Raw genomic sequence first — 72,089 nt, 5'->3', positions numbered from 1 at the left:
GTCTCATTTGTCATGATTTCTTTCTCTCTCTCTTTTTTTTTTTTGAGACATGATCTTGCTCTGTCACCCAGGCTGGAGTGCAGTGGCATGATCATGGCTCACTGCAGCCTCCAACTCTTGAGCTCAAGCGATCCTCCCACCTCAGCCTCCTGAAGAGCTGGAACTACAGGCACATGCCACCACACCTGGCTAATTAAAATTTTTTTTTGCAGAGACAGAGTCTTCCTATGTTGCTTAGGTTGGTCTCAAACTCTTGGGCTCAAAGCGATCCTTGCACCTTGGCCTCCCAGAATGCTGGGATTACAAGCGTGAGCCACCATATCTGGCCTCACTGGTCATGATTTCTAGATCCTGCATACTCTTCTTGCCCTTTTGGGGGCCCCTCCAAGAGACACCTCGGTGTGGTGGATAGAACCCAAGCTTTGCCAGGGGTTTGAATCCTAGGCCTTTAGCTGTATGCCTTTGGAGAAATTACTGAAACGTGCTGAGCCTCTGTTTCCCCAGATTCAAAAGGAGGATAATAATTACTTTACAGCATAATTGTCATGACTAGATGAGATGAATGTACAGTATGTCTGGCACAAAGTCATCCCTCAATAATATTATTTATATGCCACTTCTGCCACATTTGTTTCCTTTAATGTAGCTGCTAGAATCTAACACACTATTCCAGACAAGGCTTGAACCATGATGAGTACAGTGGGCCCATTTGATCTCCTAATGCAGCCTAATGTGATCTTGGCTTTGGTTGTTGTTGGGGACAGTTACACTACTGGGAGGCCAAGTTGGGTTGGTGTCAAGATACCTGGGTTCCTTTCCAGTTCATTCATTCTTTTCCCATTAAATTTTCCTCCAGCTGTGTTCCGTGCAGCAGGGATGCACTGGTGGAAAAAAGACAGCAGGACTCCCATGAGACAGCCAGGCAGTGCACAGAGTGAAGTGTAGCATACAGTGCCATGGAGGGCCAAAAACTAAAGAAAAATAAAATGCAACACAAAATAAAGCCGGCTGAGGGATTAGAGGGTTCGGGGGAATTCTGACACTCACCAGCTGGGCAGCTGTGTAGAGCAAGGGGATTGACTCAGGTCTGTGTTTTCAAACAGTGTTCACTCAGAAGAGCCCCAGGAGTTTGGGAGGGTGCCTCAGGGGTCTTCATAAGATAGCAGGGAGGGGCGAATTGGTTGGAGGCTGACTTGTTAGACCCCTTTCCCTTACTCCTAACCAGAGCAGCACCTTTAAAAAATTTCTTTTACCGGCTGGCCATGGTGGCTCACGCCTGTAATCCCAGCACTTTGGGAGGCCGAAGCAGGTGGATCACAAGGTCAAGAGCTCGAGACCAGCCAGCTGGAGACCAGCCTGGCCAACATGGTGAAACCCCGTCTCTACTAAAAATACAAAAATTGGCCAGGCATGGTGGCATGTACCTGTAATCCCAGCTACTCGGGAGACTGAGACAGGAGAATTGCTTGAACCTGGGAGGCAGAAGTTGCAGTGAGCTGAGATCATGCCACTGCACTCCAGCCTGGGCGACAGAACAAGACTTCATCTCGAAAAAAAAAATTCTTTTACCTACAGGGCCTCTGCATGAAATTCCACTTGATGAATGTTATTGTTTGAAAAGAGCTTGAGACTCTCTGTATTGGATAGTCCTCTACGTTCTCTTCTAGCTCAAAGACTAGGAATTGCTAGGAGTTTTTCAACCGAGCTGCTGCTGAACCACATCTTCCTCATTGTGCTAGTGATGGTGCTACTACGAGTGTAGCCTTTACACTAATTGGGTGTGTATTTTTACCTTCTTAGTTTTGGTCTATCCATCTCATAAGCCAAGACAATTTTGGAACATGAATTCTAGCATTCTACATATTAGTGATACTTCCCAGCTTTGGTTTTATCTGTAAATCTGTTTTGGGTACCTTTTTAATCCTCATCCAGGAAGTTTGTAAAAACATTAGGATAGGGCCCAGGGCTGAGACCTTTGGTTCTCTAATAGGGATCATCTTCCAGGTTGATCCAACCATAATCAATAGCCTTTGAAATGTATATGTTCAAATGGCTACAGACCCATTGAAGTATAATAGCATCCACCCAATATTTCCCCCTTTCATCTCTAGACCATCTTCTTTTCTACATGTATTTAATGGCCACTATCTGTCGAGGTCTGGGATTGACCTGGGAAAACAGGGTAAATAAGACCCTGGGGTTCGCAGCTGGTAGACAAGATGGAAACAGAAAGTAGTCGTCATAGCAATGTAATGAGGGCTAACTGGCAATGTGCACCAGGAAGCAAGGGAGGCCATGCCCAGCTTTGCTGGCAGTGTCCAGGAGGTTTTCTCAGTCAGTAAGATGTTACAGATGGTGTCATTCAAAAAGGCATCCATGAGAAATGTCCAATGCCATATGAAATCCGGGTGCGACCTCTCTGGCATCCTTCTGATCTAGGTATTCAATAAACACTTCTCGAATATAATTTGAAAAAGTAGGGAGCATCTAACATGCCAGGGAGTAGATGAAATTGAGGTTGGAGAGGATGGAGGCCAGTCTTTGAGGGCAGAGACAGCGGAAGGATAGTCATAGAAGTGGAAGTGGAGAGGAGAGATCCTAGGTGGCAGGAAATCAGGTCTAGGTATAATAATAAAATGAAGTGGGAGCGAGGCAGAGTAAAGAGCAATGCATCTCTCGAATCTTTGTGTCCTGGGCACCAGGGGGGCTGATGGTGTTGGTACTCAAGGGTGCGAGGAAGGAAAAAGAAGTTTCAGTTTCAGAGGCCTACAAGAGATTTAGTGGAATGTACGTTTTCCCATGCTCTTTTCCCTTCTGATTCTGACTTTGATTTCAGATCTCCTCTAGTAACTATTGAATTGAGAGAGGATGACTTCTAGGTATGCGCCAGGTGCAGTGGGAGATCTGTGATGCGCTCCGTCCTATCTCCCCAGGGAACTCTTACACCATGCAATGCCGTCTGCAGTTCTCAGTACCCTGGCTAGATCTGTTCTCAAGTTTGGCCAGTTTCTTTTTTTTTTAAATTTTATTTAAAAAATTATCTTATGTTTATTAAATTTTTTAGAAATTATTTTCTTGTTTTTAAATCATATTTATTATTTTTTATTTCTTGGCCACCATTCTGACATAGAACGTGCAAATGCCTATGCAAACCATTGTATCTGTTGCGGGGGTGACCAATTCATTTCGGTTTGCCTGGGACTTTCCCAGTTTTAGAAACAAAAGTCCTCCCTCCCCCGCGCCGGCCGCCCCATGAATCCCTTCGGTCCCAGGTAAAGCAGGACTGTCAGTGACCCCAGAGGTAGGTGAGGAGCTAGGAGCACTTGGTGTGCACAGCACATCCCAACTGGCACTGGGAAGGAAATGGAATTGCTAGAACAAAGTGCAGCTCCTAAGTCTTATATGTCCAGACTGAGGGGAGTGCCTGGGAGGCCGCAGGGAGGAGCCCAGGGCAGCTGTATGTGGGGAGGTGACCTCAGGGCAGAAGCGCATGGCTGGGCTTGGAGTGGCTGGGCTTGGAGCACAGCTGTGGGCAGGCTGCAGTCGGTCCAGTCACCTCTCCTTGGGGGCTGAGCCAGGCCTTCCCTTTTCTGAGCTCTTGATTAATTTAATGGAGCAACTGAAAGAAGAAGAGGACACAACAAAGGATTGAGCTGGGCTCTCCACCCCTCAGGAGTTTCCTGGGAGCATGTTTTCCCCCAGGAAGCCTTCTTGTCACTGGAGGACATTCATTGTTGCAGGAAGCTGAGGGAATCAAATAGTCAGGGCAACTGTCCTCTGCAAAAACACTGGGTCAGTAAAATCAAAATGACTGCAAGATATCCTGAGAGAGGTGGGCAAAGAAGGCACGTGGATGATTTTTCCTCCTGCTTTTCCCAGCGTTTCTACATACACACACACACACACACACACACACACACGCACTTGGGGACAGGTATAGGATGGTTACATTTTGTCTCTCTTCACTTCCTATATGAAGCATAAGAAAGCATTTGGTAAATCTAGTCCTAAGTGTGTCGCCCAAGTCAAATCCAGCGACCCCCTCGCAGCCCCCTCCCCAGAGGTTACATAGTTCCCACAGGGTGCAAGAAAGGGTTATTGAAAACAGCAGGTTTATTTATTTTTTTTCCTTAACTTCAGCACTTCTGGTAAATCTCTGATCCAGCATCTAGTGGTTAACCACTGATACAGGAAATGACATTTAACGTTTTTATCACTCAGCCAGAAATGGAAGAACAAGGCGAGTCTGTGTTTAGGGAAGATGGATGGCTGCCCACCACCTTCGTCTTAAAGGCACCCGGCTCTTTTTCTGATTGCAGGGGCTGATAGGCAGCTCACTTCCCCTCTGCCTGCTCGCTCCACTGACGACAATGAGTGGGAATGTCAGGAGAGCAGGAACCCAGGCGTTGTCAGCTATTGATGAGGGTGAAATGGGCAGCATTTGGTTCCCCTTTTTCAGGAGCCGTTGCATGTGGGGACAGGCAGGCCGGAAATGAGTTCGGATGCTCGTGTTCCAGGCACATGGAACCACAGCATCAGCCTAGGGTGTCTGAACCCGGGAGGCCACGTGGCCGGGATGAGACTGTGAACAGAGCCCCACTGCCCATTGCTAAGCTGAGGACACTCAGCAGAGACCTCATTAACCCTCCAAGACAACCAGCCAAGCAAGAGTGTTGAGCACCGCAAACCACAGCGAGAGAAATTACAGCTGCTTTCACTTGCAGTTTTCCTTAGTCACCCGGTTGTTCCCCATTTCTTGCCTTTTGGGGATGAGGGGCTTTCAGTGCAGTTACTAAGTGGATTTCTTGTAACAACGGCAATAGTTATAGATAGTCACTCACTTTGTTAAGCGGTAAGTAGTTTAGATTCATGATGTTAACCTGCTCTAAGTCTAGAGCTGGTAAGTGGTATGGCCAGCAAGGATTTGAACCGAGGTCCATCTATGGCCAAAGCCAACCCTGCCCTCCAGACATCTGATAGCAAGTGCCACCCTAGGCCCCACTGCCCTGCCCAGCCTTTTGCTGATTAAACAATCTCTTGGCTGGGTGCGGTAGCTCACACCTGTAATCCCAGCACTCTGAAAGGCCAAGGCGGGCAGATCACTTGAGGTCAGGAGTTCAAGACTAGCCTGGCCAACATGGTGAAATCCTGTCTCTACTAAGAATACAAAAAATTAGCCAGGCATGGTGGTGTGTGCCTGTAATCCTAGCTATTTGGGAGGCTGAGGTGGGAGGAGTCCTTGAACCTGGGAGGCAGAGGTTGTAGTGAGCTGCGATCATGCCACTGCACTCCAGCCTGGGTGACAGAGCAAGACTCTGTCTCAAAAAACAAACAAAACAAAACAAAACCCTTGAGGTGGGTCTGGGCATCAGAGTTTTATGTTTCTCCAAATAGTTCTAGTGGGCAGCCAGCAATGAGCACCGCTGAGCCATGCTGTGATTTCTTGAGCTCAGAGAGCCAGCCGGGTTGGCCTTTGTTGCCAGTGCCCAGGGAACAACCCTTAATGTTTGTTACCCAAATGAGTCTCTGATCACTCTACTTTGGTCTGCAGGGCAAAACCTCTACAGAGAGGGAATAGAGGAAGAGATGAGTCACACCCATTGAGAGCCTGAGGGTTCTCAGCAGATTCTAGCTGTGAGTGCCCCTGGTGAAGTGGGGTAGGTAAGATCAGGCCAGGCATTGTTGGCAGAGACATTCTCATATCCGAGAATGAGAGCCCCACATTCTCGGATAACATTTCCCTTCTCTTAGTAGGAAGTAACGTGATCCCATTTTTATGAAAAGGGTCACTCAGGTGCGAAATTGTCCTCCTCCTCCCACTCTGTGCATCCTGCCTGCAGATTCTTCGCCCTGCAGATGTGCCTCTGTCAGCACTACGAGGCAGGGTGGTTCGGGGCGAGCCCTGCCTGCTCTAGGAGGCAGGAGAGTTAGGGTGGGCGCAGAGGCCACCCAGGACGAGGCCAATTGCTCCTGGGGAGTCACGTATTGATTTCTGCTCTGCCTTGCTCTAGAGATTTGAGGCGAGGGCCATTCACAGTCTCTTGGAGCCTCAGTTTATTCATTCATGTACTTGTTCTGAAGAGGTGATAAAATTTAAAGTGTTTTGAAAAGAAAATTTATCCTTGCCTCCGTGAAGAGGAGTCGATTGCTGTTTGACTTCCAAGCCTTTCCAACAGCGCAGAGTTGCATGTGGGTGGGGCTGGGCCCACAGCTCAGCTTTGGGATTTTGTACCAGAGGGAGCTGGAGTCAGGGGGGAGGTGTGGGTCCGCCCCGGGGCAAGTTTCTTCTTCAAGACCCATCTCTTCCTCTCCATGCACTCTCTGTAGAGTTTTTGCCCTGCAGACCAAAGTGGAATGATCAGAGACTCATTTGTGTAACAGACACTGAGGATTGTTCCCTGTGCACTGGCAACAAAGACCGTCTGGCTCAGTGGCGCCCACCGCTGGCTGCCCACTAGAATTATCTGGGGGAAACTTACAAAACTCTGATGCCCATATCCACCTCAAGAGATTTTTGTTTAATAGGCATTAGCATTTTTTTTTAAAAAACAATGACTCTAATTTATTTTACAGGGAGTAGAGAACCACAGATCTAGATGGAGAGACAGATAAGTGGAAAAAAAAAACCCACTATGATGCAGAGGATGATATGCTCTGGTTTTGGCAAATGCAAGTGGCTACGGCAGCACAAAGTTAGGGCCGCTCACCCAGCCCTGAAAGAGCTGTGAAGTAGGAAACATCACAGCCGAAGTCTCAAGAGCAGGAATTAACCCAGGGAATCTGGCCTGATGGGGCCAAGGGTAAGGGGCGTGAGGTTAAGATGATTTCCCGAGAAAGCAAGATGAATTTTCTGAGTCCAGGAGTGAAAGGGAGACAGGCACTTGTATGGGACTGGAAGTAGTTTGGTATGGCGGGACAAAGCTGGCAGGGAAGCCTGGTGAGAGCTGGAGAGGAGACCAGAGGCCAGCTCATGCGGATATCGAAGCAACGTTAGGAAGTTCGGGCCTTATTCTAATGGTGGAAGGGAGCTGATGAAGAGGTATAAGCAGAGGAAGGACTGCCATCAGTTTTTCAGTGACAGGAAGGGAGCCAGACGGGAGGAAGTTAGAACACGCTTCAGTGGTGGGTTCCAGAACTACGTTAGTGGTTATGGGGATAGCAAGAGGTGAGTGGATTTGGGAGATATTAGGACCTAGAGCCAATTAGACTTGGGGAGTAAAGTGGGAGAAAAGTCAAGGAGAATTTCCAGGTTTTTATCCTGGGCAGCAGGATGGAGGATGATGTCCCTTCTCTGAGGCTCTGCATGTGTGTGAGGAGGATTGGCTCATGCTGCTCACAGAGCCCCAGAAGCTGGACAGGACTTGGTAGGGGGCTCTGCCAGCGGCTTGGGGTCCCCGGAACCTGTGCAAGTCTCCTGTGGGTGGCCCAGCCCTCCCAGAGCAACATGAGGGGACATGGGCTTTGGTGAGGTGATGAGGGCATTTCTGTATTCTTGGCTACTTTGCTAGTCTATTTGGATTTCCTGGACATCCTTCCCACTCAAGATGCTCCTTTCCCCAGTGAGACCAACCAGCCCCAGACACTGATGGAATCTCAAACAAACAGTAATGACCGATTTCCATTTTCTGTGACCTGTTACCTACTCCCCATTTTACTGCTCTTAGTCAAACCTTACGGCCCACACCCACCCATAGAAGTCCTTTAATGACACAGACACCTAAAAATATCTTTTATTTTCCTGTTGACAAGTTCAGGTCTCTATAGACTCCTATGTCATCCCTGCCTCAGGGACTTACTGCCTCTAAACATTCTCACGAATTTCCTACCCCACACATTATGTGTCTCCCTCCCCACAATCTGTGATACCAACCTCAAAGACCACCACTGAGGGCTGGGCATGGTGACTCACGCCTGTAATCCCAGCATTTTGGGAGGCTGAGGAGGGTGAATCACTTGAGGTCAGGAGTTTGAGAACAGCCTGGCCAACATAGTGAAACCCCGTCTCTACTAAAAATACAAAAATTAGCCGGGCCTGGGCCGGGCGCGGTGGCTCACGCCTGTAATCCCAGCACTTTGGGAGGCCGAGGTGGGCGGATCATGAGATCAGGAGATCGAGACCATCCTGGCTAACACGGTGAAATCCTGTCTCTACTAAAAGTACAAAAAATTAGCCGGGCGTGTTGGCGGGTGCCTGTAGTCCCAGCTACTCGGGAGGCTGAGGCAGGAGAATGGCGTGAACCCCGGGCGGCGGAGCCTGCAGTGAGCCGAGATTGCGCCACTGCACTCCAACCTGGGTGACAGAGGGAGACTCTGTCTCAAAAAAAAAAAAAAAAAAAAAAAAAAAAAAGACCACCATCGAGGCCAACTTCAAAGACCGCCGCCCTCTTCCCTGCTTCGGAGCCCATCCCCACATTACTTTTGGACAATACTCTTCCTCTTGTGACCCCTCCTTTTGGTTCCATGTCTTTCCAGCTCCTTCTCTGTGCCTCTGCCATCTACTCTTCTTGCCTGTTTGGGAGGCTTCTTTTCCGCCTTACCTGCCATCTCGTTATTTCACAAATATATCAAAAATTATTCTGTGAAGATGTCAGAGTTAGAGCCTATGACCTACTTTTAATCTTGATTATAAGGGTTGTTTAGTGTTTAATACGACAGCATAAGGAAAATGCTTTGTAAATAGTAAATCAAATACATTTTAGATAATGATAATGGCAACTGGCTTAGAAGAATCTCCGCTTGTTTAAAAATTAGGTGTGGCCGGGCGTGGTGGCTCATGCCTGTAATCCCAGCACTTTGGGAGGCCGAGGCGGGTGGATCACGAGGTCAGGAGATCGAGACCACGGTGAAAACCCGTCTCTACTAAAAATACAAAAAAAATTAGCCGGGCACGGTGGCGGGCGCCTGTAGTCGCAGCTACTCAGGAGGCTGAGGCAGGAGAATGGCGTGAACGCAGGAGGCGGAGCTTGCAGTGAGCCGAGATCGCGCCACTGCACTCCAGCCTGGGCAACAGAGCAAGACTCCATCTCAAAAAAAAAAAAATTAGGTGTAAATTACACCTAGAAACAAAGGTTGAAAAATAATGAGATTATATCTCTAAACTCTCCTGGAATCTGGTATCTACTGAGTCGATCTTTCATAATTCAGATTCTACACTGAGATGAAGTACTGGAAGATTTATGTAAAATTTCATTTGCCTCCTGTGCTTCTCTTGTCATTCATAACAAAAATTTGCCCTGCAGACCAGACAAACTTTTGTACCTTTTTTTTTTTTTTAACTGTTGTCTTCTCTACTTGAAATTCTTCAATCCAAGACACATACATTGGGTATCTTATTATATTCATTCATTCACTCATTTACTCGTCCATATCTACCGAGTCCTACTATGTGACAGACAATATACTAAGAACTAGGGATCCAATAGTGGGCAAAAATGGATAGGATTCATGCCCTTGTGAACTTGTAGTTTAAGGTTGAGTGTGGGGAGAACACAGTAAAATAGTCATACAAAACCCACAGAATACTTGCTGTGCTGAGGGCTACACAGAAGTCCACAATGCTATGAGAACAGACAAGCGGAGATTTGAGCGGGGGGGCGGGGGTGGGTGACAGGAACACTTCCCTGGAAGTGATGCTTCCCTGCTCAGATCTGAAGGATGAGGAGAGATTAATGAGGTGAGGGAGAGGGGAGGATGGGGGGTTTCAGGCAGATGCAAAGACGTGGAGAGAGAAGGTATACAGGTTTGAGAGACTGAAGGGAGACCAGTGGGACTTGAAAGCAGAAGGATCATGGCACCAACTGAGGCTGGAGATGGTCAGTCTGTGTGCGCTTTGAAGGTTGTGGCAATGATTTGTTGTTGTTTTTTAATCTTGAGTAGAAAACCTCTGAAATATTTTAATCAAAATGGTGCTAAGTTTGCCTAAAGGAGGTTAAAAAATCATGGGCCCACTCCTTATCATCCATTCTCAAGGGATCTTGATTTATGGCAGGCATCAAATTCATGACCCAGTATGAAGCAATGGGTTAGTACTTTGATATAGAGAGTGTTACGGAATCTTAGGGAAGTGAGGTGTTTTTCTGGGTGAGGGATGGTCAGAGAAAGTTTTCAAAAAGGAGGTAATATTTGAGTTGGATGTTGAAAAATAGTAGGGGTTATCCATGTAATAAGAGGTGTGGGAAGGGCTAAACCTTCAGGGAGAAGAAGCGTGTTTTGGGAAGAAGGAATTGCACAGGCATGAACGAGCATAGCAGGTTTGTATAAAGACCAAGCATGTGGTGTGGATGGAGACCAGGTTGTTCTGGGAGTCATTAGGGATGTTTGGCAATATTCCAACTCTCCTTCTTTCTGTGCATGTGGTAGCTTTGCACTTTTCAATAGACCTGAATTTAGATGTGGCCAATCAAAGTAAGCAGGAGGATGTCTCTCATTTCCAGGTGGGAGATTTAAAAGTGGGCACATTCTTTGCCACATTCTCTTTTCCTTTGACCCCTAACAATGTTCCAGAGAGTGGATGCTTTGTCAGATTGTGCCCTAGAGTGAGGACAATGGTGATGGAAGCAGGGCCACCAGATGACCTGCAAAGGACATGAAGAATGAGCAAGAAACTTTCCTGTGTTGTAAACCACTGAGATTTGGGGGTTGTTACTGCAGCACACTTAGTTTATCCTGACCAATACAGGGACCTGTCAAGAACTGTAAAGGAGACCAAGTGTGGTGGCTCATGCCTATAATCCTAGCCCTTTGGGAGGCCGAGGCAAGTGGATCACTTGAAGCCCAGAAGTTGGAGACCAGCCTGGGCAAAAGGACAAAACCCTGTCTCTACCAAAAAATACAAAAAATTAGCTGGGCATGGTGGCACGTGCCTGTAGTCACAGCTACTTGGGAGGCTGAGGCGGGAAGATCATTTGAGTGCAGGAGGTAGGGGTTGCAGTGAGCTGAGATCGCGCCACTGCCCTCCAGCCTAGGCAACAGTGAAACCCTGTCTCAAAAAAAAAAAAAAAAAAAAAAGAACTGTGTGAAGATGAAGGGTCTGGGATTTCTCATTGTATGTAAGCTAACAAGCTAGCCTGCGGCAGTTACTTGCATGCAGGAGATTCCTGAGTTAGAGACAAAGGATTTTTATTACTCACACAAAAAAGCAGGATGAGATTCCTTTTTGCATTGGGTTTCTAGCCTTCTAAGTCCACTGTGGCAATGCAGCGGCCCAGATGGATGCTGTACCCAGTGGGTTTGTGTTACAGCTAAGAAACCCCACACGTAGGAAACCCCAGTGTTGTATAATGGGCGGCAAGCAAATCCACCGAACCTTTTCCTGGAGGGAGATACTATCTTTACTAGAAAGCGAATAAACCTTCCCTCTGCTCTGGAGAGAATCACTATCTCTATTTTCCAAAGCTGTTCACTACACAAACATTCTTGAAAAGATAGTCTGGAATAAAATTTTTCAGTGCTTCTTTTTGCAAGAAGTACAGAAATGAGAGACCCATTGAGAATTGTCTCTCAGCAGCATCTTTGGGTAAGTGAAGGACAATAAATGGTAAAAGACATTTGGAGCCAGATTAGGAGGGATTTTATAGACTATGACAGGGAGCTTGGATTTTTATCCACTACGCAATGGGAGCCATCAATCTTCTAAAACATGTCCTGTGGAGAGAAAAGGATGGATTGAGGATGGGGGATACTGGTGCTAGGAGAACAGTTGGGCCTAAAGATGTAGGTTTGGGAATTTTAACATAGAGAAGGGAGTGGAAGGCACTGGATTTCATCTCTCTTTGGATAAGTTCTATAACCTTAAAGCTCACACCAAAGGACATCTCATTTAGTAGTTTCAAAATATTGTAGCCAGGCATGGTGGCTCACATCTGTAATCCCAGCTACTTGGGAGGCTGAGGTGGGAGGATCACTTGAGTCCAGGAGGTTGAGGCTGCAGTGAGATTACTGCACCACTGCACTCCAGCTGCCTGGGCAAGAGTGAGGCCTCATCTCTAAAAAATTATTTTTCAAAAGCAGTGGCTTTTTGTCAGAGAAGTCTAATGCCACTTTCCAACAAATAAAACAGATGGAAGCAGCTGTGCTTTGGGTGAACAATAATTGGAGATCTGAAGCCCTGCCTCTCAGCTCCCCACTTCCCCAGCAGACACCTGGAGACTCCTCTCTGGAGCCCTTGGGATCCACAAAACACACTTTGAATCTACTTTTTATTTTCATCCCCGATTGGAGCAGGCAGGATTAACTGCTCCCTCCTCTCTGTTTCTTTCAACACTTTGATCTAATCATCGAAGCAGCATTTATCACCTTGACCCACGTTTGCAGAAAGCATCCTGAATGTCATCTCTGCATTCCCCAGGGCCCAGTTCAGTGCCTGTCATACTTCTAGAAGATTCTCAACCAGTGTCTGCTGAATTGATGTGAAAAAACTCATCAGTGAAATAATTTCTAGAATGACAGTTTTTGTAAAGCTTTGCAATTTACATTTCACTAAATATAATAGACAGTCTTTGAGACCTAATGAAGGACAAATAAGAATCAAGGAAATAATGAAATAAAACAACTCCTTCTATATGAAACAGTTATATGGAAATGGCTTTAGCTTGTCAAATGTATCAACAAATGCTTATTCAAGCAATAAAGAGCTTTTTTTTTTTTTTAAGAAATGTGACCACAGTCCACATAAATACCATCCTGCAAATTGGTGTGAGAGGATTGCCAGGTCTTCCTCAGGTGTGTAAATCCATTTCGATACCTGTGCTTCATTAGGCAAGGAAGGAGAGCTCCATGTTTACTCTGCTACCTTATGTCAGCAAAATATTTACTTTTGAGAGGACAGAATAAATAAAACAGCTAGGCAGGGTGGCTCATGCCTGTAGTCCCAGCACTTTGGGAGGTCAAGGCGGGCGGATCAGTTGAGCCTAGGAGGTTGAGAGCAGCCTGGACAATATAGTGAGACCCCATCTTTACAAATACTTTTTTAAAAGTCAGCTGGGTGTGGTGGCACACACCTGTGGTCCAGCTAGTTGGGAGGTTGAGGTAGGAGGATTGCTTGAGCCTGGAAGGTTGAAGCTGCAGTGAGTTGTGATTGCGCTACTGCACTCCAGCCTGGGTGACAGAATGAGACTCTCCCCCTACCACCACCAACAAAAAAGAGAATAATTAAAACAAAAACAACGATAAAGTTGAACATGTTCATCCAGCTGTTATGTCTGTTTGGAGTTAATATGATTTGGTAAAAACAACAGTTCTTGAGTCCCCGAGTACCTGGCGTTTTCATGGGCTTTATACTTGCTAGTGAATCAATCCTACAGACATTTTTTTTTTCTTTTTTTTTGAGACGGAGTCTCCTCTGTCGCCCAGGCTGGAGTGCAGTGGCACGATCTCAGCTCACTGCAAGCTCCGCCTCCCGTGTTCCCGCCATTCTCCTGCCTCAGCCTCCCAAGTAGCTGGGACCACAGGCGCCTGCCACCACGCCTGGCTAATTTTTTTTTTTTTTTGGGGGGGGGGGAATGGGGACAGAGTTTTGCTCTGTTGCCCAGGCTGGAGTGCAGTGGCGTGATCTCAGCTCACTGCAACCTCCGCCTTCTGGGTTCAAGCAATTGTCTGCCTCAGCCTCCCGAGTAGCTGGGATTACAGGAGCCCACCACCACGCCCGGCTAATTTTTTGTATTTTCAGTAGAGACGGGGTTTCACTGCGTTAGCTAGGATGGTCTCGTCTAGTCTCTCCTGTCTCGTGATCCACCTGCCTTGGCCTTCCAAAGTGCTGGGATTACAGGCCTGAGCGACTGCGCCCAGCCAATCCTACTGACTTTTAAGGTAAAAAACACAGTGGGTAGGATTTCCGCTTATCTTGTTCTGGTTCTGTTCTGGCCACTGTCTGTCTGTCTGAAAGAGGGTCAGCCCTGAGTTTGCGTGAGGAGAGGGGGAGGGAGAAATGCAATATCCCATTGAAGATGAGTTCAGGGTTTGTAGGGCTGAAATTTAGACAATTTTTGGAGGCCTCTATAAGTAAAAGCATGCAAAATTAGTTATGAAAAGTGAATATTTAGAATAAGAACAGAAATTGTAACAATATACAAATCATCGGACACCTAATATTTAAAAAATATTTTTTACTTTATTTTAGCTATATACTTTTTGATTATGTTTTTCTATGACAGCAATTTTGTGTGATTTTCTGTGTAGAGAATGGAAAGATTATTCAATCTTATCAAGCATGATTGATAAAAAATTTATTTTTATTATTGATAGCTTATAAAAATTTATTCCAGCTTCACAACTTATGATTGGTAATGCCAAGAAAATATTTAGCATTTGTCAAATTTTGGCAAACCACTATCTACTTTCTTTCTGAGAAGACCTGTTAAGATCTCAGGGCATTTGAGATTTTCTTGTGAATTTCTATCTTAAATACTCTTTGAACTGATGATATTCATGTCCTCATTTTCATGGTATAGTATGAATTTTATGTTAGCTTCATTGATGCCAGTATTTGGTGTCATCAGCAAGAAATTTAAATCTTTTCCTATGTATTTTTATGATTCACTCATTGGATTATCAAATAATCCAATAATTTATTACTTAACATTATTTCTATTTGAAATATGTCCCTTCTTTTTCTCTTAATGAATCACTTCTTGCCTTTGGTATAATCTAATTTTCTTATTGTAATTTGCTTCTTGATGTTAGAATAATATCTATTGATTTTATTATTCATCTTTATTGCTTTTATTTTACATTTCATTATTTTTTAATCTGAATGTTCTCATAGTTCTTTGATAAATTTATTAAACTTTAATCAGAAAGTCATAACTCCTCATTTGATTTATTAAAACATCCAAAACATTTTTGGGTATTGGAAGGAGGAAAGAAACAGGTCGGATTAGGATCTTAACCCAGCACAAAGGTTGAGCCACAGAAAGCTTGCTGGATTGGAGCCAGGATGGCCGGGGGAGGACCAGGCAAGGGTAGGCAGAAGCTGGGGGTGTTACTTGTAAATATGAAGATTTGAAGAAGGGGAGAGACAGTTAATTTGGTTGGAATTGCTGTAACTTCATCAAACCCACCCAAGGAAAAGGAGTATCAGGATGGGAAACTCAAGAAGAGGATGGTCAGGCCAGAACTGGAGCAAGGTAGAGTCTTCTTAGAAAATAACAAGGAAGACCAGCCTGGGCGACACGGCAAAACCTCCTCATCTCTATAAAAAAATACAAAAATTGGCCGGGCATGGTGGCTAATGCCTGTAATCCTAGCACTTTGGAGGGCTGAGGCTGGCAGATCACTTGAGGCCAGGAGTTTGAGATCAGCCTGGCCAACATGGTAAAACCCCATCTCTCCTAAAAAAAAAAAAAAAATTAGCCGGGTGTGGTGGCACGTGCCTGTAGTCCCAGCTTCTTGGGAGGCTGAGGCATGAGGATCGCTTGAACTTGGGAGGCAGAGGTTGCAGTGAGCCAAGATAGCACCACTGTACTTCAGCCTAGGCAACAGAGCGAGACTCTGTCTCAAAAAAACCCCTACAAAAATTAGCTGGACATGATGGTGCAGGCCTGTGGTCCCAGCTACATGAGAGGCTGAGGCCGGAGGATCACTTCAGCCCGGGAGGTCGAGGCTACAGTGAGCTGTGATTGAGCCACTGCACTCCAGCCTGGGCAATACAGCAAGACCCTGTCTAAAAACAAAAAAAGTAACAAGGATAGTTTAGAGAAGAAAAGAAGCAAATCATGGAAAAGGCCTGGCTGGTCGGGAAGCCATGCAGGAACAGTAGTGCCCCAGGCAGACAGTTAGGCTAGAGCATATTCAAGGTGGGAAGAAGCACGAGGAATTCTCCAAAAGTCAGGGGGCTGGCTGCATTGCAGTCAGTGTGTCTTGGTGGTGACTGGTGAGTTCTCCTCAGGCAGCCCCAGGTTGGAGAAGACGCCTTCCTTCCCCAGGGGACCATGACTAATAGGGGATCCTAAATTCTCCCCTAAGGCAAATGGGCTGGAATTTTCTCAAGCAGATAGAAATATTTTGAAAAGAGGCAACATTGATTGAATTTTGGAGCCAGAAGGACCTGGGTTTGCATTTATCAGAGGCATTCAAACCAGAACGACTCCATCTTGAATAGGAGCTGGGTATAATAAGGCTGAGACCTACTGGGCTGCAATCCCAGAAGGTTAGGCATTCTTAGTCACAGGATGAGATAGGAGGTTGGCACAAGACACAGGTTACAAACACCTTGCTGATAAAAACAGGATGTGGTAAAGAAGCCAGCCAAACCCCACCAAAACCAAGATGGCAATGAGAGTGATCTCTGGTCGCCCTCACTGCTCATTATACACTAATTATGATACATTAGCGTGCTAAAAGACACTCCCACCAGTGCCATGACTATTTACACATGCCATGGCAATGTCGGGAAGTTGCCATATATGGTCTAAAAAGGGGAGAAAGCCTCAGTTCTAGGAATCGCCCACCCCTTTTCCAGAAAACTTATGAATAATCCACCCCTTGTTTAGCATATAATCAAGAAATAGTTATACATATAATCACTTGGGCAGCCCACACTGCTGCTCTGCCTATGGAGTAGTCATTCTTTTATTCCTTTACTTTCTTTTTTTTTGAGATGGAGTCTTGCTCTGACTCCCAGGCTGGAGTGCAATGGTGCGATCTCAGCTCACTGCAACCTCCACCTCCTAAGTTCAAGCAATTCTCCTGCCTCAGCCTCCTGAGTAGCTGGGATTACAGGACTGTGTCACCATGCCTGGCTAATTTTTGTATTTTTAGCAGAGGCGGGGTTTCACCATGTTGGCCAGGCTGGTCTCAAACTCCTGACCTCAGGTGATCCACCCACCTCGGCCTCCCAAAGTGCTGGGATTACAGGCGTGAGCCAGTATTCCTTTACTTTCTTAATAAACTTGCTTTCACTTTACTTTATGGATTCCCTTAGAATTCTTGTGCCAGATACAAGAACATTCTCTTAGGTTCTGGATCTAGACCCCTTTCTGGTAACACTTTCTAACTATGCAACCTCTTACCAGCTGTTGTCCTTAGCTAAGATCCTCAATGTCTAGATATCTAACTCCCACTTCTGCAAAAATGGGGATAATAGTGCACACTTTTTTGGGCAGACAGTATATAAATCTTACAAAATAATATGAAGAACATAAGAAATTCCATAGTTGTGTAATTCAGAATAGATGTGGATGTTAAAAGTGTTATGGATTTTTTAAATGTCAGATTTATTTGTCATAATTTTGCTGTATTTTTGTTACTTTTGTTCTTATTTTCCAAATAAAGAAAATAAAGGTTGACTTAGACAGATCTCAGAATTCTCAATTTCTACCTTGGCCTGTTTGCTTGACTGCCAATGCTGTGTGTGTTTTACACACACACACACACACACACACGATGGATATCATCAAGAAATAGCACCAGAATCTTTGAACTAATTTCAGAGTTTAAAGCAGAAAATATCAGAGTTCTGATCCTCCCAACGTTTTTTTGTTCAATACTTTAAAATAGATATATTTTTGTGATATTGTGAAATGTGTGTATATATATATAATATCCTTTATAACCAAAAAAAAAATATATATATTTTTTGAGACAGGGTCTGGCTCTGTTGCTCAGGCTAGAGTGCGGTGGCATGATCTCAGCTCACTGCAACCTCCACCTCCTGGGCTCAAGCGATTCTCCTACCTCAGCCTTCTGAGTAGTTGGGACTACAGACGCATGCCACCACAACTGCCTAATTGTTGTATTTTTTATAGAGATAGGGTTTCGCCATGTTGCCCAGGCTAGTCTCTTGCTGGGATTACGGGCGTAAGCCACTGCACTCGGCCTATATTTGGTTTTATACCAGATTCCTGGCGTACAACTTCTAAAATCCTTAGAATTTTTATTTTTATTTTTATTTTTTTAAATTTTGAGATGGAGTCTTGCTAGGTCACCAGGCTGGAGTACAGTGGCGCAATCTCAGCTCACTGCAACCTCTGCGTCCCAGGTTCAAGTGATTCTCCTGCCTCAGCCTTCCAAGTAGCTGCGACTACAGGCATGTGCCACCACACCCAGCTAATTTTTGTATTTTTAGTAGAGATAGGGTTTCACCATGTTGGTCAGAATGGTTTCGATCTCTTGACCTCGTGATCCACCCACATTGGCCTCCCAAAGTGCTGGGATTACAGGCGTGAGCCACCACGCCTGGCCCAAATCCTTAGAATTTTTAAAGTGATGTCTTTTTGTATGCTACCGATTGACTGGTGGCTGGCAGCTCCAGGATGAAGGCTGGTCACCACAAAGACTGAGGCAGCATTAGCATTAGAGGGTGGGACTTTCCTTCCCATGCCCCAACCTCGGGGAGGGGGAGTGGCTGAAGGTTAAGTTGATCACCAATGGCCAGTGGTTTAATCAATCATGCCGACCTAATTAAGCTTCCATAAAAACCCAAAATTCCTGGTTTGGAGAGTTCTGGATAGCTGAACACATGGAGGTTGCTGGAGGGTGGCATGCTGGGGAGGGCATGGAAGCTCCGTGCCTCTTCCCATACTTCTCCCTGTGCATCTCTTCATCTGTATCCTCTGTAATATCCTTTATAACGAACCAGCAAATCTAAGTAGGTTTCCCTGAGTTCTGCGAGCTGCTCTAGCAAGTTAATGGAACCCAAGGAGAGGGTTGTGGAAACTCCAACTTGAAGCTGTCAGAAGTCCGGGGGACCCGAACTTGTGACTGGTGTCTGAAGTGGGGGGACAGTCTGTGGGACTGAGTTCTCATTTTGTGGGATTGTCAGAGGTGTTTGAACTAGAGCATCTCCATCTTGAATAGGGGCTGGGTAAAATAAGACTGAGACCTCCTGGGCTGCATTCCCAGTAAATTAGGCATTCTCAGTCACAGGATGAGCTAGGAGGTCGGCACAAGACACAGGTGATGAAGACTTGCTGATAAAACAGCTTGCAATAAAAAAGGCCAAAAACCACCAAAACCAAGATGGCAAAGAGATTGACCGCTGGTTGTCCTCACTGCTACACTCCCACCAGAGCCATGGCAGTTTAGGAATGCCATGGCAACGTCAGGAACTTATCCTATATGGTCTAAAAAGGGGAGGCATGAATAATCCACCCCGTGTTTAGCATATAATCAAGAACTAACAGTAAAAATGGGCAGCCAGCAGCCCTTGGGGCTGCTCTGCCTATGGAGTAGCCATTGTTTCATTCTTTTACCTTTTTTTTTTGAGACGGAGTCTCGCTCTGTCCCCAGCCTGGAGTGCAGTGGCGCGATCTCGGCTCACTGCAAGCTCCGCCTCCCGGGTTCACTCCATTCTCCTGCCTCAGCCGCCCGGAGTAGCTGGGACTACAGGCACCCGCCACCACGCCCGGCTAACTTTTTGTATTTTTAGTAGAGATGGGGTTTCACCGTGTTAGCCAGGATGGTCTGGATTTTCTGACCTTGTGATCCGCCCGCCTCGGCCTCCCAAAGTGCTGGGATTACAGGCATGAGCCACCGCGCCCGGCCGCTTTCACTTTATAGATTTGCCTCGATTCTTTCTTGCGCGAGCTCCAAGACCCTCTCTTGGGGTCTGGATCGGGGCCCCTTTCCGGTAACAGGATGGGATGCTATCTTCAGATAGATAGCACTGGCATTGAATTGAAGGACACCCAGCTTGTGTCCGTGTTGTTTGTTGCATGAAAGCAGAGGAAAAGCAGTTTGTGTGTTTTCTCTTCTGAATTTTACTGACACAATGATTCTTTGATTTTGGAAAGGATTCTGAGTTCTCTGTGCACTGACGCTCCCTGGCTATGATTTCTTGGATTACTTCTTGAATTTCTTTGATTATTTTCCCTTATGTCATTATTTGGATTTGTTCTTTTGATGTGTTCTGCTGCAATGTAATCATAAGTTCAGCTGCAAGACATCAGGTGCCCCATCCTTCACGAGGAAGAGGCGAGCACAGGCTCTTGGAGTTAAAGCTGATAAGATGCGTGGGGCCAGGTGGGAAGGAGCCTTGTTCTCTTTCCTTGGCTCCGTTGTGCATTCTTACCCTCCACCTTGCCAGCATGTGTGAGGTTTCTTTAAATCCTGTTTGTGATTATCTCACCTTGAGAAAGTAAAGGAAAAGGAATACAAGTGCCAATTTGGAAGGATTTGGATGTATCAGACCAGGAATTTCCCACAGAATATTGTTATTGTTACTCAACTTTTGCCCTTGGAGAAAGGTGAAGGAAAAGCCACGTTGATCATGTTAGGTGTATATGTGAGTGTATATATATAATTTTTTTTTTGTAACTTTTGAGACAGAGTCTCACTCTGTTGCCCAGACTGGAGTGCAGTGGTGCTGTCGGCTCACTGCAACCTTTGCCTCACAGGTTCAAGTGATTCTCATGTCTCAGCCTCCCGAGTAGCTGGGATTACAGGCGTGCACCACAACACCTGGCTAATTTTTGTATTTCTATTAGAGACGGGGTTTCACCATGTTGACAGCCTGGTCTTAAACTCCTGACCTCAGGTGATCCTCCTGCCCGGCCTCCCAAAGTGCTGGGATTACAGGCATGAGCCAACACGCCCAGCCAGGTGTAGATATTTTTTCTTCTTTTTCAAAAAAATTTGGAATTAGAGACGGGTCTCACTAGGTTGCCCAGGCTAATCATCTTGAACTCCTGGCCTCAAGCAATCCTCGCACCTCGACCTTCTAAAGTACTGGGATTACAGGTATGAGCCAATGTGCCTGGCCAGGCATAGTCATTAAGTATGATTTGGTTTGGAAATCAACAGTGTTCATTTAGCAGTTATTTTGTCTGACTTTCTAAGACCCCAGCCCCTCCAAAAATTCTCTTCTGAAGGCACAGGAATCTCAGGACAATACACTAGCACAGCCAATAACAATTAGTTCTCAACTCCTCTGCCTGGATCTTAAACTAGCCAATGAAGGGCAGGTCCCCATTCTGATCTCATGGCCATGGAGAGGGGGATCAGCTGTTTCCTAGCCATCTGGATGAGTGGGAGCATGCTGAGAGTTGTAAGTCCTCGTCAGAGTGAGTGCTTTGGTGCATGTCTTGTTTAGCTGGATGATAATTTGAGACCTAACCTGATATTTACAATTTCCATCATAAAAGAAAGGCAAGCAAAAAAAAAAAAAAAAAAAAAAAAAAAAAAAAAAAAAAAAGAAAAGAAAAAGAGGGGACTGTCTTTCAATTGCCAAGTTATAAGTTAAGGGAGGTAATGAACATCCTCATGCTTCATTCATCCTGAGCAAGAAATATCAGATTGGAAGAATATGCTGCATTGGGACCTAGAGTGGGAGAATAGAGTGATGGCTTCTCTATCTTTTGCTTTGCTGTTTATAGTCCCCAATAACCCTATCTTTCTTAAGTGGCTAGTGTAGAGTGGCCAACTTAATTAACACACACAGGAGGACTAGGGAGGATTTGGATAAGCCATTGTCACCATGGGGGCCATATGAGAATGTGGATGACTAATAGCAAAACTGTCTCCACAAATGTGGAGAACACACCTCCTGCCAATGTTGGATTAACTGAATGATCTCTGGATATTGAGAGATGCATCGTAATTACTATTAATAAGAATAAAATTAAAATGACAGTAAGCAATACATTGGCCTCCCATCAGGATTTCTTGTTCTGAAAATAGATGTCTCCTACAGAAGGCTGAAACAAACTGGAAGGAGCCCCTCCTCAGGTGATAATGTGACACCTTCCTTGGCCATGTGAATAGTGAGCACATGCTTGGAAATTTAAAATGGAAAACAGAGAACATGTGACTGGTCTCATTCTGACCTGTGGTGTTTTTTTTTTGCCATATCATGTCTTATCAGACAGGATGCTTTCTTTAGCACTCGACAAAAGCAGTCCTACCCCAAATAGCTTAGGCAAAAAGGGAATTTATTATTCATGTGACGCTCTGGGCCTGGGGGGCTGCTTGTTTTCACAGTGCTGCCATCACGCCCCCTTTCTATGTATGTCATGACCCCAGCCACCTTCATCTTGGCCTTATTCTCAGAGTCTCTTCCTTTGGGGTCACGGTGGCTGCACAACTCCACGCTCACCTCTTCTCACCTTCAAGTCTCAGGGGAAAACATATCAGGTCACTTTTCCAGAAGTCCCAGCAAAAGTTCCATTTCATCTCATTGGTGCTATTGCATATTATGGGTGCTATTGGATTATTGCAGAGAATGCAGTGCTTTGACTGAGAGAAGGAGAGGTAGATTCTTGTGAGGGCTGATTTTAGGTGTTAACTTGACTGAGCTAAGGGATGCCCAGATAGCTTGCAACACATTATTTCTGGGTGTGTCTGGGAGGGTGTCTCCAAAAGAGATTAGTGCTTGAATCAGTAGACTGAGTAAAGAAGATAATCTTCATCAGTGTGGGCAGGTATCATCTCATCTGTTTGAGAGTTCTAATAAAACAAAAAGGAAGAGGAAGGGCAAATTCACTCTCTCTCCTTGAGCTGGGACATCTGTTTTCTCCCGCCTTTGGACACTGGAGCTCCTGGTTCTCAGGCCTTTGGACTCTAGGAGTTACACCAGCAGTCCCCACACCATTCTCAGGCCTCTGGCCTCAGACTGAATTACCATTGGCTTTCCTGCTTCTCTAGCTTGCAGACAGCAGATGGTGGGACTTCTCAGTTTCATAATCATGTGCGCTAATTCCCATAATAAGTCTCTCTCTCTCTCTGTGTGTGTGTGTGTGTGTGTGTGTGTGAGTGAGTGTGTGTGTGTGCCCACTCAGTTTTCCTGGACAACTCAGACTGATATACTCCTGAAACAAAAGTCTTTAGCTGTAGGCAAAAAAAGGTAGAATGGATGTTAAGGAGGCAAATGTCTGTTGTCCACTCTATCTGTAACCTCAGTAGTCACTAGTTTTAGGCCCTTGTTCTCTGAGATCCTCCCGCTGTCTTGTCTGTAATAAGTTCGGAACACGTGGGTAGAAGAGAATATACTGGGCTCCTTCCTGAAAATTTGCTGGAGCTGATGAACTCCAAAGTCCTGCCTCTCACTTGGGTAAACAGCTGCCTGGAGGAGAGAGTTGGTATAAACAGCAATTTTATATGTGCAGTTGAAGCATGGGGAGAAATATAGGCTCATGGGTCTTCCTGAACTATCAGGCACAGAAGAATAATTAGTGTTCAAATAATCTTGCCTCCCAGCGGTTGCTTGCTGGCTCATCACAGATCCCGATTTTATCATCTGACCGTTCCCAGACCAGTAAAAGCCTGTGCCTTTTTTCCCTTCCAATCTATGTCCCCAGATGAAAGCCTAGGAGCCACAATACGGTGTCTGGTGATGACTTTATCAACTAGGAATCTGGCAAGGGATCCGCTTTCTGGTTAGATAGTAAGAAAGCTTCAGGCCATTTGATTTGGTAATTACTGAAAAGCAGAGGAAAGTAATTTTTTGTTCCCTATTCTTGGGAAAAGAACAAATAGAAGAATGTCACTGCTTTCTCCCAGGGTCTCATAGTTTTGAGAGAGGTTTGACCACTGTTATAACAGAGCCACATATTTTTCATGTAAAGATGGGGCAGACTTCAACTAGAGCTTCTCTTGACAAGTTATCTTTTAATTAGGTTCTTGATTGCCAAGCCCCACTGGATGGTTATGGTGGCTGTGAGGGCCTTTCTCACCAAGGGACACCTGTGCTGGCATGGATGCATGGCACCTGTTGGCATCTTCAGCCGAACTCTGGGTGCAGCGTAGGAGGCAAACTTGGGGGACAGTTTAAATCCCTCTCAATTGTACAGCTGTTTGGCCCGACTGAACTGCAGTGGTGGCTGATGGAAGCAAGGAGACTGGGCTAGAATGGAAGGAACCAAAGAGATCTCATTGGAACAGCTTTCAAATCTTCATCTTACATTCACTTTTGGGAACATTACCCCCCTTCTTGCCAAGGATTGACACCTCTTTCTCACTTAACCACAAAACATCCTTCCTGGAGTTATTGGGATGCGTATGATGGCATGGCATAGTTTGGTTAGAGATGCTGTGTCTAGTTAGCCTTATGATAGAATGACTACACTAGAACTTTTTTCAAGAAATAAAAACGTAAAAATATTCATACATCATGGCCGGGCATGGTGGCTCACATCTGTAATCCCAGCACTTTGGGAGGCCAAGGTGGGCAGATCACCTGAGGTCAGGAGTTCGAGACCAGCCTGGCCAAAATGCTAAAATCCTATCTCTACTAAAAATACAAAAAAATTAGCTGGGTGTGGTGGCACGTGCCTGTAATCCCAGCTACTGGGGAGGCTGAGGCAGGAGAATCGCTTGAACCTGGGAGGCAGAGGTTGCAGTGAGCCAAGATTACACCACTGTTTTCCAGCCTGGGTGACAGGGCGAGACTCTGTCTCAAAAAAAAAAAAAAAAAAAAAAGTTAATATATCAAAAGATCAGGCAAAGAATCAGGTTGCCTAAGGAAACTTATTGGCTTAACTCAGCTAAGCAGAAGATGGATTTACTCTGTCACCTGGAGGAAGACCAAATCTTGAATCTGCGCCACTCCAGAAAGATAGGATGCATGGCATATATTCTTCAGTTTAAAAAAATCTTCTATTAAATTACGTTTCCAAAATTGGAGAATTCACAGATGTTCTTTATCACTAGTAAAATAATATGAAGAAAGAAGTAAAAAAATTAAGCATCTTTCTCATCATTTCAGCAATTCTCAGCTCACTGCAAGCTCTGTCCCCCGGGTTCACGCCATTCTCCTGCCCCAGCCTTCCAAGTAGCTGGGACTACGGGCGCCCGCCACCACGCCCGGCTAATTTTTTGTAGTTTTAGTAGAGACGGGGTTTCAGTGTGTTAGCCAGGATGGTCTCAATCTCCTGACCTCATGATCCGCCCACCTCGGCCTCCCAAAGTGCTGGGATTACAGGCGTGAGCCACCGCGCCCGGCCTCATTTCAGCAATTCTACCCCTGGTTCCCTAAGGTAACCAATGACAATGACCTATTCTGCATCTTTTCATGACTTTTCCCAAGCTAATAAAAATATATAAATTTACTTCGAAAAATTAGGATCAAACTGTATTTAGTTCTATGTGACTTGTTTTTCTCAATATAACATTTTGCTATGGATCTCTCTCCAGATCAAAATAGCTAAATCATTCTTTTTAATAGCTTTAGAGTTATCTGAAGGGTATGGGTGTTCCCAAATTTATTTAATCTTCATTTAATGGATTTTAAGAAGTTTCTAGTTTTTACCTCTAGATGTAATGCTGCAGTAAATGTTCTTGTAAATATATCATTCAAAACGAGTGCTTACTAGGCAATAAAACCAAAAAATAAATAAATAGGATTATATCAAACTACTAAGCCTCTGCACAGCAACAGAAACAATCAACAGAGTGAAAAGACAGCCTACAGAATAGGACAAAATTTTTGCAAAGTACTCATCCAATGGGGGACTAATATCCAGAATATACAAGGAGCTCAAACTTCTCAACAGCAGAAGAGCACACAATTCAATTGAAAAATGCGTAAATGGCCTAAACAGATATTTCTCAAAAGAAGACATACAAATGCCAACAAATATATGAAAAAATGCTCAACATCGCTAATCATCAGGGAAGTGCAAATCAAAACCACAATAAGGTATCGTCGCATCCCACTTAGGATGGCTATTATCAAAAAGACAAAAAAATAACATGCTGGTGAGGATGCAGAGAAAAGGGAACTCCTATCCACAGTTGGTAGGAATGTAAACTGGCATAGTTACTTTGGAAAACAGTATGGAGGTTCCTCAAAGAACTACAAATAGAACTGCCGTATGATCCAGCAATCCCACTGCTGGGCATTTATCCAAAGGAAGGGAAATCATTATATTGAAGAGACATCTGCAGCCCCATATTTATTGCAGCACTATTCACAATAGCCAATATATAGAATCAACCTAGATGAATGGATAAAGAAAATGTGGTATATATACATAATGGAATACTATTCAGCCATTGAAATGAATGAAATCCTGTCATTCATGGTAACATGGGTGGAACTGGAGGACATGATGTTAAGTGAAATATACCAGGAACAGAGTTAAACACTGCATTTCTCAGTCTTACATGGAAGCTAAAATAAATGGATCTTGTAGAAGTAAAAAGTAGAACAGAGAATGCTAGAGGCTGGGAAGGCTAAGGGGAAGGGGAGGATATGGAGAGATTTGTTACAAAATTACAGCTAAATAGAGGGATTAAGTTTTAGTGTTCTACACCACTGTAACATGACTGTAGTTAATATATAGTTTCAAATAGGAGGAGGATATTAATGTTCCCAGCCCAAAGAAGTGATAAATATTTGAGATGATGGATTTGCTAATTACCCTGATCTGATCACTATACATTATGTATATCAAGACATCACTACGAACCCCATGAATAGGTACAATTATTATTTGTCAGTTAGATAAACACTAAACAAGGAAAGTCTGAGAAACTGTCACAGTGTAGAAGAGCCTTAGAACAGGGGCCCCTGGCTGGGCATGGTGACCCACACCTGTAATCCCAGGACTTTGGGTGGCCCAGGTGAGTGGATTGCTTGAGCCCAGGAAGCTGAGGCTGTAGTGAGCTGTGAATGCACCGCTGCACTCCATCCAGCCTGGGTCACAGAGTGAGACCCTGTCTCAAAAAAAGAAAAGAAAAGAAAAGAATGTCAGGGGTCCCCAACCCCCAAGCGGTGGACTGGTACTGGTCTGTGGCCTATTAGGAACCCGGCCGCACAGCAGGAGGTGTGAGGTGGGCCAGAGCATTAGCACCCGAGCTCTGCCTCCTGCCAGATCAGTGGCGGCACTAGATTCTCATAGGAGGCAAGCTCTAACGTGAACTATGGTTATGGATGCGAGGGATCTAGGTTGTGGGCTCCTTATGAGAATCTAACTAATGCCTGATGATCTGAGGTGGAATGATTTCATCTGGAAACCATCTCATTCCTCTGCCTGCCCCTCATGTCTGTGGAAAAACTGTCTTCCAAGAAATTGGTTCCTGGTGCCAGAAACGTTGGGGACTGCTGCCTTAGAAGGCAGGATGATCAAATACTATGTGGTACCTTGGATGGGATCCTGAAATAGTAAAAGGATGTAGGTGAAAACTAAGGACATCTGTACAAAATATGGACTTTAGTTAATAATATATCGATACTGGTTCATTAGTTGTGACAAATGTACCATACTAATGTAAGATGTTTGTAGGAAAAACTGGGTGTAGGGTGTATGCAAATTCCCTGTACTATTTTTATAAGTTGTCTGTAAATTTAAAACTATTCTAAAATTAAAAATTCACTTACAAATATATAGCACTTTCATTTCCATAGCATAGAGTCCTAGAGGTGGGGTTGCTGGGTTAAAGGCTATGTGTTTTTCAATTTTTAGTAGCTGTTACCATCCAGATTTCCAAAAAAGGATGTAGCGATTCCCATTCCATTAGCAGTGTGTGAGAGTGGTTGCTTCTTCTCATGCTTGCTAGCACAGAATGCTATAGGTTTTTAATTTAAATACTGTTTTCTTGCCAACCTGAGGAGTGAAAAAAAATGGCATCTCTTTGTTGCTTTAATTCAGATGAGCAACTTTTCATACATTTATTGGCCCTGTGTATTCCTTCTAGAGTGAGTTGCCTGTTCTATTGTATTGAGTTGGATATTGGTTATTTTGTGTTGTATGTATTTATCCCAGCTATCATTTGTATTTTGATTTTGTTTACCCTTTTTTCAAATGATATTTTAAAACATTTTGCATTAGGCTTATTTCTTTTAAATGTTTAGAAATTACCCAAGTAATAATAGTTTTTATGGAAAATTATAAAATATAATAAACCAAGAGAAGAAAATAAAAATCACCCATTATCCTACCACTCATAGATAACCACCCACAGGTAATATTTGTATTTTGGGGATATCCCTCCTGACTATCTTCTACACACACTTCATTTCTTATTTTAAAATATCACCTCTGATGCCAAGAGAGTAGATGTTAGGTGTTCTCACCACAAAAGTAATCACTATGTAAGGAATATGAGGAGATGCTTTTTTTTTTTTTTTTTTTAGGGAGGGGGGTCTCACTCTGTTGCCCAGGCTGGAGTATGCAGTGGTGCTATCATGGCTCACTGCAGCCTTGATCTCCTGGGCTCAAGCAATCCTCCCACCTCAGCCTCCTGAGTAGCTGGGACTACAGGTGCATGCCACCATGCTCAGATAATTTTCAAAATTTTTTGTAGAGATGAGTTCTCACTATGTTGCCAAGGCTGGTCTCAAACTCCTGGCCTCAAGCAAATTCCTGTCTCAGCCTCTCAAAGTGCTGGGATTATAGGCATAAGCCACCATGCTCAGCTTGAAATACATGTACATCAGACTATCATGTACATGATAAATAACATACAACTTTATCTGTCAATTAAAAAAAATCTAGTATCACCACTGAAGGAGAGAACTCTGAATAGACATAATGATGATAAGAGAAAGGAAAATGCAAATGTGGGGTCCTTTCTATAGATACACAAGACATTTAGAAATACACAAGTAACAGAAGAGTCATAGATAGTACTGATTGGGAGGAAAATCTATTGTTCATATCGTGATGATTCTAAAGTGCACATTTTTGGCTCATATTAACCTCTGAAATTGGGAAGTCTCTTACCAGCAGCGGTGTCTCACAAACATTGTGGGCCAGGCAGCAGTTAGACGTAGTCATTGTTTGCTTATGTGTGAGCTTCTTCAAAGATTGGCACAATGTCTGCACTTCACTTGGGTTACGCTCATTGTCAGAAGTACAAATGTTGAATTTAAGTGGGATCAGAAATGTCTTCAGAAAGATTACATTATGACACTGCACTGTTGCATTTGAAACACTGCAACCTAAGGCAGGAGAAATAAGCAAATCTCAGATTTCTAGGTAAGGAGAGGACAGTGTGAGTCATTCATGTGTTGCACATTACTATCCTTAATACATTAGTTATATGTAGTGGTCCTAAAATAATGGTGCATCTTATAATTGATAGTGTCTTGAATATGATGAAATACGGCACAAAATTACTTGATTAAGTGATATGTATGGAAAATGCATTTTTTCCAGAGGTTTCAAGGTGTGTGCGGCACTCTCTTAGGTCTCTTGCTTTGCCTTCAGACTTCTGTCTAGTAGTCCCATGCACTAGTGAAGGCCTATGGAGAAGAGGTGGGTAGGTGCTGACTTGCTCTGAGGCTGGAGCTGCTTGGTGTTCTATTAATAGTAGGTCATGGTCTAAGATAGAAGCATTCTAGGAAAAAGTTTCTAATAAACTTGCTTTTTTTTGAGAGAAGTTCTGGCTCTGTGAACCAGGCTGGAGTGCAGTGGTGTAATCTTAGCTCACCGTAGCCTCAACCTTCCGGACTCAAGCAGTCTTCCCACCTGAGCCTCCTGAGTAGCTGAGACTACAGGTGCCTGCCACCACGCCCGGCTAATTTTTGTATTTTTAGTAGAGATGGAGTTTCACCATGTTGCCCAGGCTGGTCTTGAATTCCTGAGCTCATGCGATCTGCCCACCTTGGCCTCCCAAGATGCTGGAATTACAAGCGTGAGCCACCGTGCCCAGCTTCACGCTTGCAATAATTAACTTTTATTAAAAGTTTGGCTGGTTTCTCCTTATCTCTGTCTCTGGCTGATTTCTCCTCTTTACTCTGTCAGGGATGAAAGCAGCCATGGGTCTCTCCTCTCCTAGAAAGTGCTTATCACTTTCTGGAATTTACTTTGTTTTCATTTCTTTGTGTCCTCAGCTCTTTGTGATGAGTTTTAGAACATGATTAGTAGCTTATTTAGCTTGTTCTCAGTGTAAGGGGAGAACCATGGTCTCTTGTGACTTTCTACATTCTAAGCAGAAACATAATGCCTGGGAATATTTGAAAATACGGAGCTACTACAACCTGCCTCTTCTTAGTACTTTGACCATTTCTAAGTTTTTTGTAATAGAAGTTTGATTTTAACAAGAACTGGCAAATGACTGACATTAAATCAGGAAATGGCACATGGGAGCTGAAATTCCAGTCTTTGGGAAGTCTGTCACCCCTACCTGTGAAGGTGGAGTCTTCTAGACTTGTCTTTCCCTGGCCTCAGGCCTGCTCCGCCATTTGGTGTTCCTGCCACTCACCTCCATGTGAGCGTCTCTGCAGGTTCCCTAGGGTCCATGGATTGGCCTACTCTATCTGAGGGCTGTGCTTTTGACCCATTAAGCAATTTTGAAATTAGCCATTAAATCTCAAAAATGTAATGAAGGGAGAAGAAAAATAGTATATCCTCTTTTGCAAAATAATACCTATGCCTTCCTCTTGTATGGTGGCATCACCTCCCTTTTTTCTTCGTATTTTTTTCTTTTTTTTTTTTTTACTGGGAAGAGAGTCAGCTCTTGGAAGCTCTTTTCAGTTAGAGCCGCAGACACCCTCTCTGATGCCAGACCCTAAGCTTGCCACCCTCATCCTTGGCAGGGTAGGCGACACTGGGAAAGTTATCAGCTTGCAGGTTCGTGTTTAATTACACCATGTGCTGCTTCAGTACAAAACTACTTGAATAAGGTTGAAGACATAGCAATAGACTATCAGAATTAGTTTTGGCTGTGACAACAGCAACAACAACAAAAACAACAACAAAAACCCAGGGTAACAATGGTTTGAACATGATAGCAGTTTATTTCTTTTTCAGACCAAAAAAAAAGTATTGTAGACAGACACTCCTTGATTTGTGTGTGACTTTGGGCTCGTAGTCTCAGATGCTGGCATTCAAAGGAAAAGAATGGAAGAAATACAGAGCAGCTGTGCCAAGAGTGCAGGTGTGCCGTCTCTTAGGGAAGGTTCTCAAAGTCTGCTCATTCCATTCCTAACTCATTCCATTAACAAAAACTTTTTCACATGGCCACACTAAGCTACAAGACAGGTTGGGAAACACTGCCTTTACTGTAGACAGCTACATGTCCAGCTAAAAATTAGGGGTTGTATTGCCATAGAGGAAGGGGAGCATGTATTTTAGCGGACAACTAGCAGTCTTGGTCACCAGTCACTCCTGTATTTGTTACTTGTGTCTTTCTAAATGCCTTATGTAACAGTAGAAGGTGACTTGGTCACCAATCAGTTTGTGGCAAAGAGCATTACAGGGTTCTGGTTTAGTCCCAGACTTTGGAACCATTTTTGGGGGAGAGCGCTTAATATGTCAATAACCTTCCATTCCAGAAACTGCTCCCCTTCCATGTTAGCCGCGTGGGTTTATAGAACCAGAGCAGTGATGTCTTCCGAGAAGGGCATCCGAGTTAATGAAGGAACTGAAAAATCACGCCACATGTGGGACAGCTGAGGATATTTAGCCTAGAGGAGAAGCTGAAGAAACAGGATATTTAGCCTAGAGGAGAGAAGAGTGGAGGATGACATGTTTCATGTATTTGAAGGGCTGTCTTGTGAAAGATCTAGATGGACAAGAAGGGCAGAATCCACTCAGTACATAGAAGTTATAGGGAAAGTAATATAAGTTCAATACACAGAGAGAAATTATAATATTAAGAGCTATCTCAGAAGGTATGAGCATAGATTTACTGCTCTGTTCCCATTGCTGGTAGACATTCAGGACAAAATAGTCAGCAGAGAAGGTTTGCTTCTTGCCCTGATGGCATCTGCAGTCTAGTGAGGAAGACAGAAATGGATCAGATCATCACACATTCATAAATGTATATGGTAAAGCATGACAATTAGGCCTTAGACCATTGACTGTGGAGAAGCAAGGGATAGTTGACCATTTGTAGACCTCATATAGACAGGATTTGTGCTCATGTAGGGTCTAAATTTAATGACTTATGACCTCTCCCAGTTCATTTCTAGAAATGGACTTTAAGTAGTGCTACAGTGGGAAGAACAGAAAAGATTTACCTTGGAGGGCAAAGTGAATTTCAGATTTGTGGGACTTCTACAGTGGACTTTTGAAAGTTCCACAATAGGTCACCATGACTAAACCCGGTTGTGCTATTATCTTGACAAGTAGAGGACACTGGTTGAACATATTAGAGTTCAATGACTTGAGAACCTGATGACTTAGTCATTTTGGAAAAAGTAAAAATCCTCTAAAATCTGTAAATTTTCTCAAAATTCTGAAAAGTTTTTCCACTGAGGACTTTTTTTTTTAAAAAACCTCCCTTTTGCCCAAGAAAATAACCAGGAAAGAAATCATAAAAACGCTTTTTTCAGATCTCCCAATGTCTAAATATATCAATATACAAAACATGGTAATTTTATGAGTGAAACAAGTTATACATAATGCATTTTTTTGTTCCTAAACGAACAGCATGACTTTATATCTGTAAAGGGCACTAAAAATAAGTTTTGCATGTATTTCAATCCCCTGCCCCTAAATTTTCTTTGAAGAATTTTTTTTTTGTTCTTCCATGGCTTAAAATTTCTGAAAAATAAATGTATCTAGTCTGTTCCTTTGTTCTTGCTGCCTGGTAGCTTGTGTTCTATTCCTGTGAAGTTTAGGGGTATGAAATAAACTGTTCTTTTAGCTTAACTGATATAGAAGGCTTAACTCTCTCAAATGCCTCACATTTACCTGCTAGGTTGTCTACAGAGCAAAAGATGGGGGATGAGTGTTCTGTCAATGGTTTTAACCAAGTTGAGCTCCTTCATTTCTTTCCAGCTTAGTTTCCATGAGGGCCTGCCAGGTACAATAACATACAGCAAGGACTAAAGAACCATACAGCTAGACAGTAATTTGTCTTCATGACATCACTGAGAGACATTCAGGCAAAATGGCTGTTACTAGTGTGGGGCATTGGCAAGAGGATCAGATTTTGAAGTCTGGACAGTGTGGTTGGGGGCCAACAGTCTTGGGCTCTGCCACCAATTCTGTGGGGCCATGGGCAGGTTGCTCATCCTCTCTGAGGCCTCCATCTACTCACTGAAGGATAAAGATATTGACACAATCTCCATGGTCCTCCTAGGCTTTAACATGCCATGCATCTATTTATCTTGGGAAGATACATTATGAAGTCAGAAGGTCAGAGGATGGATAGAAGGTTGTATGTATGGTAGAGTTGGACTTTCTTGTTTCTGAATGGCACTGTGGTCTTTTGGGTAAGCATGTTCTTTGCTGGACGGTCTTGATTTTCTGTGGGAAGGATTGAAAATCCAAGGGAAAGGAAAAGAGGGTTGACAGAAGAGAATGACTTCTTCTGGTGCCAAAACAGCTCTGTTCCATAGCAGTAATAATTTCAACAACTGCTGTATCCTGTGTGACCTTGGTATCTCTTGGGGAGTAGAGTTGGAGAAGGACTGGTTCCTCAGTTTCTGATGCTGTTTTGTTGGCTTATTTCCTTCAAAAGCCTTCCCTTGAAAGCCTGGCTTAGTTTACAGTCAGCCAGCTTGACACTGGCTCTGAGCTAGTCCTGACCCATTCTGATAATGCCTAGGCCCCTCCCCACTGCCATGGTGATGGAGATGGGCTGAGGAGCTGGGTGGCATTTCTATCCTAGTGATACAAGAGTCCATAGGGTTCTTTTGCCCTTCCAGAAATGACGCCAAGGGCAGGATTCCCAGGCGGCCACCAGGGAGCCAGATCTTGTTTTGTCTCCAGCTTGGTTGGCAGACTTAAGAGGCTGAGATGAGCATCTGAAGTTCGGAGTGCTTCAGGCTGATTCAAAACTTAAGCTGGGTTCTTTAAAATTTTGAGTGAATTGTCACCAACGTGCAAAATGTACATACGTGCTCTTTCAAAAATGACTAATCTCCACCCAACCACACTATTTCCTTTCTTGCTGCCCACATTTTAACACCACAAGGGTGGTTCTATTTATTGTCAATAAGGCACTGCTTAGATTTCTTAGATCTGAAAATGAAAATAAATGCCTCAGTTTGTATATGAAGTGACGTGAGTTATTATGCATGCAGAAAGTAATTCTGAAAAACTGGAAATAACCTAAACTTCCATCAATGGGGTGTTGGTTAAGTAATTTATGGTAATTTATAAATGAAATATAAGGCAGAATTTAAAATGATGATATAGACATATCTTTGTTGATGAGGAAAATTGTTCTAATGTGAAAAGTGGTATGTAATAGATGACCCCATTTTTGCAAAAATAAATAAATAAATAAATAAATTGCATATACTGTAAATTTGAAAAAAATGTGTAAGAGAGAACTCACCTAGGCATTTGTAGTTGAGAGATGAGAACAAGAATTTCTGGTGTTCAAATGGCCTTAACATTTTCTCAGAGCCTTAAAATTTTCACGACACTGTTTAGGTAGCAGCACCTTGATTTCCAATGCCCAAAGTAGTCCATGTATAAAGGATTTGAATGGCAGCTAATTAGGGGTGATGGGGTTTTAGATGGTTGTGTTTTCTACTCACTAGATTGATTCCCCCCCCACACAATAAGCATGTATTGCCTTTGTAATATAATAGTAAACATAAGATAATCAGGAGAACATCTTTTGCTTGTTATGTTTTGGTTGAAATTAATTTAAACCTCGTATAGTTGAAACTGCTTCATCTCCTTCCTCCCCTCACTCCCCTTTTGTCTCTAAGTTCTTTATACTCAGTTATTTTGCATAATCGTGTCCCCTTCCAATTAATGGTGATGTCTTGACACATCGCAGGTTGGGAGGAACTTTCCAAAAAGAAAACTTGTTCTTTCTCTATTTAGGCTTATAATGCTGACTTCTTGGCATTCTGGCTCACCTGCAGGGGTTGTGCATGTGGTCTGGGAAGCCAAAGGAGAAAATCAGAAGTAGTCAGAAGAGGAACTGGTCAACATTTAACCAGTGGAGATGTAACCATCACAGTGGATAATAGAATTGCTATTCTCAATTCATCACAGCACTTAAAGAGAATTATTCATCAGCACCCTTGCTGTGACCTCATGGTGGGAGGAGTGTCCTTCTTGCCCCTTAACTTTGGGTTTGGCCAAAAAGAATGCTTGTTAGATGTGATGGCAGAGGCTTGAAAAGAGCTTGCGCATTAAAGCTTGATCTTTTTGTATCTCAGTGATCCATGATGGGAAGAACTTTCCCCAGGCAGCTGTTATCCACTCAGCTTAGGCCCAGAATGAACACACTTGCCTACAGCTCAACCTATAGGCTGGAGCTAAGGACAGGTTGGAGTTAAGCACAGCAGAACTGTAGCCTTGCTCAGCCTAGAGCCGCTGAACCACAGTCAGTCTTGCAGACCTGTAGACGTGAGACTAAATTCTTGTGTTGTTGTTGTTGTTGTTGTTGTTTTTGAGACAGGGTTTCGCTCTTGTTGCCCACGCTGGAGTGCAATGGCGCGATCTCGGCACACTGCAACCTCTGCCTCCCAGGTTCAAGTGATTCTCCTGCCTCAGCTCCCGAGTAGCTGGTACTACAGGCATGCGCCACCATGCCCAGCTAATTTTGTATTTTCAGTAGAGACGGAGTTTCTCCATGTTGGTCAGGCTGGTCTTGAACTACTGACCTCAGGTGATCTGCCCACCTTGACCTCCCAAAGTGCTGGGATTACAGGCATGAGCCACCATACCCAGCGAAATCCTTGTTGTTTTAAGCCACTGGATTTTTAGGTGGTTTCTTATATAGCATTAATGAGGATAGATTATTGGGATAAATCTGCTAAACAGAACCTTGTGGGTCCCCGCTGGCTAGAAAGGGATTTCTGGCCATTTGTGCATATGGGTATATACAATTATACAGAGATGTTATGACAATAACCTGGGAAATAAAAGAATATGGTTAACCATATTCCCATCCTTGGTAACCAACTGACACTAATTTTTGATCCAGGGCAAGTGTTTCTTTACCTGATTAATGCCTCCCAGCATCATTTGAGCTCTTCAAATTAAAGATAACATTGCCAATATTGTAGCTCTAGGTCCACAGTCATTCAGTTTGTTGTCAATGCCTGACTATTGAGTGAGTCATTATGAATAGTTTACAAGCTGGGGAGTCTAGACTGTCCTATTGACTCTGGGTTTTCTGTCAATCTAATTTTTTTTTTCATATGCCCTCTTTCCTCCCATTTTAGCTTTGCTCGTGTGAAATCCAGCAGGCTGCTAGACAGATCAGAGGTCATGGTGGAGAATGGTGGCAGAAAACTCACAGAGATGGTGGCAGAAATATTAGATATATTTTGCTTTCTGTCCAAGAATTTTGCAATCTGGGGGTTTCCTTGAAGCTGAAATTGTGTTTAGCTTCCCAAGTGCAAGCATTATCCAGGTTCACCTTCTCCCATGCTTGGCAGGAAATGTAGAATCCTTTCTTGGATGCTTGCCTCATGTGCATCAACTGTTAATGCACATTAGACGGCTGCAGCCCAGCCCTGGGATGGCACTCTTGAGGAACATGGGCTCAGGATCATTAGTGCATACAGGTAGCCTGCCATTTCCCTGTAACAATGAGGAATGAGGTCCAGTCAAGGCCTCGACACAAAGCACACCCAGAAGGCAGCATGGATGGAGCTAGAAGCCAGAGCTGCAAGACTCCGGATGCCCCACTGCCTGCCTTTCTTGCTTTCTTTCTTCCTTCCTTCCTTCCTCTCTCCCTCCCTCCCTCTCTCTCTCTCTCTCTCTCTCTCTCTTTCTCTCTTTCTCTCTTTCTCTCTTTCTCTCTTTCTTTCTGATGGAGCCTTGCTCTGTCGCCCACTGGCTCACTGCAATCTTTGTTTCATGGGTTCAAGTGATTCTCCTGCCTCAACCTTCCAAGTAGCTGGGATTACAGGCACGCACCATCACGCCTGGCTAATTTTTGTATTTTTAGTATAGATGGGGTTTCGCCATGTTGGCCAGGCTGGTCTTGAACTCCTGACCCCAGGTGATCCGCCCACCTTGGCCTCCCAGAGTGCTTGGATTACAGGCGTGAGACACTGCGCCTGGCCCCCTGACCATGTTTCAATTGCACCTGTGGATTTCCACCTTCCACCTTTTCTATGCAGGATAGTCTCTGAAAGCAAATTTACTTATGGGCTAATTTATAAAATCAAAGATTTTTAAAAACTATGAAAGTAGTAAGTTGTCAGTATATGTAGACTGGAATATAGAGAAAAGTGCAAATAAGTAAACAAAATCACTCATGATCCCACAATCCAGACTTAATCACTGCTGGTGTTTTTTTGTTTTGTTTTGTTTTTTTTTTGAGATGGAGTCTCGCTCTGTCACCCAGGCTGGAGTGCAGTGGTGCGATCTCGGCTCACTGCAAGCTCCACCTCCTGAGTTCATGCCATTCTCCTGCCTCAGCCTCCTGAGTAGCTGGGACTACAGGCGCCCGCCACCACGCCCGGCTAATTTTTTGTATTTTTAGTAGAGATGGGGTTTCACCGTGTTAGCCAGGATACTCTCGATGTCCTGACCTTGTGATCTGCCCGCCTCGGCCTCTCAAAGTGCTGGGATTACAGGCGTAAGCCACCGCGCTCGGCCTTCACTGCTGGTGTGTTTTTATATTACCCGAGCTCACAAAGAATTTGGTGTTTGACATACAAGCCATTTCTTTTGAGAATTTGTGAATTTTTTTTTTTTTCTTTTCAGCTTGTGTCACCCCGGCTGGAGTGCTGCGGCTCGATTGTAGCTCACTGCAGCCTCGACCTCCCAAGCTCAAGCGATCCTCCCAGTAGCCTCCCAAGTAGCTGGGACTACAGGTGTGCACCATCACACCTGGACAATTTTTAATTTTTATTTTTAGTAGAGATGATTTTTATTTAGTAGTAGAGTAAGCACTACATTGCTTAGGCTGAAAATCTTTTTTTTCATATTCTTTGAAACCACTTATCTTTAATCACTGAAAAATAGCTCACCAGGATCTATTTTACTTTTCCAATATTGATGGCTATTTATTTTTCCTTCAATTTTTGCTGTCTTAAATCATGCTGCAGTGAGAATTCTTTCCTTAGGATTCTTTCTGGAAGGGGAACAGGAGTCCTCATGTTTGATAGTGAATGGGCGTATCACCTACTGCTGTTAATGTATAAGTTAGTATTAGGTTGGTGCAAAAGTAATTGCCATACTGGCAAAAACCGTAATAACTTTTGCACCAACTTAAGAAAACATTTTTGATTAGCGCTATGAAGACCACTAAACAGTTTCATACCTTTTAGTATAAAATTATTTATATGTTAAGAAATAATTGAATCTGATAAAACAAATCTGTGCTCGAAAGTTTCTTTTTTCTTTTTTCTTTTTTCTCGAGACAGAATCTTGCTCTGTCACACAGGCTGGAGTGCAGTGGGATGATCTTGGCTCACTGTAACCTCTGCCTCCCAGGCTGAAGGGATCCTTTCACCTTAGCCTCCCAAGTAGCTGGGACCACAGGTGTGCACCGCCACGCCCGACTATTTTTTTCTATTTGTAGTAGAGACAGGGTCTCTCTGTGTTGCCCAGGCTGGTCTCAAATGCGTGAGCTCAAGCGATCTGCCAGCCTCCCAAAGTGCAGAGATTACAGGCATGTGTCACCATGCCTGGCCTCTATGCTCAAAATTTGCTTTGCAACATTTAAAAAAAGTGAAAGATTGAAAAGATAAAAGCCCTGGCTTAGGAAAATTCTTAAATAAATTATGGTTTATTCTTCTGATTGAAAGTAATATTTATGAGAGTTTGAAATGATAATGAAAAATGTTGATTTTAAGTGTAAAATATAGATACAAAAGTGTATGTATTGCATGAGCTTGAATACATGGAACAATGTGCTGAGGAGGGACCTCTGACAAATATTAGTACTTATCTTTGCATGGCAAGATTAAATGATTCCTGCCCGCGCCATTCTCTGCATTTTTATACTATCTTAAATATGTTATTTTTATAATTGGAGGAAGAGTTGTGTTATTCACATATCACAGATGGGGTCACTTCCAGGGAAGGAGATGTGGCTGGTCTGTGTGGGTTCCTTTTCCTTCCTATCAGGAAGCATTCTAAGCATGGTCAAAGTCATATGCTAGTGCTCTGTCCTCTTTAAACAAGATAGTGCCTTATTATTTTGTTCAGCTTAACACAATCTACACTCCAGCTTGGTTTTCCTGAGTATATTTTCCCTTAATTCCATTTTTCTAGCTTTCAGACACTTCGGTGCTTTCTCCCAAGTGAATGAAAGCCCAAATGTTGGGTCTAACTCCCAACGTTTTCTCTTAATTTTGCTTCTGTTTCAAATCTCGGGGAATGTTATTTTTTCAGTTGTGCATATATGCATACACACATCTATCAACATTGATGAGTTATAATTCACATACCATACAATTCACCCACTTAAAATGTACAACGCAATTGTTTTTAGTATTTTCCCAGAGCCACGTAGCCGTCATGACAATCATTTTTAGGACATTTTCATCACCCCCCGAAGACATCCTGCACCCATTAGCAGTGACTCCCTGTTTCTTCCCACCCCACCCTATGCAAGCCAACTCGCTAATCTACTTTCTTGTCTCTATAATTTGCCTACTGTGATATCATAGAAATTGAGTCATACAATATGCAGCTTTTGTGACTGGCGTCTTTGACTTAGCAAAGTGTTTTCTAGGTTCATCTTTGTTGCAGCTTGTATCAGTATTTCATTCCTTTTTATGGCCAAATCATATTCTACTGTATAGATTTACCATTTTGTCTATTCATCAGTTGACAGACATTTGGATTGCTTTTAGTCTTTGGCTGTTATGAATAATGCTGCTATAAACATTGTATAGAAGTTTTTGTGTGGATATATGTTTTCATTTCTCCTGAGTATAGACCCAGGAATAGAATTGCTGGTTCATATGATAACTTGAGGTTTAACCTTTTAAGAAATTGCCAGACTGTTTTCCAAAGTGGCTGTACTATTTCATATTCTGCCGGTGGCATATTGAAGATTTGAATTTCTCCACATTTTTACCAACATTTGTTATTATCTTTCTTTCTGATTATAGTTGTCTAGTGGGTATGAAGTGATATCTCATTGTGGTTTTGAGTTACATTTTTCTGATAGTTAATAATGATGAACATCTCTTCACGTGTTTACTGGCCATTTTTATACGTTTTTTGGAGAAAGGTCTATTCAGATTCTTTGCCTATGTTTTAATTCTTTGTCTCTATTATTGAGTTGTAGGAGTTCTTTGTATATTCCAGATACAAGTCCCTTATCGGGTATATGATTTGCAAATATTCTTTCTCATTGTGCGAGGTGTCTTTTCACTTTCTTGATGGTGTCCATTAAAGCACAATAGTTTTTAATTAGAAGTCTGATTTATCTATTTTTTTCCTTTTCTCATTTGTATTTTTGGTATCTTTTCTTTTTTTTTTTTTTTTTTCTGCCTTCAAGCATCTGTTTAACAAAGCACATCTTGCACCGCCCTTAATCCATTCAACCCTGAGTGGATACAGCACATGTTTCAGAGAGCACAGGGTTGGGGGTAAGGTCACAGATCAACAGGATCCCAAGGCAGAAGAATTTTTCTTAGTACAGAACAAAATGAAAAGTCTCCCATGTCTACCTCTTTCTACACAGACACGGCAACCATCCGATTTCTCAATCTTTTCCCCACCTTTCCCCCCTTTCTATTCCACAAAACCGCCGTTGTCTTCATGGCCCGTTCTCAATGAGCTGTTGAGTACACATCCCAGATGGGGTGGTGGCCGGGCAGAGGAGCTCCTCACTTCCCAGTAGGGGCGGCCGGGCAGAAGCGCCCCTCACCTCCCGGACGGGGCGGCTGGCCGGGCGGGGGGCTGACCCCCGCCACCTCCCTCCCGGACGGGGCGGCTGGCCGGGCGGGGGGCTGACCCCCCACCTCCCTCCCGGACAGGGCGGCTGGCCGGGCAGAGGGGCTCCTCACTTCCCAGTAGGGGCGGCCGGGCAGAGGCGCCCCTCACTTCCCCGACGGGGCGGCTGGCCCGGCAGGGGGCTGACCCCCCCACCTCCCTCCCGGATGGGGCAGCTGGCCGGGCAGAGGGGCTCCTCACTTCCCGGTAGGGGCGGCCGGGCAGAGGCGCCCCTCACCTCCCGGACAGGGCGGCTGGCCGGGAGGGGGGCTGATACCCCCACCTCCCTCCCGGACGGGGCGGCTGGCCGGGCGGGGGGCTGACCCCCCGACCTCCCTCCCGGACGGGGTGGCTGGCCGGGCGGGGGGCTGACCCCCCCACCTCCCTCCCGGACGGGGCGGCTGGCCGGGCAGAGGGGCTCCTCACTTCCCAGTAGGGGCGGCCGGGCAGAGGCGCCCCTCACCTCCCGGACGGGGCGGCTGGCCAGGCGGGGGGCTAACCCCCCCACCTCCCTCCCGGATGGGGCGGCTGGCCGGGCGGGGGGCTGACCCCCCCACCTCCCTCCCGGATGGGGCGGCTGGCCGGGCGGGGGGCTGACCCCCCTACCTCCCTCCCGGACGGGGCGGCTGGCTGGGCAGAGGGGCTCCTCACTTCCCAGTAGGGGCGGCCGGGCAGAGGCGCCCCTCACCTCCCGGACGGGGCGGCTGGCCGGGTGGGGGGCTGACCCCCCCACCTCCCTCCCGGACGGGGCGGCTGGCCGGGCAGAGGGGCTCCTCACTTCCCAGTAGGGGCGGCCGGGCAGAGGCGCCCCTCACCTCCCGGACAGGGCGGCTGGCCGGGCGGGGGGCTGACCCCCCCACCTCCCTCCCGGACAAGGAGGGAGGACGCTCCTCACTTCTCAGACGGGGTGGCTGCCGGGCGGAGGGGCTCCTCACTTCTCAGACGGGGCGGTTGCCAGGCAGAGGGTCTCCTCACTTCTCAGACGGGGCGGCCGGGCAGAGACGCTCCTCACATCCCGGACGGGGCGGCAGGGCAGAGGTGCTCCCCACATCTCAGACGATGGGCGGCCGGGCAGAGACGCTCCTCACTTCCCAGATGTGATGGCGGCCGGGAAGAGGCACTCCTCACTTCCTAGATGGGATGGCGGCCGGGCAGAGATGCTCCTCACTTTCCAGACTGGGCAGCCAGGCAGAGGGGCTCCTCACATCCCAGACGATGGGCGGTCAGGCGGAGACGCTCCTCACTTCCCAGACGGGGTGGCTGCCAGGCAGAGGCTGCAATCTCGGCACTTAGGGAGGCCAAGGCAGGCGGCTGGGAGGTGGTTGTAGCGAGCCGAGTTCACGCCACTGCACTCCAGCCTGGGCGCCATTGAGCACTGAGTTAACGAGACTCCGTCTGCAATCCCGGCACCTCGGGAGGCCGAGGCTGGCAGATCACTCGCGGTTAGGAGCTGGAGACCAGCCCGGCCGACACATTGAAACCCCGTCTCCACCAAAAAAATACGAAAACCAGTCAGGCGTGGCGGCGCGCGCCTGCAATCGCAGGCACTCGGCAGGCTGAGGCAGGAGAATCAGGCAGGGAGGTTGCAGTGAGCTGAGATGGCAGCAGTACCGTCCAGCTTCGGCTCGGCATCAGAGGGAGACCGTGGAAAGAGGGGAGAGGGGAGAGGGGAGAGGGGAGAGGGAAGAGGGGAGAGGGCTGTATCTTTTCTAAGAAGGCCTTTTCTAACCCAAGGTGGTGAAGATTTACTCCTATATTTTCTTCTGAAAAGTGTTAAAGTTTTTGCTCTCACAGTTAGGTCTCTGATCTATTTTGAGTTAGTTTTTGGGTGTAGTGTGAGGATGGGACTGCTATGGACTTAATTGTATCTCCCCCAAATTCACATGTTGAAGTCCTAACAACTCCCAATGTGACTGTATCAGGAGATAGGGTCTTTAGGAGGTAATTAAGGCTAGATGAGCTCCCAAGGGTGGAGCCTATTCAGATAGGACTGTGGCTTTGTATGAAGGGGAAGATCTTTCTCTCTCTGCCTCTCTCTCTCCCTCCCTCTCTGCCATGTGCGCACATAGTGAGAAGGTGGCCATCTGCAAGCCAGGAACCCTACAATGCTGGCCCCCTGATTTTGGACTTCCAGCCTCCAGAACTGTTAGACAATAAAGTCTATGCTTTAAGCCCCAGAGTCTATGGTATTTTGTGATGGCAGCCCAAGCTGACTGACACAGGGGCCCAACTCCATTCTCTTGCATGTGGCTATCCAGTTGTTCCAGCATCATTTGCTGAAAAAAACAGTTCTTTCCTATTGAGCTGTTTTGGCTCCAGTTACAGTTAAACTAGTCCAGAACTGAGAATAGACTCTGTCGAAATCACCTGTGAGCAGAGGAGAAACAGGGAAAGAATAGTGCCACTCCTTTCCCCAATTTGTAAGTAGATTAGGACGTTGTAGAATTTTGATCTGAAATTTTGTTCATGGTAAGCATGAACTTTTCAATCTCCCTTTCTTTGCCAGTATTTGAGATAGTACCTCAGGACCTTGCATCTGTTTTCCTGGCAAGATAATCAAGCAATGTCAGGCACAAACAGTTTAGCCCCTTAGTAAAGGTTGTCCTAGTGTTCTGGAGTGTAGCTGGCGCCACTGTGAGGAGGAAGGAGCAGGGTGAAGGGGTGTTTGAAAGAGGACATGTGTATCAGTAGGTACATATTTAGTAACAATTTCACTTATAAACCTATGGATTTTTACAGAAATCTAAATCCCAACCAAAGAAAGAAAGAGTTGTCTATCCAGTTCTTTTCCCTCTTAGCCCATGGCCAAGTTTAATTTCTGCTCCAAACCAACATCGAAAGAGAGAAAAAAAGCAACAACAACAAAACACCCTTTTGCTCCCTGAAGCACACAATGGACTCATTGATCTGAGAACAAGTTAGTTCAATTGCTTGCTTTACCTTGCTGCTGGGAAAAAAAGCAAAAAGCTCCTATGAAAACACGGCTTGTGGGAAAAGTTGCGATTACTCTAAAAAGCTTTTCTTTGTTTCTGCAGACACGCTACTCCACAGAGCTTGAGTTGTATAGTGAGCAGGACACAGAGCTAAAAGTCAGGCCTCACAGATTGTTCCTGGCTAAGTTACTGAGCCAACCTGTGGCCTGGGAATGCCCAGCAGTCTTCTCGAGGTACCCATAGGAAAAACGGAGGTGAACACAGTGATTCCTCTGTGTGGTCATATTCTTGGATTTCTGCCCTTCAGCTTCGAAGGATACCACCGTGAACCCCCTGAAGACACAGAGAAGAGAATCTTCCTTCTCTGCCTTTTGGATTGGGTGAAAGACTGAGAACTGCAACCAGCGAGGCTGATGTTTCTGTGCACACCTTAGTTAGCGGTGCAGCTAGGTTTTCCCATATAGAAGGGGCAATACTAGGATAGACTTTCTGTTCACATGTTCAAAGCTGAGCTAAAACTTGCACAGACCTTTTTTTCCAGGGTATGAGTGCTATAAACCTGAATCAGACTTTCAGATGCCACATCCATTGGCATCTTGAAGAAGAAATTCAAGAAAATGGGCCGAGGCAGACCTGTTGGCATCTGTCCCCTCTTTATGGTGAGGGAAACCCTGGCTAAGGCTGCACTTGCTCAGCTACTTTCCTGCATGGTCAACATTGCATTTCTGGAAGCTGCTGTAACTTTGGGTCATGCACTGAGACAGGAATCATCTTCTTTTCAGGATTTAGTAGACCAGGAGGGTTTTTTTCCCCTTCTTCTTTATTAAATCATACATAATTAGATGTTAAATTCAATTCACTCTTCCTGTTGTTTCGGAGATGGGCAGAATCCTTTTTTTTTTTAATTATACTTTAAGTTTTAGGGTACATGTGCACAACGTGCAGGTTAGTTACATATGTATACATGTGACATGTTGGTGTGCTGCACCCATTAACTCGTCATTTACATTAGGTATATCTCCTAATGCTATCCCTCCCCCTTCCCCCACCCCACAACAGGCCCCGGTGTGTGATGTTCCCTTCCTGTGTCCATGTGTTCTCATTGTTCATTTCCCACCTATGAGGGAGAACATGCGGTGTTTGGTTTTTTGTCCTTGTGATAGTTTGCTGAGAATGATGGTTTCCAGATTCATGTCCCTACAAAGGACATGAACTCATCATTTTTTATGGCTTCATAGTATTCCATGGTGTATATGTGCCACATTTTCTTAATCCAGTCTATCATTGTTGGACATTTGGGTTGGTTCCAAGTCTTTGCTATTGTGAATAGTGCCACTATAAACATACGTGTGCATGTGTCTTTATAGCAGCATGATTTATAGTCCTTTGGATATATACCCAGTAATGGGATGGCTGGGTCAAATGGTATTTCTAGTTCTAGATCCCTGAGGAATCGCCACACTGACTTCCACAATGGTTGAACTAGTTTACAGTCCCACCAACAGTGTAAAAGTGTTCCTATTTCTCCACATCCTCTCCAGCACCTGTTGTTTCCTGACTTTTTAACAATCGCCATTCTAACTGGTGTGAGATGATATCTCATTGTGGTTTTGATTTGCATTTCTCTGATGGCCAGTGATGATGAGCATTTTTTCATGTGTCTTTTGGCTGCATAAATGTCTTCTTTGAGAAGTGTCTGTTCATATCCTTCACCCACTTGTTGATGGGGTTGTTTGTTTTTTTCTTGTAAATTTGTTTGAGTTCATTGTAGATTCTGGATATTAGCCCTTTGTCAGATGAGTAGATTGCAAAAATTTTCTCCCACTCTGTAGGTTGCCTGTTCACTGTGACGGTAGTTTCTTTTGCTGTGCAGAAGCTCTTTAGTTTAATGAGATCTCATTTGTCAATTTTGTCTTTTGTTGCCATTGCTTTTGGTGTTTTAGACATGAAGTCCTTGCCCAAGCCTATGTCCTGAATGGTATTGCCTGGGTTTTCTTCTAGGGTTTTTACGGTTTAAGTCTAACATCTAAGTCTTTAATCCATCGTGAATTAATTTTTGTATAAGGTGTAAGGAAGGGATCCAGTTTCAGCTTTCTACATATGGCTAGCCAATTTTCCCAGCACCATTTATTAAATAGGGAATCATTTCCCCATTTCTTGTTTTTGTCAGGTTTTTCAAAGATCAGATGGTTGTAGATATGCGGCATTATTTCTGAGGGCTCTGTTCTGTTCCATTGGTCTATATATCTGTTTTGGTACCAGTACCATGCTGTTTTGATTACTGTAGCCTTGTAGTATAGTTTGAAGTCAGGTAGCATGATGCCTCCAGCTTTGTTCTTTCGGCTTAGGATTGACTTGGCAATGCAGCCTCTTTTTTGGTTCTGTGAAGAAAGTCATTGGTAGCTTGATGGGGATGGCACTGAATCTATAAATTACCTTGGGCAGTATGGCCATTTTCATGATACTGATTCTTCCTACCCAGGAGCAGGGAATGTTCCTCCATTTGTTTGTATCCTCTTTTATTTCGTTGAGCAGTGCTTTGTACTTCTCCTTGAAGAGGTGCTTCACGTGATGGGCAGAATCCTTAAACTCAGAAAATATTACAATAGGTATTAACTGACACCACATTATAAAGAATATGAAGACGAACTGTTATTCATGACATGCTAAGAAATGATAAAACCAGGCCTGCTAAGACTAATAGTCACCCACCTCCAACCTTTAAAGAGAGTTGAGACTGGGCGTGGCAACTCATGCCTGTAATCCCAGCAGTTTGGGAGGCTAAGGTGGGAGGATCACCTGCACCTAGGAGTTCAAGACTAGCCAGGGTAACACAGTGGGACCCTTGTCTGCATAAATAAAAAATTAGTCCCAGCTACTTGGGAGGCTTTGGTGGGAGGATTGCTTGAGCCCAGGAGGTTGAGGCTGCGGTGAGCTATGATTGCGCCACTGCACTCTAGCCTGGGCAACAGAACAAGAGACACTGTCTCAAAAAAAAAAAAAAAAAAAAAAGCCAAGAGTGCAGATTCCTTTGGAGGCAGGTGTTAGAAGGCTCATAGAGCAGAGGAGTGAGGGACACTTCCCCTCACTGTAAGCCAAGTGAGAGGGGCTTTAGGGGGCTTCCGTATACTACTGGGAGTGGGAGGAATATGAAGACTGAGAAGTGACAGTAAGATAGGCCTGAGAAGGAAGAACTGAAAAAAGAGAGGGAGGGAGAGTGAGTTGCAGTAGGTGTGAGCTGCAGTTTCCTAGACAATGGTGAGGAAAGGCATCCATTATCCATGGATATAGATTGAGCCATGCAGGAGGCAGACAGCCTGGAGCCTTCCTGAAGGGACTCTGTCCATAGACCCCCCCCGGACAGATGCGGTGACCAGTGTGAGGAGATCTCTGGGGCAAGCTGAACTTTGTGCCTCCAGAGAAGTCTCATCTGTTTTAAGTAGGATGCTCTACAACTTATCACCTAACGGGAGATACTTTTGAGAAAGAATCCTTTCTCAAATAGCTGCCTACTAACAGATAGCTGAGGCAACAGAATTCCACTGGAACCGTCCCTGCAAAGTGGACATACGGTCACGTTTGTGTTAGGTTAACTGAGTTGGAGGTTCCCATGACAACCTGCAGTGCCTTTCACAAAAGGGTCAGCTTTGCATATCTGCCAGGCTCAGCGGGCACCAGCACCAGGTCCTGAGCGTCCCCGTCGTGTAAGACTGCTGCTCTTTTCCTCTAACACCCACTGCCCTGAGTCTGATCCTGAATGGCTCAGAAGCGGCAGCTGGGGAGTGTGTGAGGAGGGTCAGTGGGGGAGATGGGGAGGACGCTGGCCACGCAGCCCTGCCTGGCTACTGGCAAACAATCACCATCTGCAGTCTTGCCCTACTGTAAGAGGGGAGACTCTCCAATATAAATAAAAGCTCAGGGTTTGTGTTATTACCATAGCCTGGCTACTTAAAATACTCAAATGAGGTTGTGCTTGCGACTGAAAATGACCCTTGTGTCCAGGAATGACTCAGAAAGCCACCAGCCTCGTCTGAAATCTCAACTAGGGGCAGTGAAAGAACCTCTTAAAGAGAAGGTTTGAAGGGACAACAGAAGAAAGAAAGTTGTTTTATGATTGTAAACTATAGAATATATTTCATTTATTAAAATATGACTAAGAGGAAATATGAGCACCTCACCTGAATTGTGCACTACTACTACACAAATTGAGGTGAAGTTTTGAGAACTTCCCCAAGAGGCTGACTCTAAGTATTCCTCATGCCCTGAAACGAAGCAGGAGTGTAAAATCGATCTAGTCTGGTTGAATTCAATTCAGGAGATTTATGTCTAGGGCCTAGCATATACTTAGCCCTTGATAAACATCCATGAATATGAGCTAGTGTAATGATTTACTGAGCATCTACTATGTGCCAGAGACGCATATTATCTCATTACTTATAATCACCTTATGAGGTTCAAGGTCCCAGCTCCCCTTTTTCAGTCATAGAGTTAGGATTCCAACCCGGTTTTCTTTCTGCTATCCTCTTGTACCATCCCAAGAGTTGCCAAACTTCTTAAAGAACAGAGCGAAGAAGATATACTTGTGTTAGTCTGTTTTTGCTATAAAGGAATATCTGAGATTGGGGGATTTATAAAGAAAAGAGGTTTTATTTTGGCTCACAGTTCTGCAGTTCGTACACGAAGCATAGTGCTGGGATCTGCTGCTGGTGAGGCCTCAGGAAGCTTTCGATTATGGAGGAAGGTGAAGAGGGAGCCAGTACCTCCTATGGTGAGAGAGAGCTAGAGAGAGCGGGGAGGTGCCACACTCTTTGAAACAACCAGATCGCCTGTGACCTCAGAGCAAGAACTCATTACCACGAGGAGGGCACCAGGCCATTCATGGGAGGTCTGTCCTTACCACCAGGCCCCACCTCCACCACCATGGGAGGTCACATTTCAACATGAGATTTGGAGGAAACAAAACATCCAAACCATGTCACACTTCATTAATTTTAGAGACTGCTTTGCAGTCAGGTATGGTGGTTAAGAGGAGGGACGTTAGTACCAGATGGCCTGCCTTCAAATCCTGCTTTTGAGCCTTACAAACTGTGTGACCTTGAACAAGGTGCTTAACCTTTCTGTGCCCCTATAAAGGGAAGTGATAATATTGGTTATGTATTTCATAGGGTTGTTGTGAGGTTTAAATTAGTTAATATGTGCAAAGGGCTCAAGAAGATTTTAATATGTGTTTAAAAATGTTGACTGTTTTTTAAAAAAGTTGACTGGTATTATTTATATGCTTTGATTATCTCATTTCCCAGATGCTTAGAGCACAGAATTCTCCATGGCCCATGAGATTATAAACACTGCATCCTGATACTAAAGGACTCTAACCTGCCCTGGAAAGCCTTATTTAGTCCTGTTCTCTGGTCAGCCAGGGCCCTCGCTGCCCCTGTGGGAGGTCAGCCTCGTCTTGTCTGCTGTTTCTGCTCATGTCACCCCCCAGCCTGCCACTCTCACCTCCCAGGGTTCTAGGTTCTTCCAGTTTATATTATGGCAGAGATTAGATCTGCATCTGTGATGACCAATCTTTCATCTTGTTGCTTTTCTCTCCTTTCATGTTATTTGCTTTTCTCAACAAAGGAAACTTGCAACTTCAGGTCAAATTTCCTTCAGTAAAACTTTCCCCCAAGATAAAGTCCTTCCCAGAAGGCTGCTTGGAACAGGAATCTAAGAGCTTCCTTTTTCCTTTTGTTTGCTGGCAGAGTTTCCTGTTTGCCTTTATGGTTGAGCCAGCCTATGCCCCAATCACTGTGGACGGAAGGGACCCTCCAGGAGGCCTCTGCAAGACTCTTGTTGGAGATGCCTTACTATGAACTCACGAGCCAAGTCTGAGAAGCTGCCTTCGCTCCTCACCTTGCCTTCCCCACTTTTGCATTTTTCAGTTTATATCACCAGATTGAGTATTGGTTCCACCACCAGGCAATGAAATAGCCTCCTCCCTGATTCCGATCTATCTTCTCAGTACACGCTGATCTGTGGTAGACAGAGTCTATATTAAGGGCGCTAAATGTGAGGGCAGGCTTCAAGAAGGCTGGCTTCGAAGCGGGCCAAGAGCTCCTTGTTAGGCAGCCAAACCACAGGCGACAATGTTTGAAGTTGTACCAAGTGTCTGGTCAAAGCAGAGATGGTAAGATTTAAAAAAAAAAAAAAAAAAAAAAAACCTGCCTTAGAAATTGGGAATTGGAAAAAGATAGAATTTATTCCATGCTGAGCGGCACACAGAGGAGATGAAGCTGGTCTAAAGGAAGGAAAAGTGTCTGGGAGGTGAGAGCCCAGCTAGTAGGAAACAGTTCCAGAGGGAAATGGCCAGGTGCGGGGGGATGGAAGAAAGCTGGGCAGAGGTGTCCTAGAGGATTAACGAGAGGAAGACACTGGATTCACATGGCTGCAAAGAGGACTCTCAAGCTGGAACACAGAAAGTTGGCCTGGAGTGCACCAAGAGAGAAGACTTGTTTGACAAAGGCCCGTAACAGGCGATAGGGCATACTGGATAAGACCATGGGGTTCTTGAGACAAACTGAGTTTAAGTCTCATCTCAGTAATTTATTAGCTAGTGAAATTAGGCAAATTGCTTATTCTGTGCCTCAGTTTTCTCGTTTTTGAAATGGGCTAATAATCGTGTCTACCTCTTGGGTTGTTGTAAGGATTAATTGAGATAGCACGTCTCAAAGGGCCTAGCAGAGGACCTGACACAGTACTTGATCAATAATTGTCGACGGGCGGCAGTAGTCAAGTGGTGTCTCGAGGGCAGGTGTCTCAATGAGCTGTTGGTCTGGAAGAGGGTAGGGGTGTCCTGAACAAATAGCCAAGTTATGATTTCCCTCTTCATAGACGGTGTCCTGGAAGTCCTTACAGGGTGGGAAAGGAGATTTCTACTCAAAACAGTTGGCTGATTGGTGTGATAATGAACCTGGGGTGGCCGCCTGAAAGGGGGTCAAATTTAGAGTCTGGAGTGAAGAGTCACCTTTAACTCCCTGGGAGCATCTGCAGGGAGAAGTGAAAATCAACTTTATTTCTGGATGATTCCCTCATGGTGAGTTTTGCCTTTGGAGAGCAGGAAGTTGGAGACGCAGCATGGCGTGGAGATGAAGGGAACGTGCTGGAACAGTGGTTCTTGGTCGGGAGTATCCAGTAGAATCGCCTTGAGGCTTGCCAGGACACAGATGGCTCCACCTGACCCCCCAAATTTCTGACTCATTAGGTGTCTGATGAGTTCCCAGGAGGTGCTGATACTGCTGGTCCAGGGACCAGACAGTGAGAACCATGGCTACAGAGTCAGACAGACTTGGTTTTAAATTTTCATCATTAAGTAGTTTTATGACCTTAGGCAAGTTATACAACCTCTCTGATCTTCAGTTTTTTCATCTGTAAATAGGACAATAATTGAAGACAAGTTAAAAAATCTATACAAAGTACGTAGTACTCAAAAAACAGGAACTATGATGAGTAGAGGGTAGAGACTGAGCAGGAATGGGAGACTTCAGGATATGGAAAAAACTGTAATTCAAAAAGTCACTGGCCTGGAGTGGTGGCTCATGCCTGTAATCCCAGCACTTTGAGAGGCCGAGGCGGGCGGATCACTTGAGGTGAGGAGTTCAAGACCAGCCTGGCCAACATGGTGAAACCCCGTCTCTCCTAAAAATACAAAAATTAGCCGGGTGTGGTGTTGCGTGCCTGTAATCCCAGCTACTTGGGAGGCTCAGGCATGAGAATCACTTGAACCCGGGAGGTAGAAGTTGCAGTGAGTCGAGATCACACCACTGTACTCCAGCCTGGGTGACAGAGCGAGGCCCTGTCTCAAAAAAACAAAACAAAATTGCACAGAGAGGCCAGGCAGAGAAGCCAAGCTGCCGCTTCCCATTCTGCTCCCCTCTGCCCACATCATCAGTCACCAACGTGGGCGGTGCTGGGAGTTTGTGTGGGGCAGAGGCACCCAAGGCAGCTTCCGAGAACCTGGCATAAGGGAGGACTGGGCTATTTTGAGCAAAATAGGTATTTCTGGCTTGTTTTTTCAGCTTAGTAACTCAAGGCAAAAAATCACATCCCAGAACTATTTTAAAGGCAGAGGAAACCTCCACTGAGCTGTAGCCCCCTCCTACACAGGGTTCTCAGGGCTGGATTTGGACTCCCAGAAGAACACAGTGTATCTGGGCCTCTGTGCTGGGCTCAGAATATTCTCCTGCAGCCCCATCTGTGGAAAGGGAATCATGCTTCGAGGTTCCTTGCCTCAGTGAAGCTAGTGGCCCCTCACCGGCTGGTTTAATTTTTAACTCATCATCTGTTTTTCTTCCCCCTAAGGTTGTAAGCACTGCAAAATCATGATCTAGAACATATCTTTATATGCATTTTGTGACCTTTGGCAAAGGACTGCCTGGCTCAATAAATGGTAAACAATAGAGGGAGAAAGTGAGGAAGGAAGGAATAAAAGATGGAAGAAAGGAAAAAGAAAGGGAGGAAAGGAGGAAGGGTGGGAGAGAAGGAAAGATAGAAGAAGAATGGAAGGAAGAAAAGATAAAGAAAGAAGGGATGGAGGCTGGGTGTGGTGGCTCATGCCTGTAATCCCAGCACTTTGGGAGGCCGAGGCAGGAGGATCACTTGGGGCCAGGAATGCAAGACCAGCCTGGGCAACATGGCAAAACCCCATCTCTACTAAAAATACAAAGATTAGTCAGGCATGGTGGCGCACACTTGTAATCCCAGCTACTTGGGAGGCTAAGGTGGGAGGATCCCTTGAGCTCAGAAGTTCAAGACCAGCCTGGGTAACAAAGTGAGACCTTGTGTCTATACAATATTTTATTTTAAAATTAGCTAGGTGTGGTGGCACATGCCTATAGTCCTAGCTACTTACGAGGCTGAGGTTGGAGGATTCTTTGAGCCTGGGAGGTCAAGGCTGCAGTGAGCCATGATGGTGCCACTGTTTTCCAGCCCTGGTGGCAGAGCAAGACCCTGTCTCAAAAAAAAAAAAAAAAAAAAAAAGATGGAGGGAAGGAAGAGAGGGAGGAAGGATGGGAGGAAGGAAGGAAGAACACATTTCCTCAGCTTTCCTTTGGTAAGGCTTTCATTTCTCACATTCGGAAGAGCTGACTAGAGGGCATTTCCTGCTTCTGCAGAGGTTACTCCCGGGGAACAAGCTCAAGGCCTGTGAGATTGCACAGGACACAGAGGAGCATCCTAGTCACCAAGCTCTGGAACAGGAGGATGAAGGAGAATCAGAGGGAGTTTGAAAGAGGTGGTTTGAGCTTTCTTGCTGCGTAACCTGAGACCTGCCTGATCCCTTTCTCTACCTGACGCCTGCTCCCAGAAGGAAGTGATCTCTTTCTCCTCTGAACCCGAAAACCACTCCCTTTCTATGGACATGGTGTAAGGGCGGGTTGTGGGTGCTCTTGGGTGGCCCATGTGGGCAGAGCAGCTGACCACCACTCTGAGCATCTTCTCCTTTTTCCCATCAGTAAAATCCACAGGTCAAATGAGATTCCCAAGTGCTTCCACCCAGTCTCCAAGCCTCAGCTCATTTTGGTTTATGTGGCGTCAAAGGCCTCAGCAGGTCCACAAGCGGCAGGAGGCCTGACTGAACACATTCACCCCATTACCCGTGTTCCGGGCCCTTCGGCTCTGTGGGTTTGGGCCCAGATGATCTCTCTGAAATTTCATCCCCCCTGTCAACACAGTGCTGATCGGTGCCCCTCTTTGTTTCTGGCCCCCAACCCCTGCTCAGGAGCACCCACCTGTTTTCCATTTTCAGCTGTGTGCTTAGAAACACCTTGACTCTTCTCACACCTGCCAGGTAAATGGGTTCTTTCCTGCTCCATCTTGCTGTTAGCCCCTTTGGTCTTCTGTTGAACTCCCTAACCTTTGCAGGGCGGCTAGTGCCTCTCGAGATAAGGGATAGTCTCTAAATTCTCAGCGGGTATTATTAGTATTTGCATTCTAAAATAGAAGTTTCTAAAGGCAGGCTCAATATTACCTTTTATTTTATTAATAGCTTCCACACTTAGTTCAGCCGCCTGAATACGTCCAGTAAAGGACTTTACAAATGGTGTCCAGTAAATACTTTACAAATGTTCCTGCCTTCAATGAGGATTTACACATCTGAATTAGTGTAAATAATTTAAAGAATACTGGTACTTAACAACTTCCAACTTCATTTACTTTTTCCATTTTCTTCCATGCAGGTTTATTTCTTTACTGTTTCCTCTGTTCAAGGCTTTATTTCATTTCTTTCTTTTCCAAGAATAAGATAATATATTGAACTCATAGCTAGAGGTATATAAGTAACTTCCTGTTTAAATTTAGTTTTAGCCTACATTCTTATCTGTTACAATTACAGCATTGAATTATTTTAAGAATCTACCTACAATGGGGAACTCTTCTCTCCCCATGTTGTGCTTCAAACCATAAAGGAAGAAACTTCCACTAACATTGCCACTTTTTTGAGGAACTGCTATGCTATGTGTTTGAGTTGGTTTGGGCTGTTGTAACAAAATAGCACACTGGGTGGCTTAAACAACAGAAATGCATTTTCTCACAGTTCTGGAGGCTGGAAGTCCAGGGTCACGGTGTGGGCAGGGCTGGTTTCTCCTGTGGCTTGCAGATGATCACCTTCTAACGGTTTCCTCGCTTGGTCCTTTCTTCTGCGGCAGGTGGGAAACGAGCTCTGGTGTCTTTTCCTCTTCTTACAAGGGCTCAAGTGATCTGCCCTGGTTCTATCACATTAGGGTCCCATCATCATGGCTTCATTTAACCTTAAGTCCCTCCATAAAGTCCCTATCTTCGAACACAGTCACACTGGAATTTAGGACTTCAACATACTAACTTTTTTTTTTGAGATGGAGTTTGGCTCTTGTTGCCCAGGCTGGAGTCAATGGCGCGATCTCGGCTCACTGCAACCTCTGCGTCCTGGGTTCAAGCGATTCTCCTACCTCAGCCTCCCGAGTAGCTGGGATTACAGACATGCGCCACCACGACCATCTAATTTTGTATTTTTGGTAGAGATGGGGTTTCTCCATGTTGGTCAGGATGGTCTCGAACTCCCGACCTCAGGTGATCCACCCACCTTGGCCTCCCAAAGTGCTGGGATTACAGGCATGAGCCACAGTGCCTGGCCCAACATACGAACTTCTGAGGGACACAGTTCAGTTCCTAACACTTGGTTGCTGCTCTTTTTTTTTTTTTGAGACAAGGTCTCCCTCTGTCACCCAGGCTGGAGTGCAGTGGCATGATCTTGGCTCACTGCAACCTCCGCCTCCTGGGTTCAAGTGATTCTCCTGCCTCAGCCTCCCAAGTACCTGGGGTTACAGATGTGTGTCACCACGCCTGGCTAATTTTTGTATTTTTAGTAGAGACAGGGTTTCGCTATGTTGGTCAGGCTAATCTCGAACTCCTGGGCTCAAGTGATCTTCCCGCCTTAGCCTCCCAAAATGCTGGGATTACAGGCGTGAGCCATCATGCTGGGCCTTGGTTGCTCTTCTCTATAAGAGAAGGAGGAATTAATTGGATGGATGAGAGCTTGATACATGCATTGGGCCATATTTTTAGGGGTTGGAGCATGATGTAAAGACAGGGTCTCCTGGTGCCCCACCTCCTGCTCCCTGGCCCTCTCTGTGGAGGCCACAGGATGATGCTGTGCTTCTGGCCACCCAGTGAGCAGACTTGGGCTGCCCTCGCCAAGCCCCTCCTCGGGTCTTCCTGCTTTTCAGCCTGGGTGGCCAGTGCTGCACGGCAGATCTGTCTGCCTGCAACTCTGAGAAGGAGTGGAGTGCCCCATTTTGGTCCAGGCCGTGGTCTCCAATCAAACTTCATAAGAAAGCCCAGTTCTTTGAATGTGAGCTACTCGACTCCTGTATTTTAAACTGCACCCGCCCCCTGCATTCTAGCCTTTTCCATCCCTTTCCTCTGCTCCCTTTGTTTTCTCCGTGGCACTTTTTGTCTTCTGACATTTCTCCAGTTCATTCCTAAGAATTTTTAACAGCTTTCAAACAGCTTTCTGAAAAACATACACTGAGAGGTTTCGATGTTAATTCTATCAAGGAAGGTGGGGGCATATTTAACTTAGGAACAAAAGCTTTTTAGGTGCAGCCAGGGGAGAGTATATTAACGGTTTTCAAATATGTAAAGCATGGTGTTGCAGAAGCATTACAAACAGGCTCTAGAATTTTAACTTATGGAAGCTGTGGAAGGGAATGGTGATGATAGGGAACATTTATTGAATCCTTCAACATGCCAGGCAGAATGCTAAGGGCTTTTTGTCCATTTTTTGTTCCTCGTGATATAGCTAACACCATTCACCCCATTTTACAGCATTTTCCTGCCTCAGCCTCCCGAGTAGCTGGGATTACAGGTGCCTGCCTCCAAGCACGGTTAATTTTTGTATTTTTAGTAGAGACGGGGTTTCGCCATGTTGGCCAGGCTGGTCTCGAACTCCCGACCTCAGATGGTCCGCCTGCCTTGGCCTCCCAAAGTGCTGGGATTACAGGAAACTGAGGCCCGGTGAGGTCAAGCAGCTGGTTCAAGAGTCCACCTCAGGTCTGCCACATTCCAGGGCCCCTGTGCATGGCGCAAGGCTTAAGAAAAGAACATTCTAACAATCAGAGCTGGCCAGCGATGCAATGGCAATGATTACCATGTGGTCTCTTCTCCGCTCTGAGTCTGATCCAGCGGAGGCTGGGTGACCATCTGTTAGGATTGCTGCAGAAGGGAGATCGATTTAGACAACTTCTAAGTCTCTTTCCAACTGTAAGATCTTAGGAAAACTTGATGGGCAGCCCCATGGGAAAGGAATTACATTTGTTCTTTGTAGCTCTGTTCAACAGAGTAGCATTTCTCAGCCTTCTCCATCTAGAAATCCTCAGTGTCAGAGGCAAGTGAATAGATACTCACTCCTTGGAGGTCTGGATAGAGCTGGCAATGGTTGCCCAAAGCAAAATTTTTTGTGCCAAATCTGAAAAAGAAATGATTTGAATTTTATATTATATACTAAAATATGCTTGTTTGTTTTAATAAAAAATATTTTAAATTGAAATGTAATTTTTTTTTTTTTTTGAGACAGAGTCTCGCTCTGTTGCCTGGGCTGGAGTGCAGTGGCGTGATCTTGGCTCACTGCAACCTCCACCTCCTGGGTTCAAGCGATTCTCCTGCCTCAGCCTCCCCAGTAGCTGGGATTACTGGCGCCCACCACCAAGCCTGGCTCATTTTTGTATTTTTTAGTAGAGACGGGGTTTCGCCATGTTGGCCAGACTGGCCTCGAACTCCTGACCTCAGGTGATCTGCCCGCCTCGGCCTCCCAGTGCTGGGATTACAGGCGTGAGCCACCATGCCCAGCCTGAAGCATATTTTAAAAAGCATAACCATTCAATGCAAAGCTTAAATTCTGTTTCCCTAATAAATCTTCATTTTAATTTGGTTCATAAGGAAAACATGCCTTATTTATTTTATGGGTTTACTGATCCCCAATACATCACCTGGAGTCTCTGGGGGAACATTTCTCCAAGTATGGGAACCAAAGCAGTAGTGTTAAGACCAGTGGGGAGAAGTTATAGAGAGGCAGATCAGATTTTATCCCAATTCAAGAGGGATCTTTCTAAGAGTTGCCATCGTCCAACAGTGGAATGAGTTCTCCTTAAAAGTAGCCAGTACTACTACTAAAAAATTTGCAAGCAGAGATGGGTCATGGGTGGGGGGAAGCTGCCAGTAAATTCTACTTTGGGAACAATGGTGCCGGAGCAAATTCACAGCCATGATTAAAGGAACAGGCAAAACCCGTGCTAACCACCACTTGAAGAAGACTCTGCACTTATAGGGAAGCCATCATTGGAGTATTAAGAGCTGACGTGGTCCTCACGATGTGCCAACCCCTTTAACCAAAGCTTTGATGTGCCATTTAGTTGTTGGAGGGACCCATATTGTCATCAATCCCATTTTCCAGGTGAAGAAATAGAGGCTCAAGGACATTAAATGCACCAAAGTCTCACAGCTGCCAGGAGTGGAGCTGGGCTTTGACCCTAGGCTGTTGGAGTTGGGTTGGGATTGCCTCTCCCTCCCAGTGCCTTCCCTGACCTTTCTGTCCTCACCCCCTCCCAATGATGCCACTGCCTTTATTCTCAGCGCTGGCCTAGAAGGGATCTTGTATGAGGGAGGAGGACAGGCGGTGGTGGGTGGTCAGGACACCTGGACTCTGGTTCACACCCTGCCACTACCCAGGTGACCTTGGGAGGGCCGCTTACCTTCCTGTTTGTTTAGGTGCTGATTCATTGTTTCTGAATCTGCCACATGGGCCGTTTCTTCCTAAAACTCAAGGAAACTGTGCCACATCATGAAGGAGTCCCACTCCGCCACCAGGAGGACAGAACTGTAGTAAAAACAAAGTAGAACAAAGTAAACAACCAAGAAAAGAAAACCAACAAAAAGCAAAGCACCTACTGGGAAATGCCTCTCTCTCCTGGGGATTTACTTTCCTGGCAGGTCTCCCAGGCGCGAGACTCAGTACAAAGTATGTCTTTCACTGGACCAGGGAATATCTATCAAGGGGTGCTCTCTTTGTGGTGCCCACCACCAACATTATAATAGGTTTTATTGGACTCTTCCTACTCACTGTGTATTTACACCTTCACAAAAATACAGATAATCATGCCCAGATGGCTGTTTGGTTTCCAGTTGAAACGACCATGTGATGTGATGTGTCGATGTGGGCCAGAGGTTTCAGCTGTGAATCATTTCTGGGTTTCCTGCTGTTATGGTGAGGTGGTGAGGCATCCTCGGGTTTCCCAGGGAGTCTCTGTGCTAACACTTCCCCCTCCAGAAACAATGAGGATAAAAGAAGGCTCCCTACCAGGGAGCCACGTTTACCACCGAGAGCTTTACCTTATAGCTCAGGGTGGGCGAGGCGAGTGTCAAGGATTTCTTTCCAAGATGCTTCTAAATCACAAGAGGATCTTAGGGGAGTTGAACCACTGTAAGAATCTCACCCTTCATCTCCGTTTCATTTTTAGAAGGGACTCTCCTCCACGTGACAGGCAAATGCACTAAGGCTTGGTATTGTCCCATATGCTGGAAAACTTGCCTGAGTGTCCTGAGGGCCTCACAGGCTTTTCAATTTGTAGATTGCAAGAGAAGGCATTCTTTCAATTGGCTTAGCCAGACTGCAACCAGCTCAGAAGAAATGGTCTGTTCCCTTATTCATTCCACAAGCATGCCTTGAGCACCTGCTAGGTGGGGCTATACAGATAAAGACACAGTTCCTTCAAGGAGCTCACAAGATGGCTAAGAAGTGTCTTCCAGAAACCTGTCAATATGCAGACACAAGTGCAATATCAGAGGCGGATTCAAGGAGTGATAGAGGGAGAAACTGATTGTCTTGGGTAGGATGACAAGAGAAGGACATTCCAGGAAAAGAGCACAAAGAAAGGAAGGACAGAGAGATCCAAAGAGCTGCCACCTGGGAGGAGTTCATTGTGGCCAATGCAGAAAGCGAATTTACAGGTCAGGAGAGTATTGGGGGCTGGAAAACTAGATTGGGCGGATTATGAAGGGGTTTGCCAACCTGACTCAAAGAAGTGCGAATGAAGGCAGTAAAGAGGCAGGAGGCTGAAGGCAGGTCCAGTGGATTGAGGGGCCCAGAAGGGTTAAGATGGGAGAAAATGAATATTAATAAATTTATGAAGGAAATATTAATATTAATAGCAGCAAACATTATTGAATACTTTCTATGTGCATAGTAATGTGGCTAGGTGCTGCATTCACATTTAATACAGTTACTCACAGAGATGGGTCCTGTAATTCTTTTTTTTTTTTTTTTTTTTGAGACGGAGTCTCGCTCTATCTCTAGGCTGGAGTGCAGTGGTGCAATCTCGGCCCACTGCAGTCTCCGCCTCCCAGGTTCAAGCAATCAAGCAATTCTCTGCCTCAGCCTCCTGAGTAGCTGGGATTATAGGCACACACCACCATGCCCAGCTAATTTTTGTATTTTTAGTAGAGACGGGGTTTCACCATGTTGGCCAGGATGGTCTCGATCTCTTGTTCTTGTGAACCGCCTGCCTCAGCCTCCCAAAGTGCTGGGATTACAGGCATGAGCCACCATGCCCAGCCAATTTTGTTTTTTTTTTTTTTTTTTTGAGATGGAGTCTCACTGTCACCCAGGCTGGGGTGCCGTGGCGCAATCTCGGCTCACTGCAAGCTCCGCCTTCCGGGTTTCCGGGTTCACGCCATTCTCCTGCCTCAGCCTCCAATTATCTTTTATTTAACAGATGAAGAGACTGAGGCTTATGGAGGTAACATAAATAAACCTCTCAAAGTCCCATAGATAGGAAGAAGACAGCAGCTGGCTCAAACCTTGGTTGTCTTATGCAAGGGAGAAATAAGAAATGTAAAAAAAGGAAAAGAAAGTCAATTTACTTGCCTTCAGTTATTTCTCTGACCATTTAATTATACACCACTCATTTAAAAATATTTTATTTATCCTGGCCAATGCTTTTTCCTCCAAAATCTTTGGTAGAAAGTTTAGTCTTTGCTTTTATCCTTTATTATTTCCCTCTTTTTGCAATCTTTACTACATGTACACAGTTCATTGTGAAAATCTTTTTAGGATGCACTCGTATGAAAAGCATAATGCAAAATGAAAATTCGTCTATAAACAAACAGGGCAAACAGCATCTATTTGAGGTTTTCTTTGCACAGGTAGTTTGTTTCTCAGTGCTGAGCTTTGGAGAGGATATTCAGAGTGTCTGTTTTTCCACATTTTCTGAGCAGTACACTGAAGTTTTTAGAATGTGTGCATATCCACTGATATTTTGGCATCAACTGAGATGCAAAGTAATTGAATAGGACAAAAAAATAAAAATAAAAGGAGAGAAATGGTTTACAAAACCATCGTAAGCCTGACTTGTGTATTTATGGGATTTATAAATAGAGTTAGCTATAGTTAGGCTTTTCATATGAGTGGGGCAGGGAGCAAGGCTGGGATCAGCATATGGATGAACAATAAAGGTATCCTCTTGCAGGTGAGGAGCTCTGAGAACCACGTATCCTTGATCCCTGAGCCCTGATTTCTTTCCCTAATGGGGATCTAAACATTCATTCACAGACCCTTACAGTAACTCCAACAGAGGTGTGTTTTTAGGGGCGGAGCGGATGGAGTGAAAAGCTCTTCTTGGCCACACTGTGGATCTCTGTCATTCTAGCAGCTGGTGAGATGAGTGGATGCTGAGAGTGATCCACAGGTGGGGAGACCTGGATAGTGGCTCTTCCCCTTCTCCCACATGATGGTGTTCGCAAGGGAAGGAAAGGCTCAATGTGATGTTCATGCATCTCCTTAGGACTTGTCAGAAAGGACTTCTAGATGGGGCATCTGTGTATGTACAGTATTCTTCAGAGTCTCATGGTGGCAGAGGCAGCAGAATTGCCAGCAGCTTCCAAGGTGGGCCAGTTCACCAGGTGCTTGGTCCCATGTGCTAACGTGGAGGACAGACAAATTGAGGAAGGTGCTGTCAAGCTACCAGGGCACACAGAAGCCACCACCGGGAACTGAGATATGACGCTTCTCTTGGCCACTCATGGAGCAAAGTCCTAACTCTAGGCTGGAAGGATTTTTAGCTACGATACCCAAGTTTCTTGCTAGTGAAGTCTAACTGGAGTGAGTTGAGAGAGTTTGGGAGAAAACTAGGAGATCGGGAGTGTGGACAACACTTGCAGGGAGTTGTATTGCAAGAAAGGTGAAGAGTACAACAGAGAGGGGGGCAGTACATGGTTGGCAAAGTTCATGGAAGGTTTTTGTTTTTAAGATGGGAGAAATACTAGCCATTGGGATGTATGAGTTAGGCAGCATGGGTCATTATGGCTCTATCGAAAAAGAGGATGTCAAGTGAAAAGAGCAAGTGCAGATTAGAACATACAATATGATAGAATTTATGTAGAAAGAAAAATTCCATTTCTTTATGCGTACATATGTAGTGAGTATCTTTTAAAGATCTTCATGGCATGGTTACCATTAGCCTTAGGCCAGTGGCTGCCTGCTGGAGTGGAGGGAAGTGACTGGGATCAGGGAGGGATGCTCCAACAGAAGTACATGCATCTCAATGCTTTTTGTTTGTTTGTTTGTTTTTTTACAAAAAAATTGGAACAAAATATGGTAAATTATTGTGTTAGCTAGATTGTGGCTACATAGATATTTATTATTGCCTACGCTTCTCTCTTTACGTTGAAATACTTATAATGTAAAACAAACAACACACAAAAATGTCACCATCATCATCATCAACATCAACAATAAAAAAATTCTCTACTGCTTTGGAGATTTCAAATATAGATCTACCAGAACATATGAGGCATTGGCTATGATTTTTCAAGGTCTTTTTTTTCCAGCCCGATGCTGTGAAAACAAAATTGCTTCAAGGCAAGCGTGTTGAGTGAAAGGACGTGTTAATTAGTTAATGCCCTGCTTTTTGCCACCTCTCTTCCCACCACCAGGGAGTGTTCTGGCAGGTGGGGGTGACTGTGAGAGGAAGATAGGTAAGTTTTGGATGATGGTTCATGTCAGTAGCGTATACTTGCACCTTGTATTTGGAGCAATGTTGACACATTGGCTCAGATACTTTTGGAGAGAAGTTAAGGATGTGGGCAATGCCTGGATGGAGACACATGACTGGAAATTAGCAAAATGTGAAGTTTATCATTGTGGGTTTTATTTTTCCCTTAATAATTGCTGAGAAGCAGGCATAACTGTCTTTTTCTTGATGTGCACAGCCACTTATGTTGGCCTTTGCCGGGTGTTCTCTGCTGTGTATGTTGAAAACTGTAATGACTAGAAGGTCTTGTGCTGTAAGGAAGGACAGAGGAGTGGGGCAGGAAAAGAGGCAACTGGAGAAAGCCGTTTATAATTTGTCAAGATATGAGTCTAAATATCTTACCTTAAAAAATGTCAGAAAACAAGCTAAAGGACCTCTCAGAGAGGAAGGTCTAGAAGAGATAGCGCAGACACCCGTTCCTTTTATTTTGGCTGCCCATACTTTTTGAAGATAGAATGCAAGTGCATTATAGCTGATGGATCAATGGAAGGAAGTGCTAAAGAAGCTGGTTTCATTTCAGTATAAGGCAGTTTTTTTTTCCCCAAATAATTGAGTGTGTGTCAGAGCCAGGGGCAGCCTCATGCAGCCAACTCTAAGGACGTTTGTACAGATCAAGCTGGGTGGCTTGCTGTCCATGAGGCCATGGGTGGTTTCAGGTTTGCATCAGGAAGGGAGGTTGCATGAGGTCTAATTTCAAGGGTAGACTGATTCTTTGAATGGCAGGGGCTCTTCCTACTGTTTTCATAGCATTATCTCCTCTCCCTGCCATTCTATAGGCACCAAGATAGGAGAGCCTTCTCCCTGAGGGTACAGACTACGAATATCCCAGTCTCCCCACCATGATACTTAGGGATATTGTGCAGATGCAGACGGATCGGCTACAAATGTACTTGAATTTTAGGATAACACTGCAGATTCAGGGAGATGTTACTGGGTGTTCATTCCTGGATATTGTGGGAAAATTCCCTGCAGTTCTCCTCTAAACAACTTGAGAAAACTGAGAAAGAAGGAAAAAGTCTCGGTGAGGATAATGACACAGCATCTGAAATTGACCTTTCAGGGTTTGGCTTGATTCTTTCTGATAGGTACAAGAGTTTAGAGCTGGGCAAATAAATCCGATTGCTTACCTGTTACGTGTGATCTGGTTGTTGCAAGAACTGAGATAAAAGCCCACCTCTTCATGACCCGTGTCATCTGGAGCTCAGCAGCTGCCACCGACAGTCAAGCACATAGTCTTGGCCTGAGTTCACCACAGGAGGTTCGAGTGTTTGCTTGAGGACTGCTCAGGATGGAGACCTTTGGAAAGACACCAGCCAGATGTCCAGGCGTGCTCAGAAGGGTGGACAGCTGCTGCCTTGTTATCCTGTGATGTGAAGTGGCATTCCAGACCCTTGGAGCTCAGTAGTCAGGGCACAGTCATTCAGATATGGTGTTCAGCCAGCAGAGACGGGGCAGGGTCACAGAGAGGACCTGGGGTAGCAGCACCTGGGGTAGCTCCAGTGTAGCTAAACACTTGAGGATTTCTAGCAAAGGGTTTAGAAATTCTTCCTTTCCTCCCTGGCTCTTTGTTAATGTGCTATATAAATCCATGCCCAAGAAGGAATGGAAAGAAGGAGCTGGTATGGAAAGATGCCTGGCAGCCATTCTTCTCTGTGGCCCTTCACCTTCTGTAACTCCACTCAGCACTCAAGGCAGGAGCATGTGAGAGAATTACTCCTTCCTGCAAAGGAGTAGTTTGGAATATTCAAATACAGTACATAATGGAGCCTCTCACAGATTGCTGTAGAAAACTATCCGGGGTTTGATTAGCAGAAACATAGGGATAATAAAAGCTAACTGTTACTTAGCATCCTTTTCAAAGCATTTTTGGACAATCTGTCACCTGCACCTCTCTGCTCAACAGTATTCTTATTTACAAACGATGAAACTGACTGAGCAGGTGAGGGTCTTACAGAGGTCATGGGCCTAGTGATGGTGAGACCAGGACTGGACCCAGGTTCCTGCCTTCAAGTCCCATCTGTCCATTTCCATGCCAGCCTGCCTGCTGTCCACTTGTTTTTGGACACTCCAGTCTGGTAGGGGCTGCTTGGGTGGTAGCAGCATCTCTGGACATCCCGAGAGGTCGTGATTGGCCCTGCAAGGCCTCCAGCACTGGGCACCACACACGTGATGCTCACCTCATAGTCACTCCCAGGAACGGGGCTTCATCTCTCATTTATACCTGGTTTCTCCATACCTTGAACAAATGCACTCAACAAATACTTGCTGAATTAATTTGTTGTGCTATTATTTCTCCTAGTAGATTGTAAGGAAAATGGACTGCACTGTGGTCAATGCTGCACCTGCCATATGAACTATGGAGGGATTTTTGTTTTGTTTTGTTTTTTGAGACAGAGTCTCACTCTGTTGTTTAGGCTGGAGTGCAGTGGCATGATCTGGGCTCACTGCACCCTCTGCCTCCCAGGTTCAAGTGATTCTCCTGCCTCAGCCTCCCAAGTAGCTGGGATTACAGGTGCCCACCACCACACCCAGTTAATTTTGTATTTTTAGTAGAGGCAGGTTTTCACCATGTTAGCCAGGCTGGTCTCAAACTCCTGACCCCAGGTGATCCGCCCACCTTGGCCTCCCAAAGTGCTGGGATTACAGGCATGAGCCACCGCTTCTGGCCTGGAAGGAATTATTATAGTGAATTTGATTGTTCTTAAGAGATAAATAAGCTTCAGATCCTGGCTCTATGCATTAGAAGTCTTGGGACCTTGAGCTAGTTACTTAAATCCCTCTGAACCTCAGTTTCTCTTTTCTTTTTTTTTTGAGACAGGGTTTTGCTCTGTCACTGAGGCTGGATTGCAGTGGCCTTGACCTCCTGGGCTCAATGATCCTCCTGCCTCAGTCTCCCGAGTAGCAGGGACTACAGGTGCACAACACCATGCCTGGCTAATTTTGAAATATTTTTAGAGATGGGTTCATTCTATGTTACCCAGGCTAGCCTTGAACTCCTGGCCTTAAATGATCCTCCCGCCTAGGTCTTCCAAAAACACTGAGATTATAAATATGAGCCACTGTGCCTGGCCTGAACCTTATTTTTATTCTGTGTAAAATGAGGAACACAGGAGTGTTGTATGGATTAAAAGAGATTATGTACCTTGAGTGCTTAGCCTTTATACATTGAAGATTTTGGTTCCCATCATAAACTCGAATCACATGGACTGCACAGCCAGCCGATCACTACAGAGGAAGAGCAGGGGAAGAGCAAGCCATAGCCTCCTCCTTATATGTTTGGGGAGCCAGGGCATTCTTGCCATTTATCTCTCGGGTGTGTCCAGGTTCTCTTGCACATGACATGCTCTCAAAAGGTAGAGCATAATCGTCTTTCCTGTGCATGGTCACACCCCACAGTATAATTTCGTGGGTGTATGAATTCCATAGACACTCTCCCATCAAAATAATTATCATTTAGTGGTCCATTTTTTGAGTGGACTGTCTTATTAACACACCCGGGAAGTATCAAATGGTATTTGATAACTAAAGGAATTTGTTTACCTTGCAAATGTATTTAAGTTAGTGAAATTCCACTGTTGATTTCATTTGGTCCAACCCCAACACCACTGATTTTCTTCTCCACTGTTTCTGTATCCTCATTCACTCAACCCATCCCAACTCTTAAGCTGTTTGAACCCAGTTACCTTTAATTCTGACTTCTGAGTTATAAATACTTGCATTTGCTGTCTGCCTTCATAATTATTAAATATTCTCAACATTATCTTGTTTAATCCTCAGGAGATGAGCCAATGATTAAACAGTATTATCCCCATTTTATAGAGGCAGAAAGGGAAGCTTGTGCAGGTTAAGTGAGTTTGCACAAGGTTACAGCCAAAAAGGAGCCAAGCCATTTGACAAGGGTGTTCTCATTTCTGAGTTCCGACTTTTTCCATTATTCTCCAGCTGTCCCCTCTTATCTCATCAAAGTCATCCTCATCAGCTACTATATAAGGGCATTTGCCTAGTAAGTCTTCATCTATTTCTCTTTATTTCTGTTCCTCCTGGTTTTCACTCCTAGCTTTCCCTGACTGTTCCAGCCATTTGCACTCCCAAGACCAGATTTAGCCGATTTACCTTATTACATCCCAAAAAGGAAGAAGCCTTGGTGATTGGGTCTGGTTGTCCACCTATTTTCCGAGCTTTTAACCCAGACATCTTTGCCGTGATCATGACTATTATTTCAGAACTTGGAGGACACTCTTCAATTACCTGCATTTCCTCTGACAGAGCTGACAGACCATCCGTATGGGTAGAGTGCTCTTTGCCTCAATTGTAATAAAAATTTTAATTATTCATCAGTACAGTAGCTGTTAGACAAATGCCCAATTATTATTCATCCATAGCTAAGTAACCTCCTGCTCTTTTTTGGAACAGTGACAAGCGCAGCCCTGCCAGAACTGGCAGAGGGCACAGATCAAAGAGTGCTTTGTGCCTTGCTTTTACCAGGAAAGAGAAGGAGAGCCAGAGCTTCCTGCTGGTGCCCCGGCCTCCTCCCTCACCTGTCCCCCAGTGCAGCTCCCTCCAAGCCCAACAGCCCCGAGTCAGGAAAGCTGGGAGCAGGGGAGACTTGGAGTCCCCGCCAGCAGGCTGCAGCTGTGGGGCACTGGGCACGGCCAGGTCACCTGGCAGAGGCTCTGGGTGGAACAGCTGCAGGGGGCTTGTTGCCAAAGAAGTGACAAAATTGCAAACGAGGGTATGGAGAGTGGCTTTTGCTTAGACATACACTGTGGCTGATTTTCCTTCACAATAGGTGGCACCTCCCTGCCCTTCCCCTGCAGGCCCAGGTGACCAGGCCAGCAAAGTCGTGAAGGAGGACGTCTCCTCAGGTGGCAGCCCTTCCCTCCCTGCTTCTGGTTTCTCCTTCCAGTGACTCTTCCTTGTGAAGCTCCTCCTCCAGCTCACCAAAGCATCAGAAGCTTTAGGCTGACCCACATCTCAGGGACGGGGGCTTTTCCTGGCTGGACAGCTTTCCTAGTTTCCACTGTGCTACCTTTTCCTCTCAAAACTTAGCAGGAGGCAGCTCTTGGCCAGAGAGACTCATGCCCTCTGCCTACTCTCCAGAAAGCCTTTCTGCACATTCTAAGAGGCACCCAGGCTTTGCCATATCCCCTCTCATCTTCCATCCCGAGACCTTGTGGAACTTGCTGCCGGCAGCTTCCACATGGAACCTCAGCCCTTCCCAAGAATGGGTCTCCCACAGGGCAGCCCCTTCTGGCTGCTGCAGACCCCAAGGGTCTGTGCCTGTGGGACCCTCACATCACTGCACTCAGCCTATCCAAACCACTCTGCTGCCACCTCCTTGTCCTTTCTGCAACACATCTTTCTCCCGAGGAGCACACCCGTGTCACTTTCTCACCTCAGGGTTCCCATCCTCCCTTTCTCGGTCATGTCACCTCCCTCCCCTTTAACCTGCCATGGCTTTCCACCTTCAGCTGTAAAAGGTGAAGTCTTTACAATGTGCCTACATGGTTGGCCCCCCAGTTACACTCCAACAAATACAAATTCTACTTTCCTCCTCCTCCCTCTCTCTTCGTCAGCTCCACAGGTAAAACCTGATCCTGCCTCAGGGCGTTTGCACTTGCTGCTCTCAGACTTGGAAACTCTTCACACAGATATTCACTGTCTTACTCCTTCATCTTCCATGTTCATTCTATACAGAGTAATGCCCAGCTTCTCCTCACCCCACCAACCTAATCTTTTTATAGCCTTGTTACCTCAATATATCATTTATTTATTTTTTGTTTATTGTCCACCTCCCTCTAGTAGAAGCTAAGTAAGCTTCATGAGAATAGAGACTTTGTTTTTGTTCACAGATAGTGGAGTGCTGTGGACTGAGTTGTGTCCCTCCCCTCCCCAATCATGCATTGAAGCCCATTGAGGAGCTCCTCAGCTGGCACCACCATTTCTGACAATTCCAGAGCTGACTGGGAAGAAACAGAGGCACCCAGGGCCTCTTGGCCTCTCAGTGTCTCTTCAAAGTCAAAGAACATTTGTGGTGGGAACGAGATGACGGGGAGTCAGAAGGATGGGAGCTGGGGTCACAGCATGAAGCACAGGGGTCTAAGAGTTCTGGGGGGAGGCTCAGGATGGAGATAACAAGTTGGGTTGCCCAATGTGATGGTGTTTGGAGAGGGGGTCTTTAGGAGGTGATTAGGTTCAGATGAGGTCGTAAGAATAGGACCCTCATGGTGGGATTAGTGTCCTTATAAGAAGAGACACCAGAGAGCTCATATGTGCTCTCTCTCTCTGCCCCCACCTCAGGTGAGGACACAGTGAGAAGGTGGCCATCACCAGACTCCAGCCATGCTGGCTGACACCCTGATCTCCGACTTCCAGACTCCAGAACTGATATGGTTTGGGTCTGTCTCCCCACCCAAATCTCATGTAGAATTGCAATTCCCAGTGTTGGAGGTGGGCCTGGTGGGAGGTGACTAGATCATAGGGGCGGGTTCTCATGAATGGTTTAACACCACCCCCCCGCTTGGTACTCTCTTTGGGATAGTGAGGGAGTTCTCGTCAGATCTGGTTGTTTAAAAGTGTGCAGCACCTCCTCCTCTCTCTCTCTCGCTCCTGCTCCCTCCATGTGGGACCTGTCGCTCCTGCTTTGCCTTCCACCATGGTTGGAAGCTTCCTAAAGCCTCCCCAGAAGCAGAAGCCGCTATGCTTCCTGTACAGCCTGCAGAACTGTGAGCCAATTAAACCTCTTTCCTTTATAAATTACCCAGTCTCAGGTATTCCTTTAAAGCAGTGCGAGAATGGACTCTTACAAGAACTATGAAAAATAAATTCCTATTGTTTAAGCCATGGTATTTCGTTATGGCAGCCTGAGCCAACTAAGACATGGAGGTTCATTATTGGTTTAAATAAATAAATATTTGCTTAAATGAACCAATTGATGTTCCAGGTAGCAAGGGGCCAGGAGAGGAAAGCTAGACTGTTGTGGTTGTCGCTTGTTTGCTCCCATGGCTACTTCTGCCCCTGTGTGAAGTCGTCCGAGGCTATTACCACCTGGCCCTACCTCCTCTCATTGTCACCTACTGTCTCCTTGTGATTCTGTCACTGAGGCTTCATTCTTCATTTTCTTCCACTCAATTTTTAATACCCCCATAGATGATCTGCCTCTCAAACTGCTTCCTCAGTTTCAGGATCTTATCACCACTGCACTCCACCCTCCCACAGGACTTGCTATCCCACGCTGAGGATCCCCCCAGAAGTCTTACACCCCGTGCTTCATGCTGTGACCACAGCACCCATCCTTCTGACTCCCCGTCATCTTGTTCCCACCACACATGCTGTTTGACTTTGAAGAGACTCCGAGAGGCCGAGAGACCCTGGTTCCTTCTGTTTCCTCCCAGGCAGTCAGCTCTGGAGTTGTCACAAATGGTGGTGCCAGTTGAGGAGTCAGGGAGGGGCTGAAATCTAAGCTGCACTTTGCTCAGCAAGCTGTGCACTGGGGCAGGGTGATGTCCCCCAAAGAAGGAGCATGTTTCTCTTCGTATAAAGAACAGACCTTGCCAAGTCATGTGCCTGCAGGATTGCATATGCCTAGCAGGATATTTTAACAGAGAAGCAGCACGTACCCTAGCAGCAGCCTTGCTATCCCCCATAGTGCCGTGGGCCCCAACCAGCCACCAGGAACTGGTTTCCTGGAAGACAATTTTTCCATGAACCAATGGCAGGTGGAAGGGGCATGACTTGGGGATGAAACTGTTCCACCTCAGATCATCAGGCATTAGCTTCTCCTAAGGAGCTCACAGCCTAGATCCCTCACATGTGCAGTTCACAATAAGGTTCATGCTCCTATGAGAATCTGATGCCCCCCGCTGATCTGACAGGAGGCAGAGCTCAGGTGGTAATGCTTACTCACCTGCCACTCACCTCCTGCTGTGCAGCCTGGTTCCTAACAGGCCATGGTCTGGTACCAGTCCACAGCCCAGGGATTGGGACCCGTGCTATAGTGACTGGCTGCCCAAAACCTCCTGAACTCTTTCCACACTTTGATGGTTTTTCATAGTGTAAATACCAACCTCTCAACAGGGGTGCAAGGGGGAAGGGAGATGAAACACACACACACACACACACACACACACACACACACACACACACGCAGGTCCTCCTTGCCCCCTTGCTGCCAGGGGCAGATGTGTGATTTAGGTGTCACCAACAATAATGCTTCTACGTCAGGCTTTGACTCAAAACTGAGTTCTCCAGGGAAGGCAGAGCAGAGGCCTCTGTTTTCCAGGAGGATGGTGGTGGCATTGGGGGTTTGGTTCTCTCGCGGGCAGCTGTGGTGGCCGGTCCCCAAGTGAAAGCTTCGTGACGATGGCGGACGCTCAGCTCCTTTGATGGGCCGGCTCCACCGTGTGTGGTGGGGAGTCATTCCTGGAAGCTCAGCCAAGAGTCTGTTTCTTTGCGCCTCTCAGGGATTTTTTTGAGCTATCTATATCACTTTCTGCTAAACTAGCTGGAGCGGATCCTGCTCCCTCTAACGAGAACGCTGGCTAACAGAAGCACTCTCCTCGCCTCCCTCCCTTCCCTTCCTAGTCCAAGTCCTGTGATCATCTGAGCTACTCTCCCCTCAACACCCTTGATATCTTTGCCTCCCCGCACCCATCCTTCCTCTGTACCCACTCAACAAAACACCTCCCCCTACTCTCCTATCCTTTCACACCTGGTCAGCTGAGCAGTGTTTTGGGGGAAAGGCCATGCACACTGCCACCATTTGTGTCTCAGCCTCAACTGGGTCTTTCGATGCCCACTACCAGCAACCTTTTATCTTCTTGCTACATCCCTTTCCTATTCTCTTCAACAACTTAAAAACCTTTGCCATTCCCCATACATGGCCTTCTGCACTCTGAGCAGACAGCCCTTTGACTCTCTGCTCTGCTCACCCCATGCCCCTGGAACCCCCTCACCCATTTCCCCTGCCAATCAATATGCATCCTTTGTGCCCTTCCTCCAGGGTCAGAGCCCAGAGCGTCCCCTGTCCTACTTAAAGGCAACCTCATCATGCTGCCTCTGGTCCTGTCATCTCCCAACCTGTTTGGATCCTATGTCCGGCATTGCCATTTGCTCATGCATCTTCTGCGATTTTTTCTCTCGTCAAAAAATAACTGAAAAACATCTAGTTAGTTTGCATGTTGGTTAATTATTTTGTATGCAAATTGTTTCCTCATATGTGAGGAAATCAGCTCTGAAGCCTAGTTAAGGATTTATAAAAATAAGTGGAGGTTGAGGAAAAACTGCAGTGTATACACAATAAATCTTATCTATGCTTTCTGGGGGTGGGTAGGGGGTGGCAGGTAAACTGTTTAGTGGCAGCTAGCAAAGACGGCCAGTCTGGGCCTCCTGTCCTTGAGCAGGTTAAAAGGGATATCAAAGAATGATTTCAGTGGTTTATAGATTCTCAAGAAAACTTTGGGAGTTCGATTGAGGGGCTCATATTCCAGGCTCTCCCTGTAATGTCTACCAATGTTCTTCCATCAGTGCCTTGACTTCCTTTAGGATTTCTCAATGTTGAGCCTCTCATCATGCTCAAATCATTACCATCCTCAATAAATTATTTTCGGCCATGTGAGGTGTCATCTGACTGTAATCTCAGCACTTTGGGAGGCCGAGCTGGGTGGATCGCTTGAGCCCAGGAGTTCCAGACTAGCCTGGGAGACACGGCAAAACTCCAGCTCTGCAAAAAATACAAAAATTAGCCAGTCGTAGTAGTGCATACCTGTAGTCCCAGCTACTCGGGAGGCTGAGGTGGGAGGATCAATTGAGCCTGGGGAGATAGAGGCTACAGTGAGTCAGGATTGTGCCACTGCACTCCAGCCTGGGCAACAAAGTGAGACCCTATCTCAAAAAAAAAAAAAAAAAAAAAAATTATC

Source organism: Pan troglodytes, chromosome 10, assembly GCF_028858775.2.
Source record: "Pan troglodytes isolate AG18354 chromosome 10, NHGRI_mPanTro3-v2.0_pri, whole genome shotgun sequence".
Taxonomy (NCBI): domain Eukaryota; kingdom Metazoa; phylum Chordata; class Mammalia; order Primates; family Hominidae; genus Pan; species Pan troglodytes.
The sequence above is the reverse complement of the archived record's forward strand: the minus strand, read 5'-3'. Positions refer to the sequence as shown.